This window comes from Gossypium raimondii, chromosome 10 (genome assembly GCF_025698545.1).
Source record: "Gossypium raimondii isolate GPD5lz chromosome 10, ASM2569854v1, whole genome shotgun sequence".
NCBI lineage: Eukaryota > Viridiplantae > Streptophyta > Magnoliopsida > Malvales > Malvaceae > Gossypium > Gossypium raimondii.
The window spans coordinates 29,908,094-29,980,182 of record NC_068574.1 but is presented as its reverse complement, the minus strand read 5'-3'; the positions used below and the strand labels follow the sequence as shown (position 1 = coordinate 29,980,182).

At 33.3% G+C, this 72,089-nt stretch overlaps 2 protein-coding genes and 2 non-coding genes across 5 annotated transcripts; 3 read left to right on the top strand and 1 right to left on the bottom strand.

Annotated features, from left to right (window-relative positions):
* Positions 1-163: 163 nt before the first annotated feature.
* LOC128034172 (small nucleolar RNA R71) lies at positions 164-270 on the top strand. The gene has a single exon (XR_008190304.1). It is a non-coding gene; the product is annotated as a small nucleolar RNA R71 (small nucleolar RNA).
* Positions 271-21,599: 21,329 nt separating this feature from the next.
* Positions 21,600-21,706, bottom strand: LOC128034186 (small nucleolar RNA R71). Its single transcript, XR_008190318.1, has one exon. It is a non-coding gene; the product is annotated as a small nucleolar RNA R71 (small nucleolar RNA).
* Positions 21,707-43,199: 21,493 nt separating this feature from the next.
* On the top strand, positions 43,200-43,834 carry LOC105778676 (uncharacterized protein At2g29880-like). The gene is made up of 2 exons (XM_012602425.2): positions 43,200-43,398; positions 43,474-43,834. Exons 1-2 carry the CDS (start codon positions 43,207-43,209, stop codon positions 43,768-43,770), a joined length of 489 nt encoding a protein of 162 aa, XP_012457879.2. The 5' UTR covers positions 43,200-43,206; the 3' UTR covers positions 43,771-43,834.
* Positions 43,835-50,003: 6,169 nt separating this feature from the next.
* On the top strand, positions 50,004-53,505 carry LOC105777467 (uncharacterized). 2 transcript variants are annotated; one of them, XM_052621587.1, is made up of 4 exons: positions 50,004-50,308; positions 50,487-50,614; positions 50,844-52,594; positions 52,720-53,505. In XM_052621587.1, exons 3-4 carry the CDS (start codon positions 50,981-50,983, stop codon positions 53,053-53,055), a joined length of 1,950 nt encoding a protein of 649 aa, XP_052477547.1. In that variant the 5' UTR covers positions 50,004-50,308; positions 50,487-50,614; positions 50,844-50,980; the 3' UTR covers positions 53,056-53,505. The 2 variants fall into 2 exon arrangements, with proteins under 2 accessions (XP_052477547.1, XP_012456214.1); XM_012600760.2 differs by having other exon boundaries at positions 50,004-50,614.
* The last annotated feature ends 18,584 nt before the right edge of the window (positions 53,506-72,089 follow it).

The following is a 72,089-nucleotide window of genomic DNA, read 5'->3' as shown; positions in this document are numbered from 1 at the left end:
TCTTTCCTTTAATTTTAAGTTAAATTATTAATTTACTATTTTAACATTATTTTTTAACTTAAAAAATCACTTAAATTGTGTCCATAAATGTCCACTATCTTTATGAATCGTATAATTACCATTTAAGTCCATTCACTTTAAAGTTTCATAGCCACAATGAGGAATCCCATGATGAGGACACTTAAGAAACAATTCCTTGAATCTTTCCCACGCCTTATATAAAGACTCATCATCCAATTGTTGAAAAGTAGTTATCTCATTTCACAACTTTTTGTTCTTGTTCGATGAAAAATACTTTACCGAAAACCTTTCTGCTAATTCTTTCCATGTAGATATTGAACTTGGTGGCACTGAATTCAACCATGCTCGTGCTCGATCTCTCAATGAGTATGGAAACAGTTTCAACCTTAATGTATCTTCAGTTACACTAACTATCTTAAATGAATCACTCTCTTCCATGAATAATCTAAGGTGAAGATGTGGATCTTCCGTGGGCATACCACTGAACTGGCCCATTTTTTGAAGCATTTGAAACATCACTGGTTTCAATTCAAATTAGGGTGCCACAATATCTAGTCTTCTAATTCCTAGATTTAATTCATTGAAGAGTGGCACAACGTATTGTCTTATGGCACGATCCCTATCATCAGTAATAATGATTGGGTTGTGTGCATGATTGACTCCATTACCTTGTCTATCATTTTGATTTCTAAGGTCCATCTTGACTTGTCTTTGAGCAAATCTCTCGCGTCTTCTCTTTCTAAATGTCCGCTCGATTTCAAGGTCTACAGGTAATAGATCAATGGTTCGATCTATGCTCATAAACACTTGATAAATAAATAAATAAATAAGAATAAATTAGTAATGTTAGAAATTAAATAAAAACCAAACTACAAAAATAATTTCACAAAGAATGATTAAGGCAATAGTCCTCGGCAGTGGCGCCAAAAAATTGTAACGAAGTGTACATAGTCGTTCAAGTAATAAGTAAGTAAAAATGAGTTATCGTCTCCACAGGGACTGTGTATGTTAATCGATTAATTGCAAAATTATAAGTTCACAATTTGGTGGTAAAAACACAATATTTTGAGTAGTGGATGATTAAATTAAATTATCTAAATGAAAATTATCTAAATGTATGAATGAATGAATGGTTTTAGCAACAAAAACAACTAACATAAAATAGGCTAGGATAATTATATTAATCAACTCAATTTATTTTTATCATGCTTAACAATGTCCAGAAGTATTCCATGGCAACTCAATCTTTCATGAGTTTGGAAACCAAGTTAAGTCCTCTCGGATCTTTTACTTAATGGAATATGCATTTTACTAATCATATTAAATTAAGGGTTTCTTAGTATTTATGCGAGGTCACAAGGACATTTACGTTTGCAACAGTATGTCACATAAACCTAAAAACTATGCAAGATAATAGAGCAAAATAAAGATATAATGAACCTCTAATTTAGTCAGGTTTAATGATCTAAATTGAGAATTGCACTTTTCAATTGTGCATCTAGTAGCCGTCGTCTAGTTAGGATCACTCGGCAAATCTGAATGCACTCAATCACGTATGAATGAAATACATCTTGATTTTAATTGAAAACATGACCGACTGAAGCACAAACATGTTAAACATGAATCAAATAAATCTTATTGAATTAACATGATCATCCTAGAAAATAGGATTTAAAATATCATGGTTGATGTTAAAAATAATAAACACATAACAAACATAGGTAAATTAAATAACAAGAGGAAACAATAAACTCTAATTTAGTTCAGTAGCCTTTCAGATCTTTTCTGACTGATGTGTTCCTCCGTTCTGCTCAATGCTCCTTTTGCTAAGGGTTTCCTCAGGTGGTCAACCAAAGAAATGTCTTAACAAATCCTTTGTTGGCTAAAAAATAGAAGGGTGAAGAATGGCTATGCAAGGGAAAAGAATAGGGAAATGGAAAAGAGAATGATGAATAAGAGATGGCTGTTGAGGGATGAGGGATGTGTTATGAATAAATGGATGATTTGACAAGTGGAAAGGTATGTGGTACTTATAGGTGAAGGCAAGGGTAGATTTTACTCAAAATAGAATTCAAAATCCCTTTCTTTTCCCTCATACATTGCTGGCGACAAATTGTAGAAAAGGGGTGACTTGGTTGCTTTTTTTTTAAATTCAAAAGAATGTTATTAATAGCCATAAGACGGTTTCAAAGACCGAGTTGGTAGGCCGATTTCTAATATTTTTGCAACTACAAGGACCTTCATTAAATACCCCAAAGCTTAATTTTTGGGCAGCCATCTACTTGTGCCAAAAAATGGGCTTGACTCCTCCTTGTTGGACAGTTTTTGAATCCAATAATTAATCATACATGTCCATCTTTTAGCACATATTTTATTGGGTCAAATTAACACATTTATGACCCAATCTTGCATGGTTTTACCATCCAAAAAAAGTGGATGTGTGCATGTCCATGCATTATTTATGTTAATCACATCCTCCATAGTCCTCCTACATAGTGAAAATTCACATATTAATTGTAACGCCCCAAAAATCCAAGTATTTATTTTTACATGTTTGTAACATAAACACATGTCTGCTTCAGTGGTTAAGTGTTCTGGGAAGTGTCTGAGAGGTCCCAAGTTCAAGCCTTGACTTGGGTAGAATTTTGTTGTTTTAATTAAATAAAGTCTTAACTGGGTTCAATAGGCTTATATTTTAAAGTTTGTGGATTTATATCAGAATGGGCCTGCTGGTCTAGTGGTTAAGTGCAGTGTCAGCATACTAGGGGTTCTGATTTTGAATACCTGTGCAAACAAAGGGTGTTATTTTGCTGCTTGTGCCGTGTGTGAGTTTGTGTTGAGCTAAAATTCTGATAGTGAAGTGGTTGAAGAGAATTAAAATTGAGTGGTTGAGGGGAGGTGTGATCAGATGGAGAGATTTGAGGAGGGATTTTAGGAGAAAATCAAGGGATAAGGGGAGGGGAATGTAGTGCCGAAAGTGGACTCTTTGGCACTCAAGAATTCGGCTAGAAGGGGTTTTCATTTTTTTTGGTTTTCCTTTGTTGAGTTGTTCCCTTTGCCGAATATTACTTCTCTCCATTCATTGCGTTTATCGAAACCTCTTCTCCCTATTAATTGTGTTGGTCGAACATTTTTTTTGTCTCCTTCGATTTCTTTCCCTCTTCTCCCCTAAACCGATTCTCCTCTTCTATCCCTCCTGTGTTATGTTGCCGATTACCAGTTCTGACCACTGCCAAAACCTTTCCTCTTCTTCTGCCGATTGACTTTACTCTTTTCTTTTCGCTTTAAATCGAGGATGAGGGGTTGTGCTAGTGTCAAATCCTTCCATTATTTGATTCTCTTTCTCTCTTTCGGTAAGTTCTTTAAGCGAATCAATATTTCTTTCTTCTTCTGCCTTTAGTAATAACTGATAGCAATTGTATGGAAGTTAAGGAAGGATTCAAGGAATTCCTAATCAATCGCTGAAAACTAGATTCGTGGAAATCACTGTGTTTCGATCGAAGGTAACACTACTCTATGCTATAAATGGACTGTAGATTTTGAGTTTCTTGTTAACTGTAAAGTGGGACTGATGGTGGTGTTTTATTGGCCAAATGTAGGTTGGTGAGTGCTTAAGCGACTGCTCGTGACGAATAGAAACAATAAACCCTACCCAAAATGTAAACCGAAAAAAGTCAAAATTTATGGCAATTGACTCTACACGAGCGTGCGCTCGCTTGTACGGTAAACCAAACGCATAACCGTGGCCATTAGACTGTTACGACCACTATAAGCAATTTCGTGGTCTTAGGCCGTTTTGGGCCACGATGGGCCGAAATGAGCAGTGTAGGCCCAATGGGCTTGTGGTCCCCACATAGGTAAAATGACGGTTATGCCCTTATGTTATAAAATAATGGTTATGCCCTTATGTTATAAAATGACTGTTATGCCCCTATGTTATAAAATGACTATTATGCCCCTATGTTATAAAATGATTGTATGCTTAATGTTATGTATGACTGTATATGAGCATGCCACGATATATATATGTTCTATACATGTATGATATGTTGCATGGGAATTGGATTATTATGATTGGAGGAAGTGTACTGTACTGGCAGCTCTGCTGCAAATACTGTTTAGTGCTGCAACCGGTGCTAATTTTGGAGTGTAGGATGGGTGGGTGATTTTATCGCCACCTGGAGTGTTGGGCTGGACGAAATGGAGTGTAGAGGCTGGATGGGTAGGATTTCTGATTGCATGTCTGAACTATTACTGTCACTGTAATGGGCTAAGGCCCACACTGATACTGTCACTATTATGGGCTAAGGCTCAACTGAACTGAACTGTTATTAAATTGAGCTTAAGCCCAGACTATAAATGCATTGGCTATTTGCTTTTATGGGGTTACACAATGAGTTTTCGTAAACTCACCCCTCTGTTTATCTTATAGGTAATCCCCAATCTTAGGGACTGGTGTTGCGAGGGACTCGAAGGTGGCCACACAATCGCACCTGGTTTTACATTTGTTTTTTATAAGAAATTTATTTTAGGTATATTTTCTATAATAAGGCCTTTTAAAATTTTCTTTTAAACTTTTAATTTGGGGATTTTACTTATTTTAATTCATATCTGATAGAAGTAGGACACGGATTTTCAAAAGATGAATGTTTTTTTTCAAAACACCACGTTTTCGTACCATAAAATAAAAGCTTCCGAATCAAAACAATGTTTTGAATATAGTAACAACAAATAAGATCAACAAACTGCTAAAGACAACTTGAGTTTCAATAAATGAGAATTAATATAGAGTGGGTTTTTCATTCAAACTATGTTTTCGAAAAAAACACTTCAATGTGATATCGCCAGATTCGGCCATAGAGTCTAGGCCGGGTTTTGGGTGTTACATTAATATTTAACATGAAAATAATATAAATTATGTACAAAAATCATGTAATTAAGCATAATTTCACATACTTTATAAATTCATGTCCAATATTAATAATTAAGTAAAATTCACTTATTTTAATAATAATTACTCAGTATCAACATATTTATTAAGTCAAAAGGTGGTGAAAATATATATAAAACCCTATATAATTTTGAGCTTACAGCTACATGTATCATCGAGGGAGTATCAGGAACAATATAATATGCCAAAATGCTTTCATGTTTAGTCGTTTTTTTAGCCTGTTCTTGAATTCTAAACCAAACTAAGCCGCCGAACGTTACAAGGCGAAAAGTCCTATGTGACTTAAGTAGTACTTTATATGGATGACATTGTTCCACGTTTTGATAATTTTACTACTTAGGGTCCGTTTGATTGCCAGTAAAATATTTTTCGTAAAATGATTTCTGGAAAATGTTTTACTTTTCTGTAAAATGATTTACTGGAAAATATTTTCTGGTGTTTGATTGAATCTGTGTAAAATATTTTTTGCTGTTTGGCAGATTTCCTGAAAATATTTTCCGAAAAAGTTGTTTTTACATATATTAATATATATTCTCATCTTCATAGTGTATATGCTGCATATATACCGGGTATTCTCATCTTCATAGTATATATGCTGCATGACAATCTGCAAAGCTTTCTCCCTCAAGCTTTTACAAGGCCAGTATTTAAGCATAGGCTCATATAAATAGTGGAGAGATGCCCAAAGAATATCCTGAACCAGAGGATGTGGGTAGTATAGATCTTCCTAAAAATATTTGGAAGAAGAAAAAGAAATAAGTTCCAACCTTGAAATCTAAAGACAAGAACCATCATCTAGGCATTTGACTAGAAAAATAAACATGTTTTCACAAAAATGAAAATGGACTACCAGTGAAATTAGAGTTCGCTTACATACATATTCTCATACAGTCTTTCAAAGATAATTTATTTACATAAGATAAATAATATTCTTTTTTCTGTCATGGAAAAGCACAAGATTGTTAAATGAGTTCATTCATTTAAATGACTAACAAAAATATCATGAGCTAGTTGCACTGGTTTTAATATTTCACAATCTTGTCTCTATTGCTTTAGTTTGATAGATAATAATATGTGGATTATGTAATCAATATATTAAACTGCAGATGGGAACTTGAGACAATATTAAAGAATTATAGAAAACCAAAAATTAATGGATGGGAAAATTGTAAGGAAAATTATGAAATACTGACAACAAGCCTTTAACAATGCACAATGCCAAATGACAAACAAATTAAGGTGAAGAAGATTATTTAAATGGAAATACAAAATCTAGCCTTTCCTTGACAAGTTGGAACACAAACAAGAATATGAGACCTCTAGGAATATAAGTTGGAACAGATCATTAATTTCTCTACAAATGTCCCACTCTTGATATCGTTCATGGTTTATAAGTGAGGAAAAGGATTATTAACTTCTAACGATTATTTTACACATTGAATGAAAGCGATGAACATGACCATTTCACTCATTACGTAAATCTATGATCCCAAAGAATCATATTTTCTACCATTTATTTAAATTTTCCAGAAATTACATTGAACTCTCTGATTGGCTCGGTGAACTTTCAGCAACATATGATTTCAATTAAAGTGCATTATTGTCAAGTGTCTTGGATAATACATACAATCAAAATTGATAGTAATGAATAATACATACAATCAAAATTTTCAACTGACACCTATTGATTTAATACAACCAGGTAAAGAGGCAGACAACCATCTGATATCTATGAAGCAAATGAACTAGCAATATGCTAGAAATATCAGCAATTGCAATCAACAAAGGCAACAGGCAGAAGAACATAGACATACATGCACCTCCTCTAGACCAAATTAGCTCACATCCCGGAGTCTTTTAATCAATGCATCCAAAGATTTCTTCTTTGAATTCTGCTTGGCAGCCCTGCTCCCAAAGGTACCAAATAGCCGATCTGAAGGATCCCTTAAAAGTTTGGTCTTCCATGAAAGAACAGAAGCAAAACACTGGTCCTCCATGAAAGAACAGAAGTAAAGAATTCCCTATAAATGACTAAAAAGTTTGGTCGGATTGTCAAAAATAAAGCAAAACCAGCATGCACCGTTCAAAAAAAACAAACAAACAGGGGATTATAAAAAATCTCGTCTTTTTTCTCAACAAATAATCCACTCACTGAAAAACCCAGATCATCAGAATCATAATAAATAAAGTTTGAAGAAGGAGATGAATAACTTACCTAGAGCTTTGTGAAGTGAACTGGTTGCACAAATTGAAGAAGGAGAAGCACGGGAGGAGGAGGAAAGATATGGAAAATTTCTTACCAAAAAAAAATTGGTAAGACATTTTCCCTAAATCCCTTCTTTATTTTCCCGTGTTTCTGAAAACCATTTACAATGTAAAATGTTTTCCGCCAATCAAACACTGGAAAAGTTGGAAATCATTTTCCGGAAAATCAATTCCGCCAATCAAACAGACCCTTATATTCATTTGAACATAATTGTATATTTGTATATATGTTTTGATGGAAACTCATACTTAATATTCGTTTTATTTGTTTTCTTTGTAATTTATTGTACTAACCCGTCTAATTTTAGAAGTTGTGAGTCAATTGTATATACTAGAGTTACACGTTTATTTATGTTATCTTGTTCAAATATCTATGTCCAATTTCCTTTGTCAAACTATCTCGAGTACATTTTATTTTCTTGCATGTTCATGTCTTGTTTTCAGTTTAGTTTGGTTTCTATTTTTATTGCGTTGTTATTTAGTTTTCTTGAAGACAAGCAAACACTTAATTTTGGGGCTATTTGACCTGCCATCAAATGTAGTAGTAATTTCGATATATTTTTGCACTTAAGGAGCTTGTCTTCTAGCACTTTCAGTATTAATTATTGCAATTTTGGTATTTCGTAGTTAGTATTAAACTTTAGTAAAATAAGTGTTTTTTAACACATTTATGAGTGTTTGTGACATATTAGGCCAACACAGGCCCTAAGTAGTTTTAATTTATGTAATTAAGTCTGTAGGATGATGAATTATAAGCCCAATGGACATATGAGCAAGAGATAAGTGATGCACAAGCTTCCCAAACCATGAAAGCACGACACAAACCAAAGAAGGCAAAAATCACCTATCGTGTCACGCCATAAGCCTTGCATGGCGCAACATAGCCTCGACGTGGTGCCCAAGTATTCCAGGGCTATTTTCGTCTGCACAATCAACTTTATACAAAGTGTAACACCCCAAACCCGGCCTAGACGTTATGGCTGAATCTCGTGATGTCACATGGTAGTGTTTTTCAAAAAAGTGAGTTGTTGTCAAAAACCTTTTACCTATATAACCTCTTGACAATATCTTATGTTAATTCCAGGACGTGTCGTTCATTTTCAAAATGTAATTCGTAAAGTTACTCTCTTTCAAAATGTTATTAATTTTCAAAACATCACTTATTGCGGAAGCTTTTTAAAACAGTTGCATATTTGAGTGAATTTTGTTAAAACGTTTAATTCGTTTTGAAAACTCGATTATCCCTACTACTAGCAGTTATAAATCAAAACAATAAAAATCCCAAATTAAAAATATAAATCCAAAGCGGCCATAATACAGTAAAATCCCCAACATAAAATCAAAATCAAAATTAAGCACTTAAATTGATAGGGGGTTGCGCGCGGACCAAGATCAAGTTGTCAAGTCACGAGAAAACTCCTACGAGGCTCTAAACGAACAGATCTGAAATGAAACAGAAATTAAAAGATTAGAACTTTGAATTTCCAGATTTGAAATAAAAATCCCCAAACCAGCAAAGAATCAAATTGAGAGTCTTGGGGAATCAAGAACATGTAATTGAACCCCAAAGAATACTCCAATCTGCCGAATCTGAAAAGAAAGACACAAACAGCAAGTTAAATTTCCCCAAAATTCTACCAATCAAAACAACCCAAATCTGAAAAGAAGAAATCGACAAGAACAAGGAATTTAGGGATTTTGAACGAATTTTGCTGCCAAGAACAAAAGGGGCGACCCGATCTTTAGTAAAGAAGAGGGCGAATCAGATTTGGTATGCTTTGGAACACCTGAAACGCAACAAGAATAGCAAACAAAGTGATTAAATAAAATCGACACAAGCAGAATTTAAAAGAAAAAAATTGACAGCAAGAAATTAAAAGATAAGTCCTAAGAAGCCTTGAAATCCCGAAACATATTACAACTCCCTTCAAACGGCTCTAATCTCCCATCCAAAGGAATATCAATAGAAAGAAGAAGGCTGAAGATGGCTCCCACAATCAAAAGATTGTTAAAACAACTTCTAAAGAAAACTCAAGAGAGAATTCTTGGAGAAAAACTCAAGGAGAATTCTGTACTTAAACAAATCTGAACTTTTTAATATATTTGAGAAGTTTATACAAGGGGTGGTCAGCCATCACTTATATAGGCCTCAAACTAATCCTAATCTTATTAGGAAACTTAAAAATTAACCCTAAATAATAAAAATAATAAAAGAATTTCGGCCTAACACTTAAATGGGCTGTTTTGGGCCGAATTTAACATGTAATATCTCTAAAGCCTAAAAAATTAAATTAACAAATAAAATGTTTACAAATTGGGCCCTTTGATATTTTGGCCTGATTTTCAACTAAGTATGTATGGATTTCTTGATTGGGCTGGGAAACTGCTTATTGGGCCTTGCCTTCAAGAATTTGGGCTTGTGATCCATCTCCTACTGAAATTGGATCGTTGATGCTCGTAACGGAGATCCAACGCGTTTTGGCTGCAAGATTTGGTTTCTTGGACCAAGATTTCCAAGATTTGAAATCTTGATTTTCTTAATTCTTAAAATCGCTCCAAACAACAAAATTAGGCCAAGATTCGGTTTCTTGATTTTCTTGAAAACAAGAAAGTGAATCTTGATTTTCTTCTAAGGCCTTGCTAACAAACTCTTGAATGGTCCCATTTAGTTTGGAACGCATTTTTTGGGCCTTTGAGCTAGTTATAGGGCCTTGTGGTAATTTGAGCCCATCACGTTCTTGAACTTGGATTGGGCCTTTGTGACTCGTATCATTCCCCCCTTCCTCAAAAAGATTCGTCCTCAAATCTGAAAAATCAAATGGACTCGACTTTCCTCGATCGAACGGGACTAATGGCAATTGAGTCCACTGAAAAGAATAGCCATGAGATAGTAAATAGCAATGCAAACAAGCTTGTAGTCCAATCAAAGCATAACAAAACAGGTATAACGCATGCGAATGGACAGATTCATACTACCATGCAAACAATCTAATTTACTCACCACTGCCTCGTCAAATATTCGAAACAAATATGGACATGTTTTAAGGCATTCAGTCGTCTCAAACTGTTTCCACAAACCATGAATAAATTGCGATTAATAAATCAAATGGTAAACATAATCGTCACAAGTAGGTATTTGAAAAGATTCACATGGTTCACAGAGTTGCACAATCATACCATGCATTAATCGACGGTCTATAGATTCACTCACACATGCATTATCAAAAACAAGAATCTTTTTATCAACCATCAAAACTGATAGATCATCAATAAATAAAATAGCACAGTCAAGCACATTTCGATCTAAGTGTTTTACAAAAATTAAATCATCAACACGATCTTTGTCACTATCCGAGGAGTACAGAAGTGTTTCAAAAGTTTCAAGCATCTTACCTTTATTAGCAGAAGAATAAGGGTCGATTTTACCTTTTCCATTTAATACAAACCTTCACTCATCGGGGGCATAGTGTAGTCGAAGCTCCGTTGTTAAGTTAACCTTTGTTAAATGGAACTCAAACTTCATGTACAACCACATAAACTGTTTAAGGCACGAATATAAATTGAAAACAAATTTGGCAAATTTTGTTACCTTATTCACCAAAACAGATTTGCACCAATTCGAGAATTTTACACAAGGCAAATCAAGAGAATAACAACTCATGCTTCCTTTCGTAATGACTTTATCAACCACAATCGAATAGTAACAATTAACCAGAACAAAATGAAGGGATCTTTTAAGAACTAAGTCACCAAAAGTTTTATCAATAATTTTCAAATCTGCACGGGACTCAGTGGCTAAAATTTCCTTACCTCGCTTACCTTCGGGCTCATGTAGTCTGATTTCATCTTCAACCTTGCCTATGTTGATCGTATGAAAGCGTCTTTCATCGAAAAGGTATTGAAGTTGAAAGTTATCTTTCGGTATTTCGGGAACCTAAAAAATAGCAACACAAGAAAAATTCATATCTTGGTTAGTGGAAACATTCCTCACTACCCTTTCCACGTCTTTTTCTGTTGTTTCTTTTTCGAACTCATTTTCTCTTCTTTCTTCAATTTCTTTTTCAATTTTCTTGTTTGTTTCCTTTTCACTCTCAATCTCTTTTTGCTCTTTTTCATTCTCTTTTTCTTTTTTGATTTCTTTTTCTGTCTTTCTTTCATTACAAGATAGAGATGTTACAAATGAACCAGAACGAAAAGACTCTCGTTGAGTATGTATGGAATGACTTGCATACGAATAATGATCCCCTTGGAAAATTTCACTCTCGGCACTTGCTTTGCATTATCTTGAATTCCTCATTGAATAAGAGTCATGATAGGAATCTCTTCTCGAATATTCGTTGGATGTTCGTCTTCTTGGCACTCTCATTTCTGCCCTTTCTCTTGAATTAAGTTGTCCTTGTTGGGCTCTTTTCTTTACTCGCATCTCATTGAGAGTAGCATTCAATGATCGAATTAAGATCGTCTGTTCGTCTAACTATTGTTGGAACTTTATAAATGTATCATGGACACCATTATGGTCATTATCACCTTGACCAACCTTAGACATTTTCAAAAACCTGCAAAATAAACGCTCAACACTCAAAAATAAAAGTTAGCAAACCTCACCGTTAATCACTCAAAAAGAATAAGTCAAATTCTCAATGAGGTAGAATTCAGTCTTGTGAGTTCTTTAGTAGAGTTTATATCAACCAATTAGAGAGTGTATGAACCGAACTACCAAAGAATCCTAATTTGCACTAGGATGCCAAAAACTGACGAGACACCAATTGATTCGTGTTGTACCGAGGAAGAATTGTGCACACGTTTAAATCCTACTAACACAAGAAACAATAAGGTTTTAGATAGCGTAAAGGAAGAATAAAGGCAAACAAATGAAAACCTACAGCTAAGAATCAATAAAAATTGCTGAAACCAGAAAACCCGAAAAAACTGTGGAGTAACTTGACAACTTCGTTCGAGGTGTTCCTGACCTCAAAAAATCACGAAATTAAATCTGAAATGTCCTTAAATATTTAATTTTTGATCTGGAAAGTTTGGGCACAAAATTCAACCCGATGACTATTTTTTAAAATTTTTATTGGATTTCGTATTTTTTCAATTTTTCAACGTTTGCGACTGATTTTTTTGCGGGAAATATTTTTTTATTCGATAACAGTGCCACAAATATGTATGTAAAATTTCACATCAATCGGAAAACGTTTACCCACTCGAATGAATTTTTTTCCAAAAATTTTTCTGGGCAAAACTACTGTTTGTAGTTTAAAAAATAGAGATCAGTTTAGAAATCAACCAAGAACACCCAAAACGCCCAAAATATGATACCAAATGATAAGGGGTTGCGCGCGGACCAAGATCGAGTTGTCAAGTCATGATAAAACTCCTACGAGGCTCTAAACGAATAATTTGAAATGAAACAGAAATTAAAAGATTAGAACTTTGATTTTCCAGATCTGAAATAAAAATCCCCAAACCAGCAAAGAATCAAATTGAGAATAGGAATAAGTGTTAATAAAGGTTCTTGGGGCATCAAGAACATGTAATTGAACCCCAAAGAATACTCCAATCTGCTGAATCTGAAAAGAAAGACACAAACAGCAAGTTAAATTTCCCCAAAATTCCAGCAATCAAAACAACCCAAATCTGAAAAGAAGAAATCGGCAAGAACAAGGAATTTAGGGATTTTGAACGAATTTTGCTGCCAAGAACAAAAGGGGCGATCCGATCTTCAGTAAAGAAGAGGGTGAATTAGATTTGGAATGCTTTGGAACGCCTGAAACGCAACAAGAACAGCAAACAAAGTGATTAAATAAAATCGACACAAGCAGAATTTAAAAGAAAAAAATTGACAGCAAGAAATTAAAAGATAAGTCTTAAGAAGCCTTGAAATCTTGAAAGATATCACAACTCTCTTCAAACGGCTCTAATCTCCCCTCCAAAGGAATATCAATGGCAAGAATAAGGCTGAAGATGACTCCCACAATCAAAAGATTGTTAAAACAACTTCTAAAGAAAACTCAAGAGAGAATTCTTGGAGAAAAACTCAAGGAGAATTCTGCACTTAAACAAATATGAAATTTTTAATATATTTGAGAAGTTTAAACAAGGGGTGGCCGGCCATCACTTATATAGGAGAAGGCTGAAGAATATCAATGGCAAGAAGAAGGCTGAAGATGACTCCCACAATCAAAAGATTGTTAAAACAACTTCTAAAGAAAACTCAAGAGAGAATTCTTGGAGAAAAACTCAAGGAGAATTCTGTACTTAAACAAATCTGAACTTTTTAATATATTTGAGAAGTTTATACAAGGGGTGGCCGGCCATCACTTATATAGGCCTCAAACTAATCCTAACCTTATTAGGAAACTTAAAAATTAACCCTAAATAATAAAAATAATAAAAGAATTTCGGCCTAACACTTAAATGGGCTGTTTTGGGCCGAATTTAACATGTAATATCTCTAGAGCCTAAAAAATTAAATTAACAAATAAAATGTTTACAAATTGGGCCCTTTGATATTTTGGCCTGATTTTCAACTAAGTATGTATGGATTTCTTAATTGGGCTGGGAATTTTCTTATTGGGCCTCGCCTTCAAGAATTTGGGCTTGTGATCCATCTCCTACCGAAATTGGATTGTTGATGCTCGTAATGGAGATCCAACGCATTTTGGCTGCAAGATTTGCTTTCTTGGACCAAGATTTCCAAGATTTGAAATCTTGATTTTCTTGATTCTTGAAATCGCTCCAAACAGCATAATTGGGCCAAGATTCGGTTTCTTGATTTTCTTGAAAACAAGAAAGTGAATCTTGATTTTCTTCTAAGGCCTTGCTAACAAGCTCTTGAATGGTCCCATTTAGTTTGGAACGCATTTGTCGGGCCTTTGATCTCGTTATTGGGGCTTGTGGTAATTTGAGCCCATCACGTTCTTGAACTTGGATTGGGCCTTTGTGACTCATATCATAAATGGAATGAAGTAGGTCGTGTGGCCACTGCTGAGTCATTCGCCGCACCGATCCTCCTATGATCGGGGATTACCTGTACAGATAAATCAGAATGGTGAGTTTACAAAAACTCAGTGTGTAATCCCATATATACAAGCAGAGAGAACGCAATCACAATCTGGGCCTAAGCCCTTTTTCAGTATCAAATCCGGTTTCAGTTAGGGCCTTAGCCCATTTCAATACAAGTACAGTCAGGCATTAAGGCCTTGGCCCATTATAGTATTAGTAATCAGTACAGTATGAGTTATACGATCATAAAATCCTACCCAGCCAGTCTCTACACTCCATCTCCGTCCAACCCTACACTCCATGTGGGGATATAATTAACCCACCCATCCCTACACTCCAAGAAGCACCAAATGTGGCACTATACAGTAATATGCATCTGAGCTGCCAGTAAGTTAGGCTCGAAGCCTTTCAATACACTTCCTCCGATCAATATAAACCCATCCCCATGCAATGCATCATACAATCATGTCATGTCAAATCATGGTATCATACATGCATTCGGTACAGTTTTAACAGCATGCTCAATATAGAGTCATAAATATATTTATCGTACATGGATATAACAGTCATTCGGTCAATTAGGGGTCTAGGTAAGCTTACCGACCCTAAAGTATGTTCATAGTCATCTCGGGCGACCCGTGCAACCTTAACATCAAAATAATGAAAAATGGGCTCACATGCCCATGTTGTCGGCCCGTGTAGGCCCACACGCCCGTGTGGCCCACAAGGCCCAAAATGACCTTGGCCATGTGGATCACACGGCTTGGCCCAATAATCTCACATGCCCATGTGGTTCACCCGTGTGGGCTCACACGCTTGTGTGGCCCACAGGGCCCAATTCGGTCGGCCTGTGTATCGCACACGGCTAGCCTCGTCGATCACACCCCCATGTTCGATCACACGGCCGATCACATGAGCAGCCACACACCCATGTGGTGTCGACAATCTCACTTTTCAGCTTTTTGTCGATTTTATTCTCTAGTGTTGCGGTTACACACCTGGTCTGTTTTTGCTGCTAACCCAACCACGAGCACTCAAAGACCTCAGAAGAAAACAAAATGGCGATTCCCTACTGCCAAAGTTTCAATCAATAGCCTACTGCTCTTTGATCGAATCTAAATGCGTGAAAACGTAAACAACTATTGAAAGAGGCCAAGACAGAGGCCAAAGGAATAATAATTTGCCTACAACCAAGCAGGAAATAGAAGTAACCCTCCAATCAGTCACTTTTAAACGAAGCATTCAGAACAAACATTTTCTAGAAACTATAAACAACCTTACCTTCGACGAACCACAGTGGATTTCAATTATACGGCACCGCTCAGAATTCCTACAGTCGCCTAAAGGTCTCCTAACCAGAAATAAAACTCCCATTAGACAAAGAACGACAATAGGATGGAAGCTATAATAGCAAAACTTACCGTCATTGCTCAAAGATATTGAAGAAGCAAATCGCGACCACAAGAAGAAGAAGGTTATGAAACGAAAAAAATCCGCAGCAAACAGGAAAAGAGGGAATCGACAGAACCAAGAGAATAAAATAAACGAGAAAGATGAAGAGGGAAAAACTAAAGGAAACTTTCGACAGGAGAGAATGAACAAAGAAATTTGGCTTTAGCAAAACTGGGGAAGAAAAAACTGAATTTTGAAAAAAAAATCTAATCCTATCACAATCCCTTAATTTCTCCTATTTTTACTCCTCAAATCTCTCCACATGACTCCCCATTCAATCCAAACACCCAAAACCGTCCACAACCTCCCACACATCTCAAACATTCAATATTTTACCACATTTCAAACTCCTTCATGGCACAAGAACAAAAAAAATCCCATTGCACGTACAGGGATTCGAACTCAAGACCCCTAACACACTAAAACTCCATTTAACCACTAGACCAATAGGCCCATTCTGACATATTTTACCAACATATATTTATCAGCCTACTGATTAGAGATAGGGGTTTATTCATTTAAAAACAAAAAATTGTCCAAGCTAATGCTTGAACTTGGGACCTCTCAAACACTTCCCAAAACACTTAACCATAGAAGTAGACATACAATTGTGTCACAAACATACGAAAAAATATATAAGAGATTTTGAGGCGTTACAACTCTACCCCCTAAAATAAAATTTCGGCCTCAAAATTTTACTTGATCAGAACGGATGGGGATACTGCTGATGCATTGCATCCTTAGGCTCCCACGTGGCCTCGTCAGTGCTATGATTACGCCATAGGACTTTAACCAGTGGAATAGACTTCCTCCTCAGAAATTTTACGTCACGATCCAATATCTGAACTGACTCTTCCTCGAAGGTCAGATCTGGCCTAACCTCGATCTCTTCAACACGAACAATATGCGTGGGATCAAAGCAGTAGCGCCTCAACACCGATACATGGAAAACATCGTGAATCTGGTCTAACTCTGGAGGTAGCTCTAACTGGTAGGCAACCAGTTCCCCTCATTTTAGTATGCGATAAGGTCTAATAAACCTAGGGCTCAACTTGCCCTTACGACCAAATCTCAGTACCTTCTTCCATGGCAATACCTTAAGAAAAACGAAGTCCCCTACTGAATACTCAACCTCTCAACGATTCAGATCCACATAGGACTTCTGTCTGTCTGATGCCGCCTTCAGTCGGTCTCAAATCAACCTAACTTTATCCTCGGCATCAAAAACTAGTTCAGGGCCCAGAACACGCCACTTGCCAAACTCAATCCAACATGAAGGTGTACGACACATACGACCATATAATGTCTAGTAGGGTGCCTTCTGAATGCTAGACTGATAGTTGTTGTTATAAGCAAATTCTGCTAGTGGCAGGTAATCCTCCATTATCTGAATCACCCTCTCAGACTGACGGTCAGTCTGAAGATGGAACGCAGTACAAAAGTCCAATCTTATACCCAAAGCTTCATGTAGTTTTTTCCAGAACTGAGACGTAAAGCGAGGATGCCTATCAGATATTATTGAAACCTGTACCCCATGTAGTCTCACTATCTCAGACACATACAATTTAGCCAGCTTCTGCAGAGAGTAGTCAGTACGAACCGGTATGAAGTGAAAATATTTGGTCAATCGATCCACAATGACCCACTCTGAATCCTTCTTAGTGTGTGTGAGGGGTAACCCACTAACGAAATCCATAGTTACACACTCACACTTCCAAAACGGAATTTTGACTCATTGCAACAATCCTGAAGCTAATCGATGTTCAACCTTAACCTGCTGGCATGTCAAACACTTAGCCACAAATTCAGCAACCTCTCGCCTAATACCTGACCACCAGTATAACTCACGAAGGTCACGGTACATCTTATTTCTGCCTGGATGCATAGCATAAGGGCTACTATGCACCTCTCTATGAATAGACTGCCTCAATTCAGTATCTTTCAGTACATAGATTCTCCTACAAAACAATAGCACCCCTTCGTTATTCAGTCAAAAATCCTCGGTATTCTCACTCTCAACCTGTCGAAAACGAAGACCCAACGGCTCATCCCCTATCTGCTTACCCTTAATCTGCTCTATCCACATTGGTTTAACTTCAAGTTCAGCCAACAGACTACCATTATCAAATAAACTGAGGCGAGCAAACATCGCCCTCAGGTCAGTCATAGCTCTACGGCTCAGTGCGTCGGCCACCACATTAGCCTTACTAGGGTGGTATTCAATAGTACAGTCGTAGTCCTTAAGCAGCTCAATGCATCTACGCTACCTAAGATTTAGCTCCTTCTGAGTGAGGAGGTACTTGCTGCTCTTGTGATCAGTGTAAATGATACACTTCTCACCATACAAATACTGCCTCCAAATTTTTAGTGTGAATACCACTGCAACTAACTCCAAGTCATGCTTCGGATATTTCGCCTCATGAGTCTTAAGTTGACGAGATGCGTACTCTACCACCTTAACCTCTTGCATCAACACACATCCTAAACCGACATGTGATGCGTCACTGTAAACAGTAAACTCCTTTCCAGACTCTAGTTGTATTAGAACAAGAGCCTTAGTCAGTACAGTCTTGAGCTTCTCAAAGCTCTCTTGCTGCGAATCAGTCTAGTTAAACGGCACATCCTTACGTAGTAGCTTAGTTAATAGTGCGACAATCAGAGGAAACCCCTATACAAATTATCGGTAATACCCTACCAGTCCCAGAAAACTACAAATCTCAGATACAGTCTTAGGCTGCTTCCAATCCAAGACAGCCTCAATCTTTCAAGGATCGACTCTAATCCTCTCAGCAGAAACGACATGTTCCACAAACATTACTTCACGTAACCAGAACTCACATTTACTAAACTTGGCTTACAGTTGTTTTTCTCATAGAATCTATAGAACCACTCTGAGTTGTTCATCGTGCTCATCCTCAGTTCTCGAATACACCAATATGTCGTCAATAAATACTACCACAAACTGATCCAGCTAGGGTTGGAACACTCGGTTCATAAGATCCATGAAAGCTGCTGGTGCATTCGTCAGTCCAAATGGCATCGCTAGGAAATTGTAATGTCCCTATTGAGTCCTAAATGATGTCTTGTATACATCAATCTCCTTAATCCTCAACTGATGATATCCTGATCGAAGGTCAATTTTGGAGAAAACTGAAGCCCCTCGGAACTGATCAAACAAACCATCTATCCTCGATAAGAGATACTTATTCTTGATTCTCAACTTGTTTAATTTTCGATATTCAAAACATATATGCATGGACTCATCCTTCTTTTACACGAATAGAACTGGTGCTCCCCACGGAGACACACTAGGGCAAATGAACCCACGATCCAGTAACTCTTGAATCTAAGCCTTAAGCTCCACAAGTTCTTTCGATGCCATTCTATAGGGAGTGATGGACACCGAAGTTGTACTAGGAAGGAGCTCAATCCTGAACTCTACTTCACAATTCGGAGGTAACCCAGGTAGCTCTTCTGGAAAAACATCCAAAAAGTCCTTAACCATCCTGATATCCTTAATTGAAGAATTGTAAACTGAAAAATATATAGGATTTTTCCTATAGAATTCATCACCTTTTTACTTAAATTTGTTGTTAAAACTAAGTAATTGTTTAATAAATTAATGAAATATGTGAAAATATGAAATTAGGACATGGAAATTATTAAAATGTGTTTTTATGCTTTATTATATAGTTTTCATGCATAAAATGACTTATTTTATATTAGTTTGAGCATATTATATTTTTAAGCTATAAAGTGGGTCATGCATGATTAAATTAAATAATAAAATATAAAGTTATATTTAATAATTCATTTTAAATATTCATTTCTAAATTGGGTTTTAATTAATTAAGTAAATTAATTAATTGAAGTGGTTAAATTTATATTATTTGGTTCTCTAAACTATGTACTATTTTTGGACAGGTTTGAGAGTTTTCTTTTAATTGCAAAATCGTCCAAATTGGGGACCAAGTCAACCTAAGTTTTGGCTGCACATGGCTGATCATAAATCAATTTTTGGTTTAATTACACAAGGTTCTTGAAAAGTTAAAGAAATCAGAGATTTTCAATCATCCATTGCCTCACCTATAAATAAGAGCTCATTTCTCACTTTTTCAATCATCTCTCACTCTTTCAATATTCTCTCTTCTCTCAAATCTCTTAGCTATCTTTCTCCCTCATACCTATCATCATCCTTGTATAAGGATTTTTTGCAAATTAGCCTCTTAAAGAACACTTGGTCGGCCACCTTGGAGATCCATCAGCAAATGAGCAAACCAAAGGAACGAAGGAGCCTCGTCAGTCAGAGTTTTGGGTGACAGCCACTCTGAATTGGATTTAATCTTTCTTTTCTTTAATTTAATATAAAGATGTTTGCTATGTGTTCTTTGTTCTTGTTTACAACAATGTTAGCTTAATTTTATTTAAGCTAGGATGATTGCTTTGATTAAATAATATTTATTTGATTCATGCTTATAATGTTTGTGCCTCAATCGATCATGTTTTCAATTAAATTCAAGTCTGTATTTCGTTCATACATGATTGGAATACTCTTGAATTAGCTGAGCGATCCTGACCAGACGACGGCTAATGGACACATAATTGAAATGTGCATGCTCAATTTAGATCCTAACCCGATTAAATTGTAGGTTGCATAAAAACTCTGACCAAGCTCTGTTATCTGGATAGTTTTTAGATTTGTGTGACTAAATAGTTTCAAACCTGACACGTCCCTGTTACTTCACACGAATACTAAGAAACCCTTAGTAAATAAGGATCAGTAAAATATGTATTTACTAAGTAAAGGATTCCTAAAAGACCTAATATGGTTTCCAAACTCATGAAAGATCAAGTTGCCATGGAATGTTTTTCCGAATGTTATTAAGCATGTTGATAATAAATTGAGTTTAATTAAAGTAAATGTCCTAGTTTATTTATGTTATAATTGTTGCAAAATTGTGTTTAATTTTACTAAAATCTATTTCATTTAGTTTGCATACTTAGGATAATTTGCATTAGGGATCATTGCATTTAGTTTAATATATTTTAATCAACACTTTTCAACTATATTGTGTTTTTATTTACCAAATTGTTAATATAATTTTACAAATTAAGTGACTTAGCACAAATGCAATCCCTATAGAGACGATAACTCGATACTTACTTATTACTTGATAACGACTGTGTACACTTGCACAAACCTACGCGTTAAAAGTTTTTGGCACCGTTGTCGTGGATTGTCTATTGTCGCCATAGTTATTTTTTTCGTGAAATTATTTATTTTCAATTTGATTTATTTCTAACATTACTAACTTATTCTTTTTAATTTTTGTGATTTTCTTTTCAGGTGTTTATGAGCATAGAACGAATTATCGATTTACCTGTAGACCCTAAAATTGAGCGAACCTTCAGACAAAGAAGATGTGAACGAACAGCTCAAAGACAAGTCGAGATGGACCTTGGAAATCAGAATCAAGACCAAAGTAATGAAGTCAATCATGTACAAAATCCTATCTTTATTACCGATGATAAGGATTGATGCATCAGACAATATGCTGTGCCACTTTTCAATGAGTTAAACCCAGGAAGTAGAAGGCCAGATATTGAGGCAACCCAGTTTGAATTGAAACCAATGATGTTTCAAATGCTACAAACGGTGGGCCAATTTAGTGGTATGCCCACAGAAGATCCACATCTCCACCTTCGATTATTTATGGAGGTGAGTGATTTATTCAGGATAGCCAGTGTGACTGAAGACGCACTGAGGTTGAAGTTGTTTCCGTACTCGTTGCGAGATCAAGCACGAGCATGGCTCAATTCATTGCCACCAAGTTCTATATCTACATGGCAAGAATTAGCGGAGAGATTTTTGGTTAAGTATTTCCCACCCAGCAAAAACGCTAAGTTGAGGAACGAGATCACAACTTTCCAACAATTGGATGGCGAGTCTTTGTATGAGGCTTGGGAGCAATTCAAGGAGTTACTTCGTAAGTGTCCTCATCATGGGATTCCTCACTGTATCAAGTTAAAGACATTCTATAATGGTCTCAATGCACATACAAGATTGATGGTAGATGCTTCCGCGATTGGTGTAATTTTGTCTAAGTCTTATAATGAGGCTTATGAAATCATCGAGAGGATCGCGAGTAATAACTATAAATGACCAACAAATTGAATAGCTTCAGGAAGATGTCTAGCTGGAGTTCATGAACTCTTTCACTTTGTTATCAGCGCAGGTATCGTCTTTTTCCTCTATGTTAAAATAGTTAACCTTTATGTAATAACAGTCTCACTTTTCAGCTTTTTGCCGATTTCAGTCTCCAGTGTTGCAGTTACACACCTGGTCTATTTCCACTGCTAACCCAACCACGAGCACTCCAAAACCTCAGACGAAAATAGAATGGCGATTCCTTATTGCCAAAGTGTCAATCAACAGCCCACTGCTCTTTGATCATATTCGAATGCATGAAAATGTAAACGATTATTGAAAGAGGCCAAGACGGAGGCCAAAGGAAAAATAATTCAGCTGCAACCAAGCAGGAAACAGAAGTAAACCTCCAATCAGTCACTTTTAAATGAAGCATTAAGAACAAACAATTTCCAAAAACTATAGATAACCTTACCTTCGACGAACCATAGTGGATTTGTAATTAAGTGGCATCGCTCGAAATTCCTACAGTCACCTAAAGGTCTCCTCACCAGAAATAGAACTCCCATTAGACAAAGAACAACAATAGGATGGAAGCTATAATAGCAAAACTTACCGTCACTGCTCAAAGATATTGAAGAATCAAATTGTGACCACAAGAAGAAGAAGGTTATAAAATGAAAGAAATCCGCAGCAAACAGGAAAAGAAGGAATCGACAGAACCAAAAGAATAAAATAAAAGAGAATGATGGAGAGGGAAAAACTAAAGGAAACTTTCGACAGGAGAGAATGAACAAAGAAACTCGGCTTCAGCAAAACTGGGGAGGGAAAAATCAAATTTTGAGAAAAAAAGAATCTAATCCTATTATAATCCCTTAATTTCTCCTATTTTTACTCATCAAATCTCTCCACATGACTCCCTACTTAATCCAAACACCCCAAACCGTCCACAACCTCCCACACATCTCAAACACTTAGTATTTTACCACATTTCAAACTCCTTCATGGCACAAGAACAAAAAAATCCCCCTTGCATGTACAGGGATTCAAACTCAAGACCCCCAGCACACTGACACTCCACTTAACCACCAGACCAGCAGACCCATTCTGAAATATTTTACTAACATATATTTATAAGCCTACTGATTAGAGATAGGGGTTTATTCATTTAAAAACAAAAAATTGTCCAAGCTAATGCTTGAACTTAAAACCTCTCAAACACTTCCCAGAACACTTAACCACTGAAGCAAACATACAATTGTGTCACAAAAATATGAAAAAATATATAAGAGATTTTGGGGCGTTACACAAAGACCTAATACATGTTTAATACCTAACTCAGGCTTCCAACACTCTTATAAATAAAACCTTAGGTGTTTGATATAACTAAATCGTCTCAGATGCATCAAAAAACCCTTGTATTTTAGGAGTAGGATTAGATTAAGTTTTCTTTTCTTTTCTTTTCTTTAAAATGCTTTGTTCTTCTCTTAGACCTAATTTTGATCCAAGAGTTCTTTTATCAAGTCGAAATATTCAGTTTATTTCTCTTTCGCAAGCGACAACATTTGATTATTCCAATCGAGAGATGCACTACTTCCTGCTCCAATCGACATCCATAATATTATTTTTACATCTCTTTTCTCTTTAGATTCAACCGTGTTTATTTATATGTTTATTTCAATTGAGATTGAGATTATGAATGTCATGAGTGGCTAATCCTTTAGGGGAGATTAACAAGTGGACGGGGATGTGATTAATGGAGGATTTAGGGTTGGTATAGATCACGTGTTCCTAAACCTTAGGCATGAAAACCGTAGGAAGTAATTATAGGTTAAACGAGGTTAGGAGATAAGTTTACCAAGTAAATTATAATTTATCCTGGTTGAGAAAGTGAGGTCAGGAGATAAGCAAGTATCAACTAATTAATTAATCAGTTAGATGCTGAGAGGTAATAATTGGTTGGTTAATAATTAATCCACCCTAATATGAAGTTAATTACAACCCTAGGTAGTTTTAATTTATGTAATTAAGTGTGTAGGATGATGAATTATAAGCCCAATGGATGTAGGAGTAAGAGACGAGTGATGCACAAGCTTCCCAATCCATGAAAGCACGACACAAACCAAAGAAGGTAGAAATCACCTGTCATGTCGCACCATAGGCCTTGCATGGCGCAACATAGCCTCGACGTGGTGCACAAGTATTCCAGGGCTATTTTCGTCCGCACAATCAACTTTATACAAAGACCTAATACATGTTGAATACCTAATTCAGGCTTCCAACACTCTTATAAATAAAACCTTAGGTGTTTGATATAACTAAATTGTCTCAGATGCATCCAAAAACCCTTGTATTTTAGGAGTAGGATTAGATTAAGTTTTCTTTCCTTTTCTTTTCTTTAAAATGTTTTGTTCTTCTCTTAGACCTGATTTTGATCCAAGAGTTCTTTTATCAAGTCGAAGTATCCGGTTTATTTCTCTTTCGCAAGCGACAATATTTGATCATTCCAATCGAGAGAAACGCTACTCCGTGCTCTAACTGACATCCATAAGATTATTTTTACATCTCTTTTCTCTTTAGATTCAACTGTGTTTATTTATATGTTTATTTCAATTGATATTGATATTATGAATGTCATGAGTGGCTAATCCCTTGGGGGAGATTAGCAAGTGGATGGGACATGATTAATGGAGGATTTATGGTTGGTATAGATGACGTGTTCCTAAACCTTAAGCATGAAAACCTTAGGAAGTAATTATAGGTTAAATGAGGTTAGGAGATAAGTTTGCCAAGTAAACTATAATTTATCTTGGTTGAGAAAGTAAGGTCGGGAGATAAGCTAGTACCAACTAATCAATTAATCAGTTAGATGCTGAGAGGTAAAAATTGGTTCGTTAATAATTAATCCACCCTAATATGAAGTTAATTACAACCCCAAAAACGAGTTAATCTTCCTTATTGATTTTATCGATTTAGTCGTTTGTTTATTTTATTGTTTATTTATTTCAATTATTTAATTTTTAATCTTCATCAATTTTATGATCTATAGTAATATAGGATTTAATGATTACTATTTAGACTTATTACTGTAAAGATATTTTCTATAGATTTAATCTATCCTCCCTTGGGTATGATCCTCAGAATACTTCTCTTTATTTTGTTGTAACACAAATAATATATTACAATTTGACCTGTATACTTGCGAACACCGCCAATTTAATTATATATTTTTTGGTGTGCTATTTATACCCTAAACGATAACACATTTAGACGTAATTAGAACCTATTCGGAATAATTTGCTACATTACTACTCGAACAGATAACGTTTTTAATGTCTTTATTTTCTTTTAATTCTCTTGCCTTTATACTAGTCCATTTTCACCCCTATAAGGTTATTTTCCTTTTTTCTATCTTCTTAATTTAATAATTTATTAAAGGAATCTTTGTTCCTTCTTTTTTCTTATGTGTTGCAATTTTGGATCTAGTGCCTTAAGTGTAGTATTTTCATCTATGTACACCTTTTATATTTTGAACAAATTGGTTTAATAAAAATATTCATAAATTACATTAATACCCTTTTATATTGTCCTCAATGGCTTTTGCACGCAAAAGAAAATGAAAGAAAATATTGGCTCACTGGTTACCTAATGTTTAACTAATACTAAGCGGTATTATGTGATCAAATCGTAATACGGAAGGACAACTTATATTAGTAGATGAACCTAAACATGTCTTTAGTCTAAGCGAAAATTAGCAAATCAATTGAAAGACTAATATGTTGTCTATTAATTCCAATTGGGAGATGTTCTATCTTGAGCATCAAAACGGATGACTCCTAGGAGATAAAGATATAGATGTGAGTAACTGGACTAACAATACATTAGACATGACCCAAGTAGAATAGATCCTAGATCCGTTTATGAATTTATTACATTAATCCTAAGTGGATGATAGACTATGTATACATGACTCATATATTTTGATGTAAGTAAAACCTGAGTTCAAATAGATAAGGAACCGAAAGCTAGTACATTCGGTATACGACTTCTACAGTATGTAGCATCATTCATAATAGTGGAATTCATAACCCAAGTAAAGGGTAAATGATATCCTCTCATTAACATTATATAATACATGAAAAGTAAACGTGGTCACGGATCGTTTGCCTTTGTGATAAATGACTTAATTATTATTTGATAGTAATTGACTTTTGGCGAAAAAAGATGTAATGGTTACCATGAGATAAAATAGGATCATATTGGGAGAACAGATTTATCCCAAAGAGATTAAAGATATCTTATGAGGGTAACACACTTATGAAAAAGTCATTAGACGAGCACTAGTTGAGTAGCTTTTGTAATGGTATGTAATTAGGGAGAGCTTAGTCACTATACTATAATGGAATGACTTCGTGGCTAAATGAGTATAATTAATAGGTAAAAGCTAAAATTTAATTATAAATCATTTTAGTCATAATTGTATATTTTCAATCAATCACTCTACAAGCTCATTGAAACCAAAATGAATTGAATAAAGAATCAAATGAACATAAATAGATGGAAATGATAAAGTTAGAGAAATAGGTCACATTCTAAAATGCATGTGTTTTCTCACTGGGTGTAGAAATGACTTGAGAATTAATTTAAAGTTTTGAATTATTATTTAATTAAATAATTGAAGCTCAAAATGGAATTAAATTAATTAGTCATTGTGAATCCATTGAATTTGGAAATTAAATATATTTTCTCATAGATTATTTTACGGTAAAGTTGTCATGACTTTAACAATTAGAATTGGGTTGAGAAAATTATTTAATTGGAAAATTAATTTATAAATAATATTTATTTTTGGAAATAGAAAAACATGTATTAAGTTTGATTAAATTATAAAGTGTTGGATTAAAAATACATGAAGCACATATAATTGGACCTAATACAAGAGAGGACCAAACTTCCCTCATATTAAATATAAGGAGCGGCATCCCTAGTGTATTTAACTAGGGAGTGTCGCCCCTTCTTCTAGTTAAACTAGAAAAGTAGTTTGTCTATTAAATAAATATTATTTGTGTTATACTAATTCAACCAAGATTCTCCAATCTCTACTTATAAATAGATGACACTGATAGAGTTATTTAACATAACAGGTCATATAAGTTTTCAATATTGTTATTTTGCCAGAAAATAGTGAGAATTTATTTTCTAAGTATAAATTCTATTTTCTAGTAATAACAATTCTATCGGTTTCTATTGAGAGAGAACTACTTTCCTACTGAAAATAATTAAATCGTTTTAGGTTTTACGTTTGGTTCGTGATTGTTTGAACTCACACTCGAAGTAATTCATGGTACGAAAAAAACGAAGAAAGACATTCGGTTGAAAGTCAGGAACATCTAGGATCCATAACGCACAAAACACAAGTACTTTTTTGGGAAAAAAGTTTATTGCTATAAATATCACAAATCGGCTCGATTTTCAAAATTTTTATTTTTCACTTTGAAAGAACGCAATTTTTAAGCAAGATTTTTCCAACAGTAATCACGTGTGTAAATATACATTAGCAGGAAACTCTAGAGATAAATCATTAAGCAAATCTAATAAGAAATGGTGCCAAAACCTTTCATTTTAAAAAATAACTAATCATAAATTTAAAAAAAACTCAGGTCAAGTCAGATCGGATCGGATCGGATCAGATCGGAATGAGTATACTATTAATTTTCAAGTTTGGATTCATGTAGGTTAAATTTTTTAAAGTTGGGGTCAGGTTAGGGTTGGAGGATGGTGATAGAGCATTGGGTCGGGTCAGGGCAGGCAAAAAATCGCCCTGCCTCGTTGCCATCACTAGTTAGCTAATGGGTTATAAAGGGATTAAACTGATTTTTTTTAATATTTTTAAAATTTTTAAAGTTAGTACTAAATTGATAAATTTTGTAAATATTAAGGTCAAATTTATTGAATTTTTTATATTTAGGATCAAATTGATAGAATGTGTAAACATTAGAGCGCTAATTTTGTTACTAGATCAATAAAAAATGCCCACATCGGCTCAAAGTGACTACAATATTTCATTTCAAAAAATTTAGTTATTAAATCGAAAAAATTAATAGCTGGGTGACCAAAATATAACAAAAAGCATAGTTGGGTGACCATTTTTATAGTTTACCTATAAAGAAATAATTTTCAACATGTTTCACGTCATTATTTAACAGAAAATTTTAATGGATGGGCTAATTTTCACGCTTCGAAATGTATAAGGACTAATTTGTCTATTTTTTCAATATAGGGGCTAAAATGCAATCTACTCTAAATACATAGACTTACATGATACTTTTATCTAAAATGAATAATGATTAAAATAGTGATTACTACATAATTTGGTCCTTAATTTAAGAATTTGCCTATAAATAAGCAACTAAGTCTTTGTTGAAAGAGAGATCTTTTCCACATCTTTTAGTTATCTTTTGAAAACACTCTTCAAATGTTATTTGTAGGGGAAAAGAAACTCTCACAAGCTTTGCAATTTTTGTTTTTGAGTGATCATAAAATGAAGTCTAAAGGGAGTCTAAGTCTTCTATTTTTCGTTTTTAAAAATCCTTTCTTATTTTTTCAAAGATGATAATGCACCTATCGTACTCGTTATGGATTATCCTCATTATTTGCATAATATTATAATGCATTGACACCATTGATATCGATTAATGAAATTTTTAATAAATTATACTATTAGCCACTAAATTATGGGTTAGTTTGTTTTGATCATTTAACTAAAAAATGTTACAATTTGATTACTGAACTATTCGAATGTTTTTATTTAGGTAACCAAACTATTCAAAACAATTTATTTAATTCATTGGGCAATTAAGATTTTTCTATTTTAAAAGTTCAGCCAACAAGCTCTAAGCGATGATTCGACAACCGATATGGTAGATTAGTACCCAACGGCGAGTAGAAGAACACACCTTAAATCCAAGCCGATCTGACGATTAGTTTCAAAGATAGGAGAAAAAATACTATTTGAATTCTGGTTTATAAATTTGTGATGTCTTGTTTCATGAAAAAAAAACCTAAACTATAGAAGAAAAGGGGAAAAAGAGCTTTTGATTGATGCAGGTAGTGTGAACAGAGAAAGCCATATAATATTTAGTTTAACAGCTTAATGACTTAAATGAAAATTTTTGAATAATTCAGTAAGAAAAATGAAAATTTACCCATAATTTAGTGACTAATTATGTAGTTTAACCTAAAATTTCTGCGAGGTATATTAAAAGAATGATAAAGTGACAAAAAACGATAATGCGAATTAAGATATATTTAAATTGCCTTTTTGCATATTTGAATATTCTATTATTATAGATAATAATTTTGAAAATTCATTATTTTAATTTGATTTACTTTACATATAATGGGTTTAATTTATATTATATTATTTTATTTTATTTGTCTAATAATGAATTCAAATTCCTATATAAGAATACATTATTTGTTTTACTTTTAAAAAGTTTATTTTAATTTTGTTAAATTTAATAAATACATATTTTTAGTTAATTTAAATATCCAATAAATAATCTAATTACTCTTAAATTTAAATGGTAATATTTAGTTTTAATGTGAATAATAAAAAAATTCAAAATTTAAAACAAACATATGAAATTAAATTTAAATTTTACAAAAAGAAATATCCAAATAACTATGGTGAATTGAGGCTTTTTTACCTTGATAATACCAAAAAATTAATTAAATATCAAAATGGTATCTCGATAACATTATTAACCAAAATGGGATTAAATGAACAGTGTCAAGGGATGGTGCTTAAAGGGGTAGGGGCACCACCCATTTTTTTTGCCCCAATCATGCCTCCACCTTTAGTTCATAATATGTTTAAAAAAAATTAATGGCGGAGGGACATTATACAGTGGCACTGGTATAAAGCAACTATAGCGGGCAAAATACGGGTAAAAAAGGGTGGAGGTTGCTACACTAGCTGTAACAGCCCGTTTTTCAGTGGTGTCAAAAACCGTGGTTTCGGGGCCACCAAATCCGACGAGTAAGTTCATAAATATTATTATTTAATATTTACGAGTCAAATATAATTTTAAAAAAGATTTTTGATATGATAATTTATGCTATTCGATTGATTAATTAAGTTCAAGTGGAAAGACCATAAGGTCAAGTGGTTCTAGAAAATGAGGTATCGAGTTTCTATAAAAAAGTCATAAATATTTTTATAAATATTTAAGAAGTGTCATAAAGGTTGTATTAAAGTTTCGTTGAAAAATTTTAACATTTCAATAGTTAATTAATTAAAAGGACTCAATTGTAAAGATGTAAAATTTAATCACTATTTGATTTGAGTGATTAAATGGTTAATTGAATAAAGGAAAAGTGACTTAAATGGTAATTAAACCATGATCAGAGTTTCCAAGTGGTGGTGCTATGATTGAATCCATTAGCTTTTGGATTAATTGTTCTTTTAATCCTAATTAGTTTGGGATTAAATTGTAAATAAGTTTATTTAGTTAGAATTTAATTAAATTGAAGGACCAATTGTGAAATTAAACCTTCCTTTGATGGTAATTATGCCATATATTTATGTGATGGACAAATATGGACATGAATTTGGTGTTTTATTTATTTATTTAACCAAGGGCAAAATGGTAATTTGATAATTAAATTAAATTAAATTAAAATCAAAATGTTTTATATTCATTTTGGTGTCTTCTTCTTCACGAATGAAAAATAAGAAAGAAACCATGGAAGCTTCAAGTTTCGTCTATTCTTTTGATGGTGCATGTAAGGTCAATTTAGCCCCGTTTTCAATAATTTTTATGTTTTTGAAATCGTTGCAACTAGGTCCAGCTAGCCCGTACCTTCGATTTTGAAACTATTAAAGATTTTTAATGTTTTCATTGATGAATCTATATGATTTTAGTTATTAAATGATGAATTTGAGATGTTGGTTGATATTTAAAAGTATTTTATTAAGTAATTCTGATGAATTTTCTAATTAGGGACTAAATTGTCGAAATAGTAAAAATAAAAGGGTTTTTGTGAAATTATTGCAAAAATGGGCTGTAATGAATGCCATGAATATTCGGCTAGTATGGTTTGCATTAAAAATGGTTAATTTGCATGTTTTACGTTTAGGGACTAAATTGAATAAAAGTAAAATGTTAGGGGCAATTTTGTGAAATTATAAAAATAAATTATTTTATTGTCTAAATTAATAAATTGAATGAAACTATTAATTTAGATCAAGGTCGAGTGGAAAATCGTGGAGAATAGAAAATTACCAAAATACCCCTATACTTTGACATTTCTGCAATTTAGCCAGGTAAGTTTGTACAGTTAGAATTTAACATCAATATGAATTTTTAAGTATATTAACATGGTACAAATTGTATATTTATTTTTTAAAATTAATGGTAATTTGATATATAATATTGAATTTGATTACTCAGATTGGATTGAACACGTGATAGAGTACAATCGTGATTTGGTGTGTTGGAGGGATTAGCTCTTGTGAGCATCTGGTGTGTTTGGTTGGACTGACAATTTACTCATATTCGTAAGTCGTTCTTCGTATGGAAAATCTCGATAAGGTAAATTGTTTAATGAATTTGAAAGATTTGTTATTTATTGAATATTAACCTGAGCATAAATGAAAATGAGATATGCTGTGATTAAATGAGATACATGAGTTATGTACTCATGAATTGAGTATTGAATGGCTAATTCCAATGTATAAAAATTGTGGTTTGATATATGAATAGCTAATAAAAGATGTTAATCAAATAAAAGATGTTAGCATGTGCAATTTGAGTATAATACAAAATGATGTTGAAATGATATGCTAATATGTATGAATTCAAAAGGTTGGCATATGATAGTTGGATCTTAGTCATTAATATGTGTTTATATTTCAATTGTGTGGTTTGTATTTCTATAATCGAACCTAGTTACAAATTGTTGTATTTTGATTTAATGCATATGGTAAGTGATTGAGGTGAGTATTTGGCTCTTTGATATTGAATTGAATTAAAGTTGATTGGAATGGATTGAATTGGTATATATATTATGAATGTATTGATTATTTGAGAAATAAATATATATGTGTAAATGTGATAATGTGCAAATATAATAATTGGATATTGGTTGTATTTGGAAAGTGAATTGGAACCCTATTAATTGTATCGGGCTGAGTCGAATATAGATGGCATGCCATATGATAGGAAGAGTTTAGGGATTTCTTTGACTTCGATTCGATTAGGCACTGGGTGCCAATTTACTTCGGTTTAACTGATGAGACACTGGGTGTGAAATTTATATAGCATTGGGCACAATTACTACTTTGGATTTATCTAATAATGCATTGGGTGCCAAATTGGTGTGTTGGTTGGATCTGTGTATCCATCCGAGTCCGAGTCGTGTTAATAGGGGTAATTAAATAAAACGATACTATGATTGATATTGGATGATATTGTATGAGAATTGAAAATGGGGTAGTGATTTGAAACATGAAAATGAGTTATATACATAAATGCACTAACTTGCGTATTGATGGTGGTGATTAGACTTATGTCAAGCTTGAGATTATGATTGATGTATATGCTTATGTCCGGTATTATATAAATAAAATGGTAAGTTCATAATTGAAATGTGATATGATGAAAAGGGATTGACGAGTTGAATAATGTACTTATGTATGAGAAATTACGTATGTTATGGTTGAACTTACCTATGTTATGAATAAATATATTAATTAGTTAATTGATGTTGTTATTTAATTTTATGTTTAGTAAATGAAATGTAAAGTAAGTAAAGGTAGATATTCATAGTTTTATGAAAATTTTAATGATAGCGTAAAACGTTTTATAAAATCTTATTATGTTAAGAATGAACAGGATATATGATGTTGATAGAACGGATATATGATGTTGATAGACTTACTCATTTATGAGTTAGTGGTGGTTATGTAGTTGATAAATCTTAAGGCATTGGTATAACTTTATATTTATCATATAAAGTTTATTATTGAATTTGAATATTATGTTTAAAGTTTGTATGAGCTTACTAAGCATTCATTGCTTACATAGTTGTTTATCACTTACTTTACAGGTTATCGAAAGCTCAATCGGGTTAGAAGCTCGTCGGAAATCTATCACACTATCCAGCGATTATATCGATAGTTTTGATATCTTGGTTAAGGTTTGAACAAATGTGCTCATGTATATATATATATATATATATATATATATAAGTTGACGCTTGATGATTGAGGTGCCTTTGGCATATTGGTTGTATGAACATTTGGTATTGAGATTAGTCATTCTTTGCATAATTTGAGTATGTTTACAGGCCTTGTATACATGTACAAATTTATTGTAGGTTTATGCTTGAAAGGGTGAAAGAAATGGCTTGGAAGTGGTCATTTTCTTGTCCACACGATCGTGTGACCCCTGGAACTTTGAAATTTTTCTATGTTTTTCGAAAATTTTCTAAGTTTCTGACTTTGTCCCAACTTATTTCTTATGCGTATTTAGGGCCTTGAGGGCTCATATAAGGGACAATATATATGATTTTGATTGGTTTTATTATGAATTTGATATGTTATGAAACGTTTGAAATTTCTATCTATTTGATTCGTAAACCCTGATAATGCTCTGTAACCATGTTTTGGCGATAGATATGGGTTAGGGGTTTTACACTAGCGACACCAAACCCTTATATATTTGAGTTGAACAATTATGGCAATTTGTGTGAAGTTTGGTAGTCATTTTTGTGTTTTGTTTTGTTGAATTGTTATAGTATTTGTTGTGTTTTGTTGAATGGTTGTAGCAGCTAATGGATAAGAAGAAAGGAAATGAGTTTTTTTTTTTTTTTTGTAGAAGAGAAAACAAAGAAGAAAAGTCAGAAAGATTTGTAAGGTTTGTACATTGATTAATTTTTGTTATTATATTTTTCCAATAGAATCTTGTTTTGTTTTTCAAATAATTATTGAGAAATTTAATTATATTTAAATATTTTTATAGATTTAGTATTGAAAATGGATAATCAATTCTTCGTATGCGTTTATTCCGATAGGGTAATTTTAATAACAACAGTTGGTTGTATATTTGAATGTCGCCGAAAAATAGAAATAAGATTTAATAGAAACGTGTCGGTTGATGATATGAAAGGAAGGATCAGTGCAAAAATTGTTAGATGTTGTGGGAGGAGAATCTTGAAACTATTCTACAAATTCTCAATTTCAACAAATCCCATCAAATTCATCGATATGGAACTTGTAGACAATGACAACGTGGAGACAATGGTAGCACTTTATTGTCAGTATTAGAATAGCCACATTGAATCGATTTAGTTGTTTGTTGAGTTAGTTGATGTGGAGCCACCTGAAGATTTCACTCCATTAAGTGAAGAACATAAAGTTCAAGATCTGTGTACGGAGGTTCTAAGAGCTTCTGTTGAGAGGTAATCGACTGTACGCAGGTTCGACATCGATCTTAATGCTCTACCTACGCCTGATAACCTTAACCCAGGTCCCCATTTACAAATACATCATGTGGTGATTGAGACCTATGCATATGGTGAAGATGGATATGATAATAATGGTCCTTCTAATCACGAGGTTGAAGATTATAGTGATCCCTATTTAGACGAGGTACCGAATGATATCGACGATGAAGGCATGAATGAAGATGGAAATGTTTACACATATTCAATCGAAAACCTAAGTCGAGACATTTTCATACGCAATGATCTTGGGGCCCACATGTAGATCGTAGATCCTGGTGTGGCACATGCATCCAAGTTCCTAGAGTACTCCGATATACCACCTGCTCACTGATTGGTCACAGATCTCGAATGTGAGGAGTTGTTCGTAGGCCAAAAATTCACGACTAAGGAAGACTGGGTATTTATCATTAAGCGGTATAACATGAATGTTTCGATTGACTACAAAGTCGACGTGTCTAAATCAACATTGTATATTGGGGAGTGTTGAAGGTCGATAGAAGAGCGCAATTGGCGGGAACGAGTCGCATTTATCTAGAGGTCACATATGTGGGAGATTAGAAAATTTGTTAGGCCTCACACATGCACTTCTACATGTATGACGCAAGATCACCGCAAACTTAATGCTAAAACCATCTGTAACTACATCATACCAATGGTGAAGGACATGCCGACCAAACCTATTTCGATGCTGATTATCAAAATACAAGAACGATTCTAATACCAAGTGTCATATCGGAAAGCATGGATAGCTGAACAGATGATAATGGAGAAATTGTACGAAGATTGGGATGTGTTGTACAATGAACTACAATGGTGGATAGTCGTTATGCGAAAGTACTTGATGCAAACATGATCTTATTATGACTCGGATGACCAACTACAATCGGGAAGGAAAACTATCCACCAGATGTTTTGGACGTTTGATCCATGCGTGTAGACCTTTCCCCATTGCAAGTCACTTGTGCAGGTTGACGGAATCTGGCTATACAGAAAATATATGCAGATTATGCTTATTGCAGTTGCTCAAGACGAGAATTAGAACTTGCTCCCTGTAGCATTTGCCATTGTGGAGTCCGAGAACATAGAATCATGGGAATTCTTCCTGACGAACTTACAGACATATGTTGTTAGAGATGACAATATTTGTATCATATTCGATTGATCGAAGGGACTAATTATCACGATTAGGCATTTAGGTGTTTTGTGGAGATTCGTTTACTGCATCGGGCACATCGCCTCTAACTTCCGCCAAGACTACAAAATGCACACTGGCGGAAACAAGTCGTGAACATGGGTAAATTTCAGTTTCAACATATTTTTGAAATGTTTTTAATACTTCTACAAATTAATTCAAAAAGTTAATGTATCTTTTTGGAATACATATGTAGCGTACGAGCTAGAACAACACCATTTCAAGCAAAGGCTAACCAGGCTTGAAGATGATATGCACGGTGAAATGAATACTCCTTTCTGAGAGTGGTTGGGTACCATAGAGCCGTGACAATGGGCTCAAAGTTTCGATAACGGGTCTCGATATGGTCATATGACCACCAACTTGGCAAAGGCGATTAACTCCGTCTTGAAGCGAACACAACATCTTCCAATTTCATCTATTTTCTTAGTTATGTTCTGTAGGCTAGCAACAATGATGCTAAGAATGGGGCTGAAATAAGTAAACCATATAGAGGCGGGACACGTATTTGTCGAGAAGGTCAAGAAGGCAATGGATGCGAACCATCAGAGAGCGAGGTCGATGAATGTAGAAATATATTCTCGACAATTAGAAACTTTTCAAGTTATGGAGTTCATTGGTCATCAATCCGATATCCCACCTAAGTTTTACAGAGTTGATCTCCGAAATAGATGGTGTGATTGCTTGGAAGTTCCAAACACTTCGTTACCATTGTACGTATGTCGTTGCAACTTGCACTCTCACCTCAATCAATGTTGAACAATATATCGATGAGGTGTACACTTTGGAATGCACATTGCGTATTTGGGGAAACAAGTTCCCCAGCTTGCGTGATTTGTCTACATGGGAAGTGCCTCCGCTGACTTTCGAGTTTGCCCCAGACAAGGGGTTACGTAAGAAGTCGAAAAAGTCGCCTATAGGTCACCAGGATCTATGGTGAAATGGACATGATGGAGAACCCCAACCCCAAACTTTATGGTCTGTACAGAACAGCTAGTCATAATCGGACTAAATGCCTGCACTGAACCTACCATATTGGACAATCATCTCGATCGAGTGGACTATGAATTATTGTACTCCATGTTCAAAATTTTATTTTATTTTTTATTATGATGGAATTTTCATATTTATATTTTAGGAGCAACACAACTATATTACATCTTAAAACAAAACTTTGACATTATATTGTTTTCAAAAAAGTCAAAAGTTGTGTTTTGAAATTAATCCTTGTTGAATGAATAGTGTTTATTAATTATATGCTTCCATTTCGTAATCATTAAAAATTAAAAATATTTAAAAAAATAAATTAAAAATTAAACTTGTTAGAACAATTTTCCATAAAAAAACAAAATTCTTGATGTAATGCTTAAATTTTATCACTTATTTGCAAGTGGGAAGGCATGTGTTTGTTGACTAACTGATGTCAAATATGACATCCTGTATAGCGCCCAGGACTACAGCAATATCAAGAACCCGCTTATGTCCATGGTACGATGTTTTGTCACACGAAAAAGCTCATGATACAATGTTGCTAATATTGCTGAGCCCCAATTATACGAACGTGCAGTTGTCAAATCAAATAACAGGGGCAAGTATATCAAGTAGACCTTGTTATTTGCATCTGGCATGAGTACACCCCTATTAGATGCATTATATATGCTCGAGCAGCACATATCATCTTCGGCTCAGTGGCAGTACTTGATAAATTTTTAAAATTTCCCTTCAACCATGAAAATCTCAAACTAGTAAATTTATCTCCACCATCATCGGGTGAGCGTTTTAGTAAGTGCTAGCAAAGCGTCGTCAATTTAGACACTGTACTTACACCTGTGATTGCACTATCGTCGATTGGGAGCCTAAGTTTTAGTGCAACATCTTTTAGAGTGATGGTACACTCCCCACACAACAAATGAAATGTGTGGGTCTCCGGACACCACCGCTTGACCAAAGTGGATATCAAGCGTCACCTCAAATCGAACATTCGAATCAATGCCATTGATCCGAATCCGAATGCCTCCAAGTATGGCATAAAATGTTCATTTGGTCGATTGCCCAGACCATTGACACGAGCCCCCAATATGCGATATTGACCCTGACAATATTTAATTACCGCATTAATTAATATATCCTAATTAAATAAAAAAAATGACGTGGAACTTTATAAAAGGACTCGTGAATAACAAATAACAATTTCATTACCTGCACATTAATCATATTTGCTATGTGATCATTTTTTGTAATCAAAGAACCCATTTGGATATTTGCGTTTTGAAAAAAAACTTAATCATCAATGAACAAATAAACCATATACAAATAACGAAAATGCATTTTTAACAGAAAAATTAAAGTTTGAACATTTTCGCTCATTAACAAAACACATAAATATAATACAAAAACATGCAAATCACAATAAAAAAATATCAAAATAATATATACAACACATGCAAAACACAATAATATCACTTAAACTTTTTTATTCCTACACATACCAAAAAATACTAAACTGTTTTATTCACACAAAAAAAACATTATCATTACAAAAATAAAATTATTATTTTATTATACATACAAAAATTTAACATGAAATCTCTAAATCATTCAAATAACATTAAATAATAAAATTTCAACACAACAAATATTTAAAATATAAAAATTTAATGTTAAAAATCTCAAAAAAATTTAATATATAAAAATTTAATGTTAAAAATCTGAAAAAATTATAATTAGATAACAAGCTCGGAAAATTAGAAAAGAATTTTTAATATTAACTAAGTAAAAAAACAAACAAATGCATAATAATTACAAATAAAAATTAGAAAACATCACATATTTTTTGCCATACCATTTCAAAGATATAATAATTTTCTTTATACTAGTTAAATAAATAACAAACAAACAAATAATATTAAAAAAAAATACAACATACCTAGTGATTCCTTTCTTCTCAACACAAAATCTACAAAACCAAATTGTCAAACTTTTTCCTTTCAACACAAGGGGACCATCTATAGGCTTAGATATATATGCCTTAAGCGGGGAAAATGAGGAAATGGACAATTGTTTTGGAGATGAGAAGAAGAAACACCCCGTAACCGTCTGGTCACGTTCGCCGCAAGCAGTTAGACTGCCAACAGTGGTACCACCTGACAATAGCCCTCCTCCCCTAGGTGTCGCCTAACAAAAGCCCTCTTTCCCTTAAAATAATTTTTTAGCTCATATATGACCTATATTGTGCCCGAATTTTTTTTCAACCTGTATATTAATGTCGTCATATGCCTACCCTCCACCATTTAAATATGGTTTTTTAATCCAAATATGACCTGAAGATGAGTGGCTATTGGTGGGAAAAAAATTGTGGTGCCCCCATTCCATCCGGCACCACCATCACGGGCTGTTTGGTTAGGGGGAATAGGAATGCATTCCCCCTATTCTACGGGCCCACCACCAAACGGGCGTTTAGTTGCCCGTAATGCTATTACGTCCCGAATCCATTTCGTCCCTAATACGCCTACATCCCATAATAGGCATTCCCCCCATTCAGCGCCGATTAGGGATTCCTTACCCGTTTCTTATTTTCGTTTCCTTTTTTTGCCCTCATCAATTTTTGCTTCTTTTTCCATCGATATTGCAGAGGTAATTTCTGCTTCTTCTTCCATCATTTTCTTATTTGGTGGCCCGTACGGGTCGTCTTCAGCAAGGTACGAGGCTAGTTTTCGCCTTGTCGCTGGGTATGTTTTTTGTTATGATTATTTGCTTAACCTGTGTAATGCAAATGTGGAAGATATGTTTGCATGTGGCTTTTGAGAATTTTGATTGATCAATTTTTGGTTCTTTTTATCTTTTTGAATGGTGTTGTTTATGTTATTGGAATGTTTATTAGAGCATCGGGTTTGAGTTATTTATTTATTTTGATCGATCAATTAGAATGTTTCTTTTTAAAAGAATCTGGAGAATAGGTTTGTTTTATTTTTTGTGTTTTTGAATTCTAATGGTGCACTTTAATTTTTGAATGGTTTGTATCGTCTCTGAGATTGTGTTGGCAAATGAGTGTATTTTGTTTTTGCTGTGTATCTTGTATATGTGCATTGGTATATGCAGTTTTTTAATGGGTTATTTGAAGGTTGGAGTGGATGTTTATTAAGGACATTGTTTACATGAATATCAAATGGCTTTTAATTTTTGGTATATTATCTATCTGTTTGTTTAGATATGATTAGTTTTACAGTTCGAATGATTCACTACATTCTTAGATGAGGGTTTGTTCGTTTTTCTTTTCTTTTGGTGTGTGTTGAGATAGTTCATTTAATGTTCGAATTGTTGTTTATTTCATTTTTTAGATGAAGATTGAAAATGGGTACTTCCTATTTTTATTTTTAGGATTGGTTCATTTTGAGGTTTCTATGGATTTTTATTTTTAATTTTTTTACACTTTTTAGATGAAGATGAAAAATAGGTCTTTTCTGTTTATGGTTCATTTGAGGTTTCAATGATTTTTTTTTCATTCTTAGCATGAACATAGAAAATGGATATATTACTTTGGTGTGTATAAATTGATTATGTTTTGTTTTCAATGGCATAAAAGTGCACATTTTAATTCTGAAATGTTTTATTACATTCTTGACATGAAAATTGCAAGTGAGTGTTATTGTTTTTGTTTTACTTTAGTTCAAAAGTTTGGGATTAGTTGGTGGATTTTGTTTGTGTCTAATTTTTGTTTGTTTGTTTCTATGAAAAATGTCAATAGTGTCTACTTAATGGATAACTATTATTGCTTTGGAAGGAGGGTACATGTTCTCAGTGATGAAGTGAACGATATTTGTTAAATTTTCTTCTCTACATTGCCTTATGAGCTTTTGGAACTAAAATTAATAATATGGTATGATGGTGATAGATTCTGTTTCCTCGGCAGGCAAACAAAGAAAAGCTAGGAAAGATAGTGAACGATCTTAGAAATTTCCTAACATATCCTTTATTACTGGTTAATCAAGCAGCTTAATCTATATAATTATGATTGACAGTTGAAGTTATGCTGACTTTATTGGTGGAACTAAATAAAAAAAATTGTTTTGGGGATAGGACATCCTTCAATTTGTTATTTGGACTTGGATGTGAGCTTCAGATATAAATGCATATTAATGAGGAAGATGTTATTGAATGGGGCTCCTCTCTATTTTTGGCCTATTTTTTTACCGTCTGACGGCAAACTATGCCCGTATTTTTATACATACCATGTTGGGAGAATGTTAGACCTTCAATCTGTTCTCTTCTTTTTCCCTTGTTGCTTGCTATTTTGGATTGAGATTGGATTGTTTCATTCTGAATGCAATTGTATAAATATAAATTTAATTTTAATTCAATATATAGATGAATTTATGCAAAAGGCTGTAGACTATTTTCAAAATTTGTTCACCTCACAAGGATAGTCTATTTCTACATAAGGTTTTGGTTAATAGACTAGGCATGCCATCTGTGATTTTATTATTGAGGCCTAAAGTGCTTTTATATCATGACAACTAATTTGATAAAGAAATGAATTTCAAGTTGCAAAGATAATTTTAATTTCTATTTTTTGCTTCATAAAGATTTTAAATTTGTATTGTTCATTTTTCTTTGATAGTGTGTTATTGCAACTTGAATTCTTTGGCTTGTTTGATTGCTTCATCCACCCACAGTTGAGCGTCTTCTATTCACACAATCACTGTAAGTTCTTTGGCAATTAAATTATTTTATTTTATTTTACTGTATTGAAATTATGATTGGAGAAATGTGACCCTTTTACTATGATCTCAAGTTATATAACACTTTAATATCTTGCAGTAATGGCTCGTTTGCCTTTAATTGCACAAAGTGTGAGGCGTAAAAGAATTGGTATTGCATTGACAATATGGTTGCAAATCTGTAGAATTGCGAGTTGGTTCTTACTTACATTGGGTGCTAGCCATAGCCTACAAACTTATAGACCAAGGATTAGGTCCTATATTTTAGATTTTTATGCAAAACGGGATTATGTGAAAAGGCTTATATATGCTAGTGATGAGACATGTATTGAACAAGTTAGGATGAATAGATTTGCCTTTTTTAAACTATGTGAGATGTTACAAACGTTAGGGGGATTGAAGTCGTCAAGGAACATGCTTGTTGATGAGCAAGTGGCAATGTTTTTACATATCATTTCCCATCACCTTAAGAATCGAGTTATCAAACATCACTTTAATAGGTCCGGGCAAACTATTAGCAGATCATTTCATATTGTTTTAAATGCTATCATACGCTTACAAGATGTGTTATTTAGAAAGGCAGAGCCAATTACAGCTAATTCTTCAGACACAATAAGGAAATGGTTTAAGGTATTGGATTGAGTTTTATATATAGCTTGTACATAATTTAGTTTATTTAGATTTAAGTTTAGTATCCTAACTCAAGGTTTTATAACATGTGATATAGAATTGCTTAGGTGCTCTTGATGGAACCCACATCAAGATTAGGGTTCCAACAGTTGATAAACCTAGATATTGAACGCGAAAAGGTGACATAGCAACAAATATGCTAGGTGTTTGTACACCTGATATGCAATTTGTTTATGTTCTTCCTGGTTGGGAAGGTTCTGTTGCTGATGGACGGGTTCTTCGAGATGCCATTAGTAGGAGACATGGACTAAAAGTTCCTCATGGTAAACTGGATAGTTAGAGGACTTTGAATTATTCATGAAGATCAAACTTTTTTTAGGGAATTAATCATTTAAAATTTTTTTATAGGTTGTTATTATCTAGTTGATGTTGGATACACAAATTGTGAGGAATTTCTTGCACCATTTAGAGGAAAACGATATCATTTGACTGAGTGGTGTCAGGGTTATCAGCCAAGTACTCCGCAAGAATTTTTTAATATAAAACATGCCTCAGCACGTAATGTTATTGAAAGATGCTTTGCGTTATTAAAACTTAGATGGGGAATACTTAGGAGTCCATCATTCTATCCTATAAGGGTGCATAATAGAATCATTATTGCATGTTATTTGCTCTATAATTTTATTCAAACCCATGTGAGTATTGATCCTATTGAATCGGAGGTGGGAGAAGGATTACTTAGTAATGTGGTAGATGACGATGAACCGAATATCGTAAATATTCATCCATCGGATGCATGGGCTACTTGGAGGATGGAACTAGCCAACCAAATGTTTGATGAATGGCAAGCATCTAGAAATTAGTTAGGTTTAGGGACAAAATGAGTTTGAGTTAATTTGTTTATGTTATTTTATGTATCTAGTTTGTGAAACTTTGGTGGTGTTTGAATTGTTTTTTGTATTGTACTAAACTTGTTGAATTATAATTTAATTTCTTTTCATTCATCATGTGTTATAATTTTATAAAGTGTTGAGCTTTTGATTCATGATATTGAACTTAATTTTAATTTTATAAAGTGTTCACTTTTTGATTCATGATATTAAACTTAATTTTAATTTGTTTTTTTCTTAAGATAATTATGTCAGGTGTTTCAGAATCAAATGTTTTTTCCCAAGCTTCTCGAGGAACCAAAAGGAAATGGGTTCCAGAAGAAGATGCAGCAGTGGTTTCTTGCATGGTGGACTTGCAGAATGTTGGAACCTTTAATGCTAATACGGGGTTCAAAGCCGGTTATTTAAACGATTTAGAAAAAATGTTAGAAAAGGCTTTACCCAATGCAATGTTGAAGGCTAGACCTAATATTGAATCGAGGATTAAGTTACTAAAAAGGGATTGGTCAATCGTGTATGACATGCTTAATGGCCAAAACAATAGCGGTTTTGGTTGGGATGAGCATAGGCAGATCGTTGTTGCTGAAGATGCGGTTTGGAGCTCTTATTTAAATGTAAGAATTATTTCAAGTTTTTATTATCTTATTTTTACCAAACTTATAACTAATATGATTTCCTCATTTTTATAGAGTCATAAAGAAGCCGGTCAATTCAGACATCGTAGTTTCCCTTATTACCACCAACTTACTTCCATCTACGCAAGAGATCGAGCGACTGGGAGAGATGCTCAAACAGCCGCTGATGTTATTGAAGAAATAAATGTTCAGGATGTACCTACTACAGATATTAATGAAGAAAGAAACGAATTCTATTACTGCAAAGCTGATGTCTCTTTGGATGACATGGATGTTTCTGCTACGGAACCGCAACCAGATAGAAACCAAGGGGGTTCCACATCTTCAAAGAAGAAAAAAAAAGAATTATGATGCAAGTGATCATATTTCTTCTTCATTTCATGATGCTGCCACTTTATTGGCGAAAAACATGCGGGCCATTGGCGAACAATTTAGTAGGAGTATTGCCTCCGATGTGTTAGTTCAACAAAAGTCAGAAGATTTCCAGATCATCCAAGAAAAAGCTACAAATTTATATCCAACCTTATGTGAAATAGAAGGTTTAACTGTGGATAAGCGCTATCGAGCATTGAGCAAAATTCCAGATCATCCAACTCAAATGCTCGTTTTCTTTAGTTTACCTTCTGATTTGCGGTTGGAATGGGTCAGAAGATTTCTTGCTGACCATTAAAAATCATGGTTTTGTTGACGATATTTTCGTAACTTTTTATGTTTGTAATATTTGGAATGGTATATCATTACAATGTTCTAACTTTTTGATGTTGTAAAACTGTATAACATATGGATTATGACATAGAATTTCATGAATTTCATGTAACCTTTTGTTAATATATGAATATTATGTTTATGCAAAATATAATTCTCAAGTTATTTATTACTTCTAATTTTTTTATTGTAGAATAATTAAATTATTTGTTTCACTAATGATATTTTAGCACATTAAATATGTATTACAGTTTAAAAATAATAAAGTAGATTATAAATTATATTTTACATATTATATATTATGATTTTAGTAAATTCATATAAGAATATTTAACATTAAGAATTTTATTAAATTATATATTTTATTAAATTATATTTAATAATAATTATTTTAGATTATATTTTATAGTATTATATATTATGGCTATAGTAAATTCATATAAGAATATTTAATATTAAGAATTTTATTAAATTATATATTTTAATAAATTATATTTAATAATAATTATTTTAAATTATATTTTATGGTATTATATATTATGATTTTAGTAAATTCATACAAGAATATTTAATATTAAGAATTTTATTAAATTATATATTTTATTAAATTATATTTAAAATAATTAATTTAAATTATATTTTATAGTATTATATATTATGATTTTAGTAAATTCTAAGAATATTTAATATTAAGAATTTTATTAAATTATATATTTTTCTAAATTATATTTTAATAATTATTATTTTAAATTATATTTTATAGCGTTATATATTATGATTTTATTAAATTCATTTAAGAATATTTAATATTAAGAATTTTATTAAATTATATATTTTTCTAAATTATATTTTTAATAATTATTATTTTAAATTATATTTTATAGCGTTATATATTATGATTTTATTAAATTCATTTAAGAATATTTAATATTAAGAATTTTATTAAATTATATATTTTATTAAATTATATTTTTAATAATTATTATTTTAAATTATATTTTATAGTGTTATATATTATGATTTTAGTAAATTCATTTAAGAATATTTAATATTAAGAATTTTATTAAATTATATATTTTACTAAATTATATTTTTAATAATAATTATTTTAAATTATATTTTATAGTATTATATTTTATGATTTTAGAAAATTCATATAAGAATATTTAATATTAAGAATTTTATTAAATTATATATTTTTGTTAAATTATATTTAATAATAATTATGTTAAAAAAAAATTCTATTAAGGGCACGTTTAGTTCGCTGTAATGGAATAGAGTTGCAATGGAATAGAGGCGTAATAGTAATTCAATTGTTTGGTTGAATGTAATAGAATAGAGGCGTAATAGTATTCTTGTGTTTGGTTGAATGGAATGATGTTGTAATAGCACAAGGAAAAAAACTAAAATGACTAGAATACCCCTTAGTAGAATTTTTTTTAGGTAGATGATTATTGTTATTGTTATTAAATTTTAATAAGATTATTAATATAAATAATAAATAATTTAATCATATTTTAACATAATTATTATTAAATATAATTTAATAAAATATATAATTTAATAAAATTTTAATATTAAATATTCTTATATGAATTTTCTAAAATCATAATATATAATACTATAAAATATAATTTAACATAATTATTATTAAATATAATTTAATAATAATATATAATTTAATAAAATTTTAATATTAAATATTCTTATATGAATTTTCTAAAATCATAATATATAATACTATAAAATATAATTTAACATAATTATTATTAAATATAATTTAATAATAATATATAATTTAATAAAATTTTAATATTAAATATTCTTATATGAATTTTCTAAAATCATAATATATAATACTATAAAATATAATTTAACATAATTATTATTAAATATAATTTAATAATAATATATAATTTAATAAAATTCTTAATATTAAATATTCTTATATGAATTTAATAAAATCATAATATATAATACTATATAATATAATTTAAAATAATTATTATTAAATATAATTTAATAAAATTCTTAATATTAAATATTCTTAAATGAATTTACTAAAATCATAATATATAATACTATAAAATATAATTTAAAATAATAATTATTAAAAATATAATTTAGTAAAATATATAATTTAATAAAATTCTTAATATTAAATATTCTTATATGAATTTACTAAAATCATAATATATAATACTATAAAATATATAATACTAGAAAGATCAATGATGAATGTTCAAGTTTCGATTAATCAATCAATTCAAGATTGTTTTGGTTTCGAGAACTTCCTTGCCCTGGTTCTTTATTTTCGTTCTTTGTTTCACTTGATCCTGACATTAGCATTCTACTTTCTAGTTTTGGGGTTAGCCATTTTCAATCTCCACCTTAAAATAATCTAACAAATTCCAAGGAAGAAAAGTCTAAACCATAAAATCGACATCTGAAATTATATATTTTATCCCAGTTATTATGGCTCATCCTTTTGTTATATACTTCACAATCAACAAACACTTACAAAATTCCACTGCTGCAGGATTATCTTGGAAATGTGATAATAGTTGGCTATAAAATTGCGATGGCAGAAGCAAATGTCTCAATATCAGGGGGAAAATAAAGGGTAAATAGCTCCAAATCTCTGTTGTTTCAAAATCTATCTAGATATAAAATTCAACAACTCAGTTCAAACCATGAAAATAAGACAAATTCAAAAAAGAGGTAAAAAAATGTCTAGGGTAATGAAAATAGCAGAGCTCATACAACCTGAAAGGTCTAGCTCACTTCCTGCCACGAACCTTCAATGCTTGCCTATTCCTCTTCTTGACACCAGACTTGGCTACCTTTAGACTCTGTGCACAAGACTCAACCTTGCAAGGGCGCTTTTGTTAAATCGCCTGTAGTAGTTATCTGTCACACCAAATGTTGGAGAAGCAACTTAATTATAAAAGCAGACTAGAAAAGCACTTAAAACTAGATTATCTGAATATTTGTATATCATAGAAAGATACATTAACAAAATCTCAGAATATCATTGAAAATCTATAGTAATAACAGCACAAAAACAGTGCACACTTGGCAAGTTCACACACTAAAATTCAGCATAAATATACACATTATTGCCCAAAGCTAGCAATATAAGCATTGAAATGACATTTTGAGTGAAATTGAACCTATTGTCATATTGTACAAGCTCCATGCAGTTCTTAGTTAAGAGAATACGTAAAGTTCAAATGAAGGTCTAGAGTATAGGGGCCGAAAAGATAAATGGAATATTATCAGAAGTGTCAAATATTATACTAAAGCTATGAATTTGCTTTCCTTTAATCATACAAGCTGTGTTTTCGAAAGCAAATCATATAGGCATAAAGCAACCATGGTAAACTATGAAAAGAAAAAGATCTATCTCATTATCAAGCGAAGAATCATGTTTGTAACTACTAATATGTAAGTTCTTCATGCATATTCAAGAGAAACAACTAGTATACAAATCACTTACCATACAAAAGTTAAACTAGAAAGCGATAAATAGAGTGACATTAAAGTAAACTTGAAACAACCAACACCGACTCATAAAAGCAGATTCTTAAGCCTTAGCAATGACTTTCTAGTGACATTTACCCAATCGCAAGCAATTGGCTTTGAGAAATGAAGTAGACTAGGGTCATTTCTCATTTACAAACATTATGGACAAACATTGCAAGTATTGATGTGTTTTCTATCCGCACTTTATGTCATCAAAAACTAAATGGGGCTAATAGCTATATTACTCGGACTAGGGTGTGAGTGCAAGATACGGTGTGTTGAATCTTCTCTAGCTTCTTTCATATATTCCAAGGATCACTGTTGTCAGGTCATATCCCCATAGTGATGTCTATATATACACTGGACACAGGTACTTCAAGAATGAAAAGTTGGAGCATCATAGGCTAAAGTTCAGGTTCTTCAGAAAGTGCATACATAAAGCCAAATTGATCAGGAAACTACTTTGGAGGAAGATTGGAAGTAAGTTGCTCAAGTCAAGACAGGGAAGCAGATCTCTAGATTCAATTTTGTAACACATGCAAGTTTACCAAGTCTACCACTCATTTCACTACACAAAGACACCCTGAAAATATTGCCTTCGATCATTTCACAAGAAAATAGATTGATAATCTAAACATCCATTAGTATTGCAGATGATAAGCTAGAATTGGCAGAGATTTACAGGTCCACGATAGAAAGTAAAGCAATCCAATATAATAGAACCAGAAAGCCTCACATAGAAAAGAACATATATGATATTAAAATCAAGAAAAACACGGGAGGAGTTTGTCCCAAATAAGCATGTCCTCTAGAATTTCCTCGCACTCCTTTGTGTCTTTAAGATATCCATCTTTGAATGACTTCCTTAATCATTTCATCCCACTTCTGATCATCCATGTTAAAGTACTCATCCTTGATCATTCTTTTCATGACTATATCCCTGGCACTATACAAATTTTCGATCTCTTCATCAATCGAGCAAATTATGAAAATCTGACTCGAACTCTTCATCATCCACATCGTCTCGTGGTTGCACCTCCAATTCATCCATCAATTCATCATCGGTCTCCTCATGCTTCCCAGCCAACTTTTCAACTCTCAAGAGACAAGCATGGCTCTCAAAAGATGTAAAACAGCTCAAATTCCCAAGATATCTCACTATCTCCCTCTACAAAAAATTGGAAACATTTGATTCTGTTTTATCTCTTCCCATATAAAAAATTTGGAAATTTTAAGCAATCAAAAACACACTAATCATGTTATCTTCAAAGCGTGAGAGTGTTGTTTTAGTTTCAGACTCGAAAGAAAGATGAGCACGTTCACTGTATTTCCCCCTATATTAAAATCACATTCTGCAGATTGACCAGCAAACACTCACTCACTCTCACAGCAAATCACAACAAGGAAAACAATAGAATCAGACAAACATGCAATAGAACAAACAAATAATAGAACATGATGAATGAAAAAATTTTCATCTGTTCAATCGAACGTGCAATACAAAGAAAAGCCGAATGGAAAACGGTAGAAACGAATCAAAATTAGGAGAACAAAAACAAATATTCCAGATTTGAGCACAAGCAAAAGCAAAAGCAAAACAAAATCAAAATCGATTTTACAGAAAAGAAAAGAAAAGAAAAACAGGGAAAAATTTGGAAGAAGAAGTAGAAATCTGGAGAAAAGAAAATGGAGAAAAGAAAAGAAATGTGAGAAGAAAAGAAGCGTCTGCACGGAAGAAGAAGTAGAAATCTGGAAGGGAAAAAATTGGGAAACGTCAGGAGAGGATGAGGGCAGAAAACGAAAAATAAAATTAGGAATTGGTGGGGAATCTCTAATCGCCGCTTCAAACTCAGAATGGCAATTACAGCCAATATCAGTAATAGACATGGAAGGGAATAGGGGTGTAATACGATTGCACCCAACCAAACGTTTGTTTGGTGGTGGGCCCAGAGAATAGGGGGGAATGCATACCGATTCCCCCCAACCAAACAAGCTCTAAGAATATTCTAGTCATTTTAGTTTTTTTCCTTATACTATTACAACATCATTCCATGCAACCAAACACAAGAATACTATTACGCCTCTATTCCATTACATTCAACTAAACAATTGAATTACTATTACGCCTCTATTCCATTACAGCTCTATTCCATTACAGCGAACCAAACGTGCCCTCAATATTATTCATTTCATCCTAATGAATACTCTTTTAATAAATTATTAAAAAAATATTAAAAAATAAAAATAAAAGAATTCACATCTTTTGAATTAACTTTTTTTAATCTAATTTAATTGATTGCTACTGATTTTCGAATCACTCAGATACCTGTTTTCGAGCTGATACTCCCAATTAGTTGCCGATACAATCCGTAGAATTCGAAATCCATTTAAAATAGTGAATGCATCTGGGAAGCAACTTTTTTATCAAGCAGTCATACAGCAAATAAATTAAGGATTCTTGTTTTCTATTCTAAAGTTCTCCCTTCTTCAGAGCTAAATTGCGAATCACATTCACAAAAATCCCATTTTTAAAGAAAAAAATACCTTTTCTTCTACTCTGTACAAAAAAGATTAACTTGGCTACTTCTCCTACAGTTTTTTATTCTCTTGATCTTCTTTTATGAACACTTTTTATTTGGGGTGGGGGTATTCTTGAAAGGTGGGGTTTTGTTTACTTTCTTATTTAGCTATTCTTTTCTTTGATTCTTGACCCATCATTTTTTCTTAACTTCTTTACCAGATTCCCACCTGGTGTTTTGCTTTTATTATTACTACTATTATTATTATTTTGTTTCCCACACAATCACATGCTTCTTCTTCTGTTTGTCTGATCTTAGATTGGATCAGAAGGTTCATTTTTTCCCCACTTTGAAGAAGAACAAGAGAGAAAGAGAAAGTGAGGGGTCTTTTTGTGGGCTTAAATGTTGAGTGCTTGGAAGAAAAGAAGAAAGCAAGCAAGAACCAGGTGAGGTTTTATTTTTTCCTTCTTCCTATAAAATTTTCTGGTTTTCTTTTTTTGGGTCCATCAAAGAAAATTCTTTTTGTTTTCCCTTCTTGTTGCTGTTTTGATTGTTACAATAATTGTCAAATACTGTATTTTCATATGGATGGAATAATATTGAATCGGGTTTGATTTGTTTTTGTCCACATTTGCAATGTACTATTCATTCTAATGAAAAGTTGTTGGCGTGTAGGGAGGAATAGTCCGCTTCTGCTGGTATTGTATTATTGGGGATTTTGAGTTAGCAGTTGAATCACCTAGTGCTTAATGATCGAAATCGGTTTCCATTGGAAAAAAAAAGTTGATAGCATATTTTTCAACTCCTGAGGCATGGCGGCTATTGATGTTTCAAAGTATGTACATAGTGCTGTGCACAAGGCCGTGGCAATGAGAGATTACTCCGGGCTCAGGAGGATACTCGCCACTCTACCACGGGTTAGTAACCCGACTGAGATTCAAACAGAAGCAGCCTCATTGGCTGAGGAAGAGAAGGCCGATGCGATCGCTGCCGTGATTGATAGGCGGGATGTTCCTAAACGGGATACACCTCTTCACTTGGCTGTTAAGCTTGGTGATGAAACTGCAACTGAAATGCTTATGGTTGCTGGTGCTGATTGGAGCTTGCAAAATGAACAAGGATGGAGTGCACTCCAAGAAGCAATTTGTAATAAGGAAGAAGCTATTTCTATGATTATTGTTCGGCATTACCAGCCATTGGCATGGGCAAAATGGTGTAGAAGGTTGCCTCTCTTGGTAGGAACTATGCGAAGGATGAGAGATTTTTACATGGAAATCACATTCCATTTTGAGAGTTCTGTGATTCCTTTCATTTCCAGAATTGCTCCATCAGACACATATAAAATTTGGAAGAGAGGAGCAAATTTGAGAGCTGATATGACTTTGGCTGGATTTGATGGGTTCCGAATTCAGCGGTCAGATCAAAGTATTCTTTTCCTTGGTGATGGTTCTGAGGATGGGAAGGTTCCTCCTGGTTCACTTTGTATGATTACGCATAAGGATAAAGAGGTGATAAATGCTTTGGACGGTGCTGGTTCTCAAGCAACTGAAGAAGAGGTTCGACAAGAAGTGCTTGCAATGTCTCAGACTAATATATTCAGGCCCGGGATAGATGTAACACAGGCGGTTCTTTTGCCACAATTGACATGGAGGCGACAAGAGAAAGCAGAAATGGTAGGTGCCTGGAAGGCTAAGGTGTATGATATGCACAATGTTGTTGTAAGCGTCAAATCTAGGAGGGTGCCTGGGGCCATGACAGATGATGAATTCCTTGCAGCTTCCAATGGAAATGAAGCAGAGAGCGAAGAGCTTGATGAGATATTGACGGAAGATGAAAGGAGGCAACTCGAACTTGCTCTTAAGTTGGATTCTTCAGAAATATCCAATGAGAATGGTGATGGCATTATTGGGCATCAACATAGTTGTTATGAGCCAAGGGAAATTTCTATCAAGGAGTCCAATGGTTATAAAAATGGAGAGACTAAGCAGGAAAAGAAAGGATGGTTTGGCGGATGGAGGAAACGGGAGCCAAGGCAAGAGACGCAGAAGAAGATCGTATCACCGAGGAGTTCTGTGTGTGTAGATGAAAAGGTAAGTGATTTGCTGGGAGACTTTCCATCCGATAGTCATATCAAACCTGGTAGACATTCTGTGGAGATTGCAGCAAGGCACGATCATCGGAGGATAAGAGATTCGAAGACGTCTATTTCCATGAATTCGGAGATTGGTAATTGGCACAGGGATGGTGGCCGCGAGAATGAATATAAGAAAGGATTGAGGCCTATTCTTTGGCTTTCTCCAAACTTCCCATTGCAAACTGAAGAACTTCTGCCGTTGCTAGACATTCTTGCAAACAAGGTCAAGGCAATTCGTCGATTAAGAGAACTGCTGACTACAAAGCTTCCTGCGGGAACCTTCCCTGTCAAGGTATTTTGTTCTTTTAACTATCCGATTGGATTGTGTTATCATTGTTACTCCATTTTGCAATTTGCATTTTGCTTGAACATTATTATTTTAACTTTTTACTAAGAAATACTCATGGTTGCACTTAGGTTGCTATTCCAGTGGTTCCAACCATCAGAGTATTGGTTACTTTTACGAAGTTTGAAGAGCTACAGCCAGTGGACGAGTTCTCTACACCCCCTTCAAGCCCCACTACTAGCCGTGAAAGCCCTGCGGTGACACATTCCTCAGGCTCATCTTGGTTTCAGTGGATAAAGGCACCATATCACCGTCCTAGCTCATCGAATTATAGTTGCAATAAGATAGAAAATCTTCAAGATCCATTTGCAATTCCTCCAGATTACACTTGGATTACAGCTGAAGCAAAGAAAAAAAAGATGCGAGAGAAGAGCAAATTGCAAAAAGTTAAGAGTCAGAATCGATGAGGTCGGGCTAAGATCTGGTTGTAAAAAGAAAAAAGGGGTACCAAACAGGAGATAGTGTTTTCATTAATGCATAAAAGTTGTGTTTCTGTTAATGAAGAAAGGAAATAGAAAAATAGATGATTGGGGCTTGGTTTATATATGTAGCGGGAAAATTTGGTATATCATGTGATTCTTTCAGCATTTGCATGGCATGTGGGAGTGGGAGGTTACTGATTTACATCTTATACCTGTGACTAACTCTTGACAACATTTACTGACACAATTGGTAAAGTTTTTATTGCTGGCAGCAAATTCTATTTGTAACCATATAATTTAGATCATTTGCTTGGAGTGCTCATGATGTTTTCTAGTTTTTATCTGTTTTTCTTTTTACAAGTAAAACTTGTTTTTATTTACTCTGTATTGGTTGGTTCCTCACAATGGACATGTTTGTCTCTTTTGGATGATTCATGTTTGGATTTACAACTTTGTCTATTTATGCAGCAGAGGACTTTCAACATTTCAATATTTATTCTTCCTTCTCAAGTTATTGAAGCTATTAACTAAGAAAAGACCGAGTACTTCGGGAAAAAAATATAAATTAATTAAGAATCTATTTAAAATTGAATACAATAATATAAAAAAGTTAAATATAAAATTGGTACCCGAATTTATTCACTTCTTCCATGTTAGTACCCGAACTTTTTTTCCGTCAACTAAATTAGTACCTGAATCTAATGCCGTTAAGTTCAGGACATATGGCGGAATAAAATTATGACACATGACATAAATGATGTCATAACCTAAAATAAATAAATAAAAATATTTTTTAAAAATATTTCCATTTTTTCTTTTTTCCCGGTTTCCCTTTTTCTTTTATTCTTTTTTTTTCTTCCTCATCATCCAACATAATTTCATTCTGATTTTGTATTTTAATTTCCTTTTCATGTTTTTTCTTCGCTCCTAACAATTTTAACTTCAAATTCAAAATTGCACCAAAATACAAAGTATTTAAAACTAATATTTGGTTTTATTTTTTGGCATTTGAAAACTTATTTTTGGGTTTGAATATTGTCTTATACAAGTTGAAAAACTAGTCGATTTTAAGCCCAACGCCTGATTCCCTCACAAGCTACTTCTTCCTTTTGTCATGGGCTAAAGTGCAAAGCCCGTGACCATTGCACAAGATGCTCCCCATGGAGGTCTATCGATTAGATGGGGAACATTTAGCCCACGAGAGCTGGCCCGATTCAAAGAACAATTGGAGAAGCCTGTCAGATTGAAGCCTGGTTGGCCCGATAATGAAGGCAAGGCAACTTAGGCTAATATGGTAATTAAACTTAGAAGATTGAGAGAATCATATCTTGTAAAGATTAGATTAGATTAGATTTGATATGACATATCTTGTAAATCCCTAAAATAAAGGGATATGGTTAATCTCGTCCGTCGATGTAAATGTATCTTGACTGTCGGTTTTGGGGGAGCTCAACTATAAATAGAGAGCATCCCCCTCATTTGTACTCATTCCATTGTATGTTGAATTCTTAAGAGTAATAGAATTCTGAGAGCATTTACTTAAACACCTCTTTTCTGTGGCTTTCTCTTGTTTTTTTATTGTTCTTCTTTTGGCATAAATCGCTTTCGCTCTTCAACTTGATGCCTTGGAGGAGTTCTTAAGGAATCCTCACTTGAGTAAGGTTGACTTAGGCGAGTTTGGACGAATGGATCGCCTAAGGCCACACGGATCGCAAGACGAAAAATCTAGCCCCGTGACAGTTGGTATCAAAGCTTTTGGTTCGAAGGCACTGTTGGGATGTCGAAAGAAGTTGTTGGTCAGAGTGAGCCAATGGAGACTCGAGAAAGGGCCAGAAAAGCGAGTTGATCAAGGGACTTATTGTCAGCTTTGGAGGATCGAGTCGTCACTCTCGAGGAGTCCATGGGGGACGTCAAGGAGAGGATTGACGATGTCGATGATAGACACAATGATGGGTTGCAAACATTGTAAGAGCAGCTCAGGGAATTTGTATGGGATACTACTGGTTCCTCGGAGAATAAGCTGGCTAGAAAGGACGATGCTCTCGAGGCTATGGTGACAGCTTTGAAGGAGGAGATCAATGAGCTTAAGGGGGAGCTCAAGATTTTCAAGGTTGCCATAAGAAATGGAATGTTGGCTTCAAAGCCGAAACCACAAGTGATGGATGTGCCCAAGCCGAAGGCATTTAAAAGGGCAAGGTCCGCAAGTGAAATGGAAAACTTTCTTTGGGCCATAGAGCAATACTTTCGTGCGATGAACATCGAGGATGATGTGACAATGGTAAATATTATTGCTATGTATTTTACTAACATTACTTTGTTATGGTGGCGACGTAGGTCCACTGATGTGAGACGTAGTGAGACCGAGATTGGGACTTGGAAGGAGTTCTAAAATGAATTTAAAGCACAATTTTACCCCAAGTATGCCGAGGATGAAGCTCGAGCAAAGTTGCAACGGCTAACGCAACGAGGCACGGTTAGGAAGTATGTGCGGGAGTTTAGTGAACTCATGCTTCAGATATATGATTTGAGCGAGAAGGAAGCATTTTTCTCCTTTACAGATAGGTTGAAACCATGGGCGAAACAAGAATTGCAACGTCGAGGAGTTCAAGAACTTACCAATGCCATGATGGTAGCAGAGTCCATAGTGGAACTTGTTCCGAGAAGGGATAGGTTGAGTCTTCTAAGCCCAACACGAGGGGCAATGGTAAGTACCATGAGGAGGATGAAGAGGGACATAGCTATGATGGCAATGGTAGTAGCAGCGATAGTGATGAGAGGAAACCACGAAATGGGAAGTGGAGACCTAATAGCCCGAAAGAAAAGAGGGGAAAGTTACGATGCTACTTTTGTAAGGGACCGCACATAAAGAGGGGCTGTCCAAAGATATCTTTAGTTTCGACTATCTAGAGGAATGATGAGCCAAAAGAGGCGAAGCCTATTGAGGGAAAGATATTGAAGGTTAATTCGATGATGCTCATTCCTAAGAAAAGGAATGGTAAAGAAGGGTTGATGTTTATAAACATCAACATTGCGGGTCAGAAGTGGAGTGCTCTTATTGATACGGGAGCATCAGACTTGTTCATATCAGAAAAGGCTGCGAGGAAGCTTGGTCTGCCGATTAAGAAATCGAATAAGAAGATCAAGACAGTAAATTTCGAGGAGGCCCCAACTGTAGGAGTAGTTCATAATATGGAGCTACAAATTGGCGAATGGAAGGGCAAGAAAGACTTTGAGGTAATCCAATTAGATGCTTACGATTATGTACTTGGCTTAAACTTCCTTGACAGTATTCAGACAGTTCTGCATCCATGGGCCGATCAAATTCATATTATCACCGGTCCGTTAACAAAAAGTGTTGTGCCGGTGCATCGAGATATGAAGGTGGGGGCAAAGGTATTGTCGTCAATCTAACTAGTCGAGGATGTTTCGTACAGGAGGAATATTAACTTGATAGAACGGAAAGTTACAAAAGCTCCTTCGAAAGTGTTAGTGGCGCAAGAGTTCGATATGAAGCCTGCAGATTCGACTGTGGAGTTGACACCTTTGGGAAATATGGGTTGTGCATCGGGATTCAAGAAAAAGGGAGCGATGCAAATACAGTCGAGATGAGTAAATGCTGCGAGTAAGGTACATTACGAACACTTTGATAGTGTTTTAAATTCTGACTTGTTGGCTTGGCAATGTCGTAAGGGCCCTTTCAAAGTTCATAAGCAAGGAGGCTAAGGGATTGTGGGCAATACCAAGCTAAGGTGTGAGAATCAAGACGATTCAAAAGGGAACAAGTCAAAATTGGGGCAAGTTAGAGCGGAGACTTCTTGCCAACGAGTGCAACGGTTCAAGTGAAGAGGTGATTGAAGCTAAGGCAAAGGTTCTGAAGGAAGGGACAACCCGATCGCAAGGCAAGTCGAGAAGAAGCCGAGGCAACGAGAGGGTTCAAAAGTGAATCAAGTCAGTACCATTCGAAAGTCGCAACGAGGGCGTTGTGAGAATGGGTGGGGGAGAATGTCACGTGCCAAAGTGCAAAGCCCATGACTATTGCACAAGATGCGCCTCATAGAGGTCTATCGATTAGATGGGGAACATTTAGCCCACGAGAGTTGGCCCGATTCAAAGAACTATTGGAGAAACCTATCAGATTGAAGCCTGGTTGGCCCGATAATGAAGACAAGGAAACTTAGGCTAATATGGTAACTAAACTTAGAAGATTGAGAGAATCATATCTTGTAAAGATTAGATTAGATTTGATATGACATATCTTGTAAATCCCTAAAATAAAGGGATATGGTTAATCTTGTCCGTCGATGTAAGTGTATCTTGACTGTTGGTTTTGGGGGAGCTCAACTATAAATAGAGAGCCTCCCCCTCATTTTCACTCATTCCATTGTATGTTAAATTCTTAAGAGTAATAGAATTCTGAGAGCATTTACTCAAACACCTCTTTTCTGTGGCTTTCTCTTGTTCTTTTGTTGTTCTTCTTTTGGCATATATCGCTTTCGCTCTTCAACTTGGTGCCGTAGAGGAGTTCTTAAAGAATCTTCACTTGAGTAAGGCTGACTTAGGCGTGTTCGGACGAACGGATCACCTAAGGCCACACGGATCGCAAGACAAAAGATCTAGCCCCATGACACTTTCGCCACGGTTTCTCTTCACCTTCCTCAATTGTTTCCCCAATTGTTGTATAAATCCCTTAATGTTCATAGAATTTCACTCACCTTACTCCAAGTTTAAATCTCAATTTGATTTTAGTTGAGAAATTGATCATGATCAAGAAAGAGTGATATTTAAACCCAAAAACAAAATATGAGACAGATAAAGGAAGATCAAAGATGCGTAAGAGATGAACAAAGGAAGATAGGAGAAAGGTTGGAAGATAGGAGAAAAATCAAACCCTAAAATCAAATAAAGAACCCAACGCATTTAAATAGAAAAAAAATTCAAACCCTAACATTTTCAACCTAGAAACATTTCAAATAGAAAAAAAAGTTAACAACCTAATATGATAGCAAGAACCTAAAATAGGATCAAGAACCTAAAAATTACAATAATTTAAAATTATTTGGAAATAAAAAATTTAAGACCCAGAAATAAATAAAATACAAGAATTTAGAAAACCCTAAAATCCTATGGATCCAATGAATAATAGGGACACCGAATCTTTATTGTTGCCTTGGTAGAGGCATTGCTACTGCTTCCTTTGTCTCCTCAACTCGCTCTCAACCTCACAGAAGCCTCATTAACCTTTCATCAGTAGGTTTAGGGTTTTCAAAAGTTCAAGGATCAAGCTTTGATTTTTTTTGTTCAACTTTAAAGATATTTTCTTGGAAATACAATGCAAGATTTTGAGAATGCGAGGAAGAGAGAAGTGTTTTGATGGTTGCATTGGTCGAAGAAAGCCATGGATGGCGGTGACTCATGGACTAAGGTTGTAAGAAGAGGAAGAATAAGAAGAAAAAGAAGAGAAGATAAAAAGGAGAAGATACGAAATAAAAAAAATGAAAAGATGAATAAAAATTTGGGGGATAAAAGTACAAAAGAAAAAAAAGTTTTTAAAATTTTTTTTTCTAATATGGCATCATCATGATGCCATTTATGCCACATGTCACAATATTATACTACCATCTGTCTGAACTTAACAGCGTTAGGCTCGGGTACCGATTTTGTTGGCGGAAAAAAGTTCGAGTACCAATCTAGGATAAAAAAATCATAAGTACCAATTTGGAAGAAGTGGATAAGTTCGGGTACCAATTTTATATTTAATCCTATAAAAAATAATTAGATAAATCATTTTTAAATATGAATAAGTTTCCAATCTAATATCTAATTTGTATGAACAAATAAAATAATTTACCTATTTTCTAAACATAAGATGTATTCCACGGCCTATGACATTCACCTACATGTATCTAATTTTTTAATCATTTTAGCATAGAAATTTTTGAACAAAATATATGCCAAATGCATAAATTACATACCATTTACATGGTTTTTAAAACAAAATATAAATCGAACACAAATTACATAACGGCATTATATATAAATACTAAAGTCTATGTTAGTGTTTCAAATTGAGAGAAAAAAAGAACAAATGAAGAAAGTGTTGAATATTTTCAAATAATAATTCTATCAAACATTACAACTTTAATCCAAAAAAAATTCACCAAACACAACTACTACAAGTACATTTCTTGTAACTTACAAATTTAAGTTACTTGTACACAAAATAAAACCAACTAAACTTGCCAATCAACATTATCATATAAGTGCATAAACAAACATTATCTTAAACGAAAGAAAACTAAGAAACTATATGGCAACAAAGATAGCCACATAGCTCAAAACTCTTTGGTTGTCATGTTGCAAATACCAATTTGCTCCTTTTGACTCTCAAATCTGATCATACCAAAAGACTTAGTCAAAATATCTATGAAATGATTCTCTGAACTGCAATGAACCAGTTTCACTTAATTCTTTTGCTCCACTTCTCTCACAAATTAGTATTTAATCTTGAAATGCTTTATCTTTCAATGAAAAATAGGGTTATTTACAATTGCAAAAGCATATTGGTTATCACAATATATCTATGTTGCATCCTCTTGAATCTAATTCAAATAATGCAATAACTTCATTAACCAGATAACTTGATTAACAGCTATTACAGTTGCAACAAATTCTACTTCTATAGTAGACTAATCAACTGTTTCTTGCTTCCTTGAGCTCCATGAGACAACACCAGATCTAATTGTAAATAAATAGCTAGAAGTATTCTTCATATCATCAATTGAACCAGCCCAATCACTCTCTGTAAATCCAACAAATCTCAGCTTCTTAGCCTTCTTGAACCAAACTCCATAGCTTGAAGTCCTTTTTATGTACTTTAGCACCCTCTTAGCTACCTTAAAATGTGAAACATTGTAACAATGTATAAACCTTGATAATAAACTCATAGCAAACAGGATATCTAGTCTGGTTGTTGTAATATATAGCAATCATCCAATAAGAATTCTATAACTATTCTCATTGACTCTTTCAAAAACATTTTTGCTGCTAAGCTTTTCACTTTGAGCAACAGGTGTACTAGCAAGCTTACAATTTTCTATACAAAACTTCTTCAAGATCTTCAATGAAAAGCTTTGTTGACTTATGAAAATTCCTTGTTGGGATTGTAGAACCTCCATGCCAAGAAAGTATTCCATTTCACCAAAATTTGACATTTCAAACACACTTTCCATTTGTTTCTTAAACTCAAACAATAATTTTTCACTACTCTTAGTGACCAATAGATCATCAACATATAAGGACACTATCAACAAGGTTTCTTCTTTTTACTTCTTCACATACAAGGTACACCCACTTTGGCTTCTTTCAAACCTCAAATTCAACAATTGATTGTCTATTTTGTCACACCAGGCTCTAGGTGTTTACTTTAGGCCATATAAGGCCTTTTTGAGTCGATACACCTTTGATTCATTTCCTTCAACAATGAATCCTTGTGGTTGCTTAACATAAATTTCTCCCTTAAAAAACATTCTAAAAATTTGATTTAACATCAAGTTGATGTATCTTCCATTCCATTTGAGCTTCCAAAGCTAGTAACAATCTAACGGTGTCTAACCTTGCTACTAGTGTAAAATTTTTAGAATAATCCGCACCAAACTTTTGATTAACCCCTGTACCACTAGCCTTGCTTTTAATATGTTAATAGAACCATCAACTTTCAATTTGGTTTGATACACCCATTTGGATCCTATAACTTTCTTATGTGTTATCCTATCAACAAACTCTCAAGTCTAATTTTTATGGATCATTGACATTTCAGCTTCTATGGCTTCTTTCTAACCTTGGGTTTTGTAGCTTCCTCATAATTTTCAGGCTCTATAACAGCAATATCACATCTTTCATAAACATTAGAGATTGTTCAAGTGCCTCTTACAGGTTACTCATAATCTAATTATTCATTTTCTTGAACCTCCACTTCATCAGGTAAGAAATTTGAATCAAACTAACCTTCCTTAAAAGGCTCAACTTCAGGTTTATCCCAATTCCAAGCTGCAAGCTCACTGAACTTAACATTTCTGCTTACAAACACTTTATCGGTTAAAGGATAAAAAATCCTATATCCCTTCTTATTGTTTTTATACCCAACAAACATTCTAAGTTGAGATTTCTTTTCCAGTTTATATCTTTTCACTTTTGGAATAAAAGTATAGCATATGCGTCCAAAAGCTTTTAAGTGAGACACAGAAGGCTTGAATTCAAACCAAGCTTCAAAAGGTGTTTTTCCTATCATAGCTTTAGTTGCTAACCTATTAAGTAAATACACAGAGGTATATACAACTTCTACCCAAAAAGCTTTTAAGCATGTTCCTTTCAAATATAAGACATCTGACCATGTCCATAACAATTTTGTTCTTTCTCTCACTGACCCCATTCTGTTGAGGACTATAAGTGTTAGTCAATTATTGCTCAATACTAGCTTCTTCACAAAACTTTTCAAATTTGTCAAATGTTTATTGATTCTCATTATTTGATCTAATGATCTTCAACTTGCAACTGGATTGATTTTCTGCTACAGCCTTGAACTTTCAGTAAACTTGAGCGACTTTAGACTTGAACTTCAAGAAATAAACCCAACAATATATTTTACTATCATCAATGAACAAGATGAAGTCCATGCTTCCATTTAAAGACAATGTCTTAATAGGCCCACACACATTAGTATGGATAAGGTGCAACTTATCTATTACTCTCCATACTTTATTTGTTGGAAATGAAAACTTACTTTGCTTTCCCAACTGGTACACTCCACATATTTCACTATGTTCAAGCACTTTTGACATGTTTTCAACGAGACCATTTTTGTACAAATGACAAAGTGATTTGTAGTTTGCATGTCTGTTGGGAAATGTGCCCATATTGTAGTAAACATATAATTATTTTCTATGTATTTGAACGATGAATAAATATATTTCATATTTCACTGTTATGTCTTTTGTATTTCTATCTTTCATATTTTGCTTACATAACGAAATTGTGACAAGCAAATATTAGTTCATTGATTGTCTAAGTTCAAACTGCTGATAACTGGCATTGTAAGAACATTTACATTGTGAGAAAGATAACTTACTTTTGTAGATAATCTAAATGAGTCTGTAATCCCGTAAAAGAATCAAAGTGAACATTTGATTCAAATACTGAGAAGGATTATTATGTCGTCTACAATTCCAATTAAGGAGATGACTAGTCTTGGCTATCAGAGTAGTTGACTCCATGGGTAGAGACATAGATGTACATATTGGCAGAATGATACATTAGACTGAACCCAAGATGAACTAATTCTGAAACCGTTTGTGAATTAATTCACTTGTGACATTCATGGTGTGATTTACCTAAATCCTGAGTTAGTCACCGACCATACGTATGTAACTCATGTGCTTTGATATAAGTGGAGGCTTATGCTCTAAAGATGATTAAGCCAATAACCGGTATGTTGGGGCATGACTTGTGTATGACATGGCTTTACTAGCAACAGTGGAATTCATAGCTCAATTAAAGAGCTAACGATATCTTCTTATTGGCATTGTGTGGATTGATTAATATGGAACGTGGTCACGAGTTGCTCATTCTCGAACGAGCAACTTATTACAGTCATTTGTTAACAGTGATCATATTAATCATTAAGAATACACAATGGTGACAATGAGATAAAATTGGGTTGTATTGAGTGAACAGATTTAACTCAAAGGAATTAAGGATATCATATGAGGGTAACACTGTAATGCCTCAAATTTTTTAGTTTTTGAATTATTAGAATTTATCAAAGTGGTTTAATTTGGTTTAGTGGTTAGGTGTTGTGAGTAGTTTGTGAGAGGTTCTAGTTTCGAATCCTTTTCCTTTGAATTTTGTTAACTTTTTTTCAATTCCCTATCTTTTAACTTCTAGGTTAAGTATTATTTTCACGCAACTGATTATTGAATGAGTTTGCTGGTTTAGTGGTTAGACTTCAGCTTACCCAGGGGTTTTGTGTTCGAATCCTCTGCGTGCGAATGAAAACTATTTTTGCTATTATCTGTTTGTGTAGGTTATGTGGTCAGAATTTGGAAATCTGATAATATTTGGATAGTTAAGATTTTATTCTTTTTATTCTTTTGTTTTTATTTTTTTAAAATATTTTGCATAATCCCCTAAAATTTCTCTTCCTCAAACCGTCCATTCACTCTCACTCCTCCCTTCCACTTTCACGTTAGTTTTGTTCTTTCCTACAAATTTCTGTTTTATTTTCCCTTTTCTTCTAAATTCAATTTTTGATCATAAGATTTTCCCCTTGCTGTTTCTTCTTCTTTTGTTACGCTTTTCACTACTTTTGGGATTTTCCTTTAACGTTTCCTTCTACATTGCAAGGTGTCGTGTGTGGTAAGGTTATGGTTTTAAGTTTCGAATTTGGTTATATGGATTGTCACGTTTTGGGTTATGATTTTTATTTGTTGTGCGACTATGGTTTTGACCATGTGAAATTCTCTTTAGGTGAAGATTTAGCATCGATTAACCCTCCGACTAACTGAGGAGTTCGTTTTGGCTGTTGCTTCATTCAAGGGTAAGTGATCGATATATTGTCAGGCTGAATTTTGGTTTAGGAATATTTCATTTGTTGTTGCGACTGAGTTAGAGACTCGAAATTTTAGAATATCTTTGTCAAATCTGACGTTCTAAAGTGTTGGTTTAGGTATTGGAATTCTCGCCGTTGGATTTAATCGAAAACTGACCAAGTGTGTAATGAAAAACTTGAAAAATAACAAACGGTGTGATGCCAAAAAATTTGTTGTTGACGTCACACGACCATGTGGTAGACCGTGTGAGACACACAGTTTGGGCTATTTGAGCCATGTAGGCCACATGGGCTAGGTCGGTTAAGTCAAGTGGGCCATAAGGATGTGTGAGCCCATTTTTTGAAAATTTACCCTAGGGTCGAGTTTGATGTGCGATTTGTATATAACCTTTTCATAGGGTCCATACTATGTAAATAGACTGTAAAACATGGGATCTAACACTCTGTTTCTGTTAAATTTGATTTCTGAAAGCATGATATGTATAACATGTATGTAGTATGTATAGTATGATGCGATTTCTGTCAAAGCATTTGATATGTGATGTGTATATCATGTATGTCATACATGCATTTGATATCTAATTAGTATTTGCATGTGCATTGTTTGTGGGAATATGATGTGACGGAGGAAGTGCGGTAATTCAATTATTCGCCTTACCTGGTGGTTTGAAACCACATATATCTATTCTGGTGGCTCAGCCACATATATCTGTATCTTGCAGTTTACCACATATTATTATTTGATAGTTTGACTGCACTACTTTTGGAAAGTGATATAAGCTCACCTACTGGTGTGTGGGGTTGGATGGGTACTTGATACCCTATTTGGTGTGTAAGGTTGGCCGGAGATGGTGTGTAGCAGATGAGGGTAGGATTTAATTTTGCATCTGAATATGTATCTGATTTTGTATATGAGCATAATTCTGAAATACTATCTGTTAATTTATATGCAACTGATTTGTTGTTTAAGATGTGTTTCACACTAAGTTCATAAACTCCCTTTCTGTATGTTTTTCTCTCAGGTAACCAACAAAATTAGGACGGATCGGCGTAGCAAAAGCTCGGTTCAAACTGTTGTTTCCTTAATTTTGTTAAGTTTAAGAATTAATTTCAACCGGACTACTTTATTTGGACTTTTTGGGGACTGTTATTTGTTTTGGATTTTATTCTTTATTTTGAACTGTTTTATCATGTTTTAATATTTTATTTCAAACTGCAATGCGCTAAAATTTTTTTAAAACCAAATTACATTTTTCAAAACTCTGTTTAACTTAAGTTTTGCACTCCATAATTAATTGATCTTAAAATTGTTTATCCAGATTTAAAATGAACTAACAGAATAAGGTATTTTCCTTAAAAAATCGAAAATATTGTTATCAAGTATTGTTTTACGAAACATTTTCAAATTTTAAGTTTCTGGTTTTCAAACAAACGTATGTAATTCCTAAGGATTTGATCATATCGTCTAGACTGGGTATGGGGTGTTACAAATACACACATGACGAGTTCATTAGACAAAGTAGTTGGATGAATTATTTTCGTAAAAGAGTATACAATCAGGAGTTTTCAATCATGGTACTTCTTATGGACTGACTCTATTATTAAGTAATTGCAAATGATCAAAATGATACTTCTTGACATAGTTACAATTACTAGAGTCTAATTGTATATGTCTGATTGGTTCCTCCGCTAGGTCAACAAAAGCTTGATCGGACTACATTTGAATTAGAAGTAAATTCTACGGCTTTGGAAATAATTTAATTGAGTCGATTTATTCGACGTGGAATTAAATTGGGCAGTCATAAGAATTGTTCAACTAGAGATTTGATTAAAAATTTTTCTTGAAAAATTAATTTGGAAAATCTAAGTGATTTTTTAGAAAATTAATTTTGATAAAGTAAAATTAAATTAATCAAATTAATTAAAATTAATATGATATTTTTGGAAATTAATTTTTAAGTCAGACAATTGGCCCAATGGGTAATTGGACTTGAAATCATAAATTGGGTCCGAGAGCCCAAAACCGAGACCACGACCGAAAAATGGGACAAATTGAGCCTGGTATGTGAAACCAAGCCGATGATCCAACCAGTTGCTGGACTGAACCGGTTGGGCTGTCACTAACCCAAACCAAATCGGTAGCAACGGAACCTACTCAGGGTGCCAACGACTGCAACGATAGCATTCTGGTGGCCGACAAATGGTTGCCAGTGGTGGTTCTTTAGTGGTTGAGCAATGGAAGAATTACACTCCTACAAGAACTTTACTAAAGAATTTGATTTCAGATTAACTATTCAAAAATTAATATTATTTTACTATATTTAATATTAAATTAAATTTAATACTTATCTTAATAGTATTTTATTAATTTAATATTAAAGTAAATAAGTTTAATCATAGTTGAACTCTCTAAACTCTCCCTATATAAAAGAGCCTTGGGTCATTATTTTTCACACACTTGAATTCAAGAGAAAGTTGTAAAGAGAAAATTATCTGAAGAAATTATTTCAGAAAATTTCTAGAGATATTTTTCTTATTTACAACTTGGCCCAAATTTTTAGAGAAATTACAAAATTACCCTACTGGTAATTTTTGTGAATTTTTTATTTGAAGCGAGCCCACACTCGGTAGACGTGAGCTTGAGGATAGCGAAGAAGACTACTCGGTAGAAACGTTCATCCTAGACGAATCAAATAGGTACAATTTTGATTAAGTGTTTATTACTTTAGATATCACAACCAAGTTATTGTTTTGGATTTTTTTTTAAAACTCTAAGTTTTCCCAAAATTTATTTTCTGTTGCGTTTTCCAAACCCGATTTTCTAACAATATCCCAGTCTTTTGTTCCACAAATGTGTTTCATCAACAAAGCTAGCATAAGCACCTGAGGCCACTCAATTCCAGTCTAAAATAAAATTTCTTTCATTTATGGAAACATACACAAGTTCACAACCAAATTGATCATAGATCATGCAATTTCTATTATTAAAAGCAATTGAATAGTTCTTTTCTAGCGATTGACCAACACTAAACAAGTTTTGATCAACATCATACGCTAAAAGTACATTAGAAACTATTTTAGTACCTGTTGGAAAGCTAATTAAAACATCTCATTTTCCCTTTGCTTCAATAAATTTCCCATTGCCCATTTTGCCCATTGCCCATTCTAATCCTTGAAGTGCTGGTTTTGTCAATCACCTTGAATATGTTTTCACATGAAGCCATGTGGTTTGTATAGCCACTTTCAATCAATCAGTTCTTCTTAGTTTTACTGCTGGTTGTAAAGCAAGATGTAGTGAACATCCACTCCTCCTAAGCTTGATTCCCATCAATAGCTTAAGCTTGCACATTTATTGTTGTTGTTGCCTTTTATTCTTGTGAACTCTTTCCATGTGACCAAGCTGCTTACAAGATCTACACTGTATGTCAGGCCTAAACCAATAATATTTCTCCAAATGAGTAGTTTTTTGCAATGTGAACATTGTAGATACTTCTTATTTCCACCATCTCTTGCACTATCTTTGTATCTTCTTGGTTTCTCCCTTTTGTCATTCCAATTATTCTTTCCTTTACTATTAGAAAAACTTGCATTTTCTTTACTCTTAAATTGAAATGCACCATTTGAATGTTCTTCTTGCCTGTTTGCTCTCCTTTGCTCTTGAGCATAGAGTGCATTTATCATCTCAGGTAGTGAAATTGTTGAGAAATCTCTTGAATCCTAAAGGGATGAGATTTTAGACTCATACTTCTCATGGAGAGTAGTAATAACCTTTTCTACAATTCTTTTGTCGCTAAATACATCTCTAAGTAGTCTAATGCTATTAACAATAACCATGATTCTATCAGAATATTGTTTGATAGTTTCACTGTCTTTCATCTTTAGATTCTCAAAATCTCTCCTCAAATTTATAAGCTGTTGCTGCCTTGTATTCTTTGACCCTTGAAACTCTTCTTTTAACTTGTCCTAAGATTGTTTAGGAGTTTCAAAAGCCATAATCCTAGTGAAAATCATATAAGACACACCATTTTACAAACAAGACATGACATTATACTTCTTGGCACACTCTTCATTATGCTGCTTAACCTAAGATAGTTTAGGATTGGCTCTCAAAGGTGGTGGCTCCCTATTTGATTCAATAACATCTCAAAGATCATAAGCCTAGAGGTAAGTTTTCATCTTCACTACCCAAATGTGGTAGTTTTCTCCAACAAAGATGGGAGGTGGAGGTGGAGAGAAACTTCCTTATGACATAGGAATAGTAATTCAAGCAGAATTTTCTTTAAGAAAGAACACAAAACAAAGAACTCATGCCCTCAAAGATAGCAACTTTGATTACCAATTATTAGTGTTTCAAATTGAGAGAATACAAAAAAGAACAAAGGAAGAAAGTGTTGAATATTTTGTAATAATAATTCTGTCAAACATTATGACTTTTATCCAAAAAATTTCACCAAACACAACTACTACAAGTACATTTCTTGTAACTTACAAATTTAAGTTACTTATACGGAAAATAAGACCAATTAAACTTGTCAATCAACACTATCATATCCGTGCATAAACAAACCTTATGTTAAATAAATAAATAAAAAGACTAATAAACTATATGGCAGTAGAGATAGCCACATAGCTCAATAGTCTATTTAAGTTGGGAGTTTTGTTTTGAATGATGGAATTTTGATGCACGTATGGATTCAATGACAAACATAATGTTTGTGGTTTGTGATTATATGACATGACTTCATTTGCAAGCATCATATCTACATGATATAAGGTTAATAAATAAGAAAATTATTTAAGAAACCATGAAGCTTTTAAATTCCACTAATAAAATTTATTGAGGTTTATTGTTATGAATGGTCAAAAAAGGACTAGTTGATACTTTAATGGGTCTACAAGGTAGAAAACATGTTAGACGACATCGAAGTTTGTACTTCGAGACACCATTTGATACTTAAGTCAATAACTATTCAATAGAGAAAGAATGGTGTGTGGCAATTCAAAAGCTCCTACATGGTCAATATCATAGTCTTGAAAGAATGGTGTGTGGCAATTCAAATGCTCCTACATGGTCAACATCATAGTCTTGGCACTTATAAATCTATGTAGGGCTGCCCAAAACTAAGGGTGGAGCTAAGGGACTGGCAGGGGCCTCGATCTATAAACAAATGCTTATTAATTCACTGAATAAATGAATGAAAAAATATGATTTTTAGAGATCACAATTTCAGTACCACCCCCAACAATTTCAAAAGATTTAGGTAATTTTTGTATTAATCGTTAGCATTTTGCGTTTGTTTTAAGGATTTATCAAACCAACTAGATATTGGGTTGTACTCGTTACATTATATAAAAATCTCTAAAATGGAAATATTACCCTTTTAAACCTTTTATAATTTATAAAATTTTATATTAATAATGGAAAAATTGCATTTTAGCCTCCCAAGATGATAAAAAATCGATTTAATCCTTTAAAAATGATAAAGATATAGACTATTCAAATGGTTAATTTGTATTTTTACTAATGTCAAAATATACAACTTAATTCCGCCCCTCCCACCCCACCTAAAAAAAATGGCTTTGCTCCTACCCAGAGCTAAAGTTATAATATTGTTTTAAGTAAATTGTTATGTTATATTATTTGTATTTATATGTTTAAGTTAAATAATTTTAAGGTAAGCTTGAATTCCCCGTGTACTTATTGAGCTACAATATAGCTTAACACGTTGTTTTCTAACTTATAGGTAGAAGATCATTTTGAAGTTCCTGTTGGGAGTTGTCGACCTCAGTCACATTTCATCACCAAAAAAAGGCTTGAAGAGCATGAAAATCATATTTTTGTTACTAGAAATGGCATGGACATCGACATATGTATACGGTACAATAATGGGTGGCATCTAGACAAATTTTACTCTCTTGTTAGTTATATGAATCTTAATGGAGCATACTTGGTCTGCATGATATTTGGATGTATTTAGGGTTTAGAAATGTTGGTTAATGCTTGGGAATGATTGGAGATCAATGTGGTATGATTTGAAGTGGTTTTAGACATTTTTTGCCATCCTTGCTCTCAGGTTTCGGTACCTACAAATGGGTATCGACACATAGGAAGTCAGAATGTTAAAATGAATAGTAATAGCACCTAGGTACAATACCTAGCCTTAGGTATCAATACTTCTGTTTTAGCCTTTAAGTTGCCCAGTTTTCATTATTTTAGGTTCGAACAAGCCTCGAATGACCACAGTTTGATCTTATTTTAGGAAGTTCAAAAATGATTGAAAATGCATGTAATAACTTAATAAAAGTACTTTTGAAGTTTCTGAAGATAAATCATAAAGATTTATGAAGTTAACGCATTAAGTGCCTAATCTTGACCTCTTTTGCTCGAGTTATCGATTAAACTTAGGTGATGAATGTTATATTGAATCTCTATTATGTTTACTTCTATTTTTAATAAAAATTTACCTTTCAATTTTTAAAAATATTAATAATTATCTTTTATAGATTTAATTTAATCAGACATAATTTATTTACTAAGAAAAGACAATAAAATTGTAGCGGTTCAACTCTTATTATTCTTTACAATCATTCAATAAATAAAAAATGATCTTACAAAATCCAAAGTTATTTTTTTAGTTGATTTATTATAAAATTTTGAAAACTTTTATAAGGCATCTAATTTAAAATTAGTTTAGAAATTTTGATCAAGAGTATGTAAGAGTTTTAAATTTTGAAAGATAACATATATTTTTTTACATTTTGAAATGAAAATATAATGATTATATACGGTGAATTATATTATTGTAAATTGACTAAAATGTTTTTTTAATATTAGTTATATTTGAAAAAGTTATTCAAAATATATAAATTACTAATGAGTAAACTTGCAGGTCACGAATTATATTTTAAGTTTCTTTTAACCTCTCGATTTTAAAACTTTCAAAATGGTTACTCAACTAATCATATTTATTTATCTTTTTCATTTCATGTTTGACGGAAGGTGGGTGGCATTTCAAAAATTTGTATAATAACAAATTTAGCCCTTAAATTTTCATATTACGTCAATTTACTCATTATTTTAAAAAGTAACCCTAACATTTACATATTATCTCAATTTGATCCAAATTTTAAAAGGAATCAAAATAATAAATAAAATTACATAAATATTTTCAAAAAAACTTATAATATATATAAATTATTAAAACTTTTAGATTTTTAATGGTAAGGTGTTCCTATTTACATGCTTTTGATTTATTTCAATGATGGTTGATTAATTAAAGGTGGGAGTTTGAGTGTTTATTCTTACGAAAGACCTTTCTTCTAAAGTGGAAATCATTTTGATTCCTAAGTGTAAATTTGAAGCTTAAATGAAAATCAACTACCTATATCTACCTTCATTATGTCTTCCTTTCTCAAATCACAGTTCCGAAAGGAAGCAAAGTTTAAAGTTTAAGATTGCATTCTTCTTCCTTTCTCAGGAATCCAATGCATAAGAATGGAAGAAAAAATTAAAAATAATCAACATCCATACGATAGTTTCACAAACTAAATAAAACCCATACTTTTTAAACCCTTATCATTCCTCAAATTAAAACCAAAATTCAATAATAATAAAAACCCTACAAAAGGAAGACATTTGTAAACATTGGTAGCAGTATTAAATAAGCAGTAAATGAATGATAAACTTACAGATCGATTCCCTTCCCACAATAAGTCATACAACAAAATGCCATTATCAAACCAAACACTTTCTCCTCTTTTTTTTGTCTTGCAGTTTAAAAGACGTTTCAGCTTTCTTTGTTAATTTAGATTTTAGTTGATCAAAACCAGTTTCAATTTCTAAGCAGCATATTTTGATGGGATGCCAAATGCCACAATAATGGCCACTAAATTATCCCATAGAACATATTTTGTCTTTTGAGTTTTCTTCAAATATTAGTAACTATTTTTTGAGGTTTAACTTTTGCTTCAAAAAGAATTTTCAGTCTCAATTAGGAAAAAGAAAAAGAAAAGAGAAGAGAAGGAAAAAAAGAATAATATAAGAATATGTTTTTATTTTTATTTATTTATCTTTATAATTTTATAATTTATATATATTTAAATTTATTATATATTTTGAAAATATTTATGTATTTATATATATTATTGAATTTTTAAGAATTAGGATCAAATTGAAATAATCTGTAATGTTGAGGGTTATCTTTTTCAAAAGTCATGATCAACTTAACACAATATGTAAAAATTGAGGACTAAATTTATTATTATATCAATTTTGCACAGCCAACTCATCCTCTTAATGGAAATAGAAATGGCTAATTGGGTGATATTTTGTAAGTTTTAAAAGTTGGGAGATCAAAACAGAAATTTTAGCATAATTAAATGAAGTTTACTCATTTTTAATTATGTATTGAGCGGT

What these genes read in the sequence shown, in the direction of transcription:
- LOC105778676 (XM_012602425.2), top strand. Translation starts at nt 43,207, where the DNA reads ATGTTAGAAAAGGCTTTACCCAATGCAATGTTGAAGGCTAGACCTAAT. An exon ending in TTTGGAGCTCTTATTTAAAT is followed by an intron (nt 43,399 to 43,473) that starts GTAAGAATTATT and finishes TCATTTTTATAG; the next exon opens with AGTCATAAAGAAGCCGGTCA.
- LOC105777467 (XM_052621587.1), top strand. Translation starts at nt 50,981, where the DNA reads ATGGCGGCTATTGATGTTTCAAAGTATGTACATAGTGCTGTGCACAAG. An exon ending in CGGGAACCTTCCCTGTCAAG is followed by an intron (nt 52,595 to 52,719) that starts GTATTTTGTTCT and finishes GGTTGCACTTAG; the next exon opens with GTTGCTATTCCAGTGGTTCC.